A 72,089-nucleotide genomic window follows, 5' to 3' on the forward strand; every position below is an offset into this window, starting at 1 on the left:
TTCAGGGACTTTGTGGACAACCTGAAAAGCACACCCTAGCTCTGTTTGTGTGCACATTAACTTTGATCAAATTCTCAGAGGAGCCTGTGTCATTCCCCCCCCTCCACCCCCCCCCAAAGTTTAGAAACCTCTGCTCCTAGGATAAAGTCCAAATTCATTCATTTGTAGAGCACACAAAGCCCTCATGACAGTGTTTACCTAAAACAACTTTATGTTGTAGCCTCTTGGTCAGTCCCAACTGCTCATGCACATCTCCCTATTGCTTACCTCCTTGCCTTTGCACACGCTGTGTTCTCTGACTCAAATGCCCCCTTCCTGCCCATCCCACTGAACTCCTTCCTTCCCTTGGTTGAGTCCTACATAACTATAACAACTAAATCTATGAGTTCCTTTTCCCACAAAGCTTTCTCTCACCCTCTCTTCTATCCTTGCACTAGGGAGATGTTCCTCCCTGGGCTGTCACCATGTAGAAGCATCTACCAGTCTAGACTTGTACTGGTCACATTGTGCTCCCATGAAATGAAAGCTCTTTGAGGATATGACTGTGTTTTACTCATCCTTTTTTCCTTAAATTGAGAGGTGGGGAGACAGAGAGACGGACTCCAGCATGCACCCCCAACTGGAATCCACCCGGCAAGCCCACAAGGGAGCAATGTTCTACTCATCTGCGGCTGCTGCTCCATTGTTCAGCAACTGAACTACTTTAGCACCTGAAGAGAGGCCATGAAGCTATCCTCAGCACCCAGGGCCAACTTGCTCAAACCAATCAAGCCATGGCTATGGGAAGAGAAGAGAGAGAGAGAAGGAGGGAGGGGGAGAGAAGCTGATGGGCACTTCTCCTGTGTGCCCTGACTGGGAATGGAACCCAGGACATCCACATAGTGGGTCAATGCTCTACCACTGAGCCAACTGGCCAGGGCCATGTCTTACTCATCCTTTACCTCCTCTCTTTCTCTAAAGAAAGTGGACTTCATGGTCCAGCAGCATCTATATCATCTGGAACCTTGATTCTCAGGCCTCACCTCAGACCTGTTGTATCAGAGACTCAGGGGTGGGAACTCAAGCTGTACTTTCACATACTTTCCAGGTGATTGTGATGCCCACTCAAGTCTGTTAAGCACTGACTTGGAGAGGCTCCCCTACCTCCTGCCTGGTTGATTGAGAGCTCTTGACTGGGCTTCCTTGTCCATCACCTTCCCATCTATTCTCCATGCTACAGCCAGAATTGCCTTTTTATTACCTTTTCCATCCCTGCTTAAGAGACCTCAGTAACCTGTGTTTGCCCTTAGACTTAAACCCAGGGTCCTCACCATGACCTACAGAGCCCTGCATGGCCTGGCCTTGCTTTTCTCTCTAGTCTCCCCTCTCATCCCCCTTCATTCTCTACGCTGGCCTGCTTCCATGTCTCAGACCCACAATTCCTTCCTGGGATTATGTGCCAGAGGCAGGGAGGAGGTGGAGGGGCATGAGTGAGTCACCTTCTCTGTCCTCAAGGAGGGACAGTCAAGCAGGAGAGGTAGATGTGAACACAAGTAAACATACAGGTTACAGGAAGCAAAGTGATGGGGCTGTGCACATGGTACAGAAGTGGCAATGACCAATTCCGTTTCAGGACTTAATTCTGTGGCGATTCCCAACTGTTTCTAAAGGTCAGAGGTGTGTGTTTCCCATGGGAACATCATTGCATTGCCCTGAGCTTCAGGTCCCTCATCTGTAAAGAAAAGAGGCATTAGAGGGGCGCATCAGAATGTACCCGGTGAACACTTGCATACAGCACAGGCCTGCACACAACAGGAGCTGAGCAGGTCCTAATTCTCTCTTATTTCTGGGGCAGGTTCAAATTTAGATCTTGAGGGAAACAAAGCTTCAGTGAGAAACTAAGTATGCCCTGAAAAACTGTGGAGTTAAGGAGCAGGGCTGAAGTTAGGCCTCAAGAGAAAGGAAATTTCCCCTCCACATTGAGAAGTCTCACTGTGGGTGTGGTAGCGAATGTGAAAGTGGAACGTCCCTCCGGGCCCTGCACTTACCAGAAGGGGCAGCGGGGCTTGCAAAGGCTTTACAGAAAGAGCAGCAGCTGAACAGGAACTGGGGCCACCGGTTCTGGGAAGCCGGGGCTTCGGGGGCAAAGCCAGCAGGCCCAGTGTTTACAAACTCTGGGAGCACCTGCACCCTGTGTTAGAGCAAATCTCCCCATGAGCTGTTGGCACAAGTCCTCTGGAGCAGGAAAGTTGGAGAGAGAGCTGGGGTCACTTCTCTAGGGCCCAGGGCTTGGAATTCCCACAGACAAAGCCTAGCTATGGCCACTGGGGAGAAGTGGGAGACTCAGAGCAGGTGAAGTGGGTTAGACGTTCATTCGTTTATTCATTCATTCACTCCCTATTTCTTCATCTGTGAAATGGGAAAAGGAATCCCTTCCCTGTCTACTTGGAATGTATATAGCAGAGAAGAGTGGAGGGAGGGTTGCAATGGGGAGCAAATGAGAGAATTAATTCAATCATCCATTTATTTAATGTATACCAACTAAGCACCTGCTGTAATAGCAATAATAATGGACATGTTACACATGCCTCATAAGTGTCAGGCACCATGCAAACTACTTTAATCCTCACAACGACTTTCTCAGCTGCTGTTTTCCCACCTACAGATGAGAAACTGAGGCTCAGAAAGAAGAGAAGCTGAAGCCCAGATCACACAGCTAGTCAATGGTGGAGCAGGAATTTGGTCACAAGCTGACTGCTCACTGGTCCTGTGTTTACAGCCACAAACAGGACCTGAGTCTTATCTCCTGTACTAAAGTGGGGGATCTTCAAGGACAGGAATTACCATCTACTAACTTCTGAATTTGCAGTGCCTAGGCCATGGCCCAGCATGTAGTATCTGCTCACTAAATGTGGGTGGGAAAATTGATCATCTATAAAACAAAGTGAAATGTAGCAGACTGCTGGGCAGAGAGAGAAGAAAACAGACAGTATGTGAGCATGCCTGCATAGGCCCCCCCCTGGGGTTTGTGCTGGGTCAATGTGTATCAGACAGACTCTCAATGGCCCACTGATGGCTTCCATGAATTACTAAGAGAGGGGCTTATTTGCAAAGGTGCAGGAGTAGAAGAATCACAAGGGAAAACACAGGAGGTTAGTAGAGGCCGAACTTTCCCACAAGGGGAAGGAGGTACTATAGAGTTGATCACCTTGGGAGGAGCAGTCAGGAACTTGGCCAGCTCCACTGACCTTGCAAGGAAGGAATCTCCCTTTGGTCTCCTGCTGAAGCTCCCAATTGGCCAAGAACCCACAGATGGCATCCCCACTGACCAACCTCCTGGGCGCAGAGCAGATGGGGACAGGTGGAGTGTGGTTCCAACGGGGGAAATGAAAGATACTCTGCACAGATGGGAAGAATGTGCTCGTGTTTTCTGGAAAGCAGCGCTGGGAAGGGCTCCCTGAAAGGATATGCAGTCACATTATCCAGAAGGCTTGGAATTCATTGGTATAGCAAAGACATTGGGAATGGGAGACAGAGTGGTTAGAAATGAGGTTGAAGAGAGAGACGAGGGCTGGGTCATGGAGAGTTAAGGCAGGTAACCCTATTCTGCCGGCACTGAGGAACTACGGGGGGCATTTAAGCAAGGAATGACTCAGGTGCGTTTGTATTCTGGAGCAGTTTCTTTGAGCACAAGGTGGCAAATGATTTGAGGAACAAAGAAGGGGTCTAGAGGCAGGGGGACCCCTTGGGAGCCTACTGCGAATGTCCTGGAAAGACAAGGCTGAAAGTCTGACTAGACAGAGGCACACCCTCCCTCAGGTAAGGGGAAGACAGACCAGGACCTCAGGCACCACAGGGCGTGGATTACTTCCAGAAGGCACCATTGTCTCCCTTTGAGGGCGTGCTTGGAGTAGTGGGGGTCCAGTGCTGAAAACCGCAGTGAGGTCACGGTGTCTCGGGAAAAGTTCTGGATTTGATTTCTTTTTGTGTAAAGAGTGTTTGTGTACGGGACTTTGGGACAGATTGCAAATCTGTAAGGGGACAAGGGGGCCTTGGCCAAACGAGAGAGAAAGAGAAAGAAAGAAAAGGTCAGAAGAAGAAAAGGAGCTGCTTTTGTTTATAGAATGAGTGGGAGACCGTGCCCAGGGGAAGAAATGGACTCTGAAAGGGGGAAGCATGTGTCTGACACCAGGAAACAAACGGGAGGAGAATTGGTAAATCTCAGCGACCATTTATCTTTGTGTTTTTGCTGGTGTCGAATACCGTGGGGAACTGGGAGAGGAGGTGGGGATTAGGAGAGGTGAGCAGGATCAGAAGCAAACATTTCTGGGGAAATAAACAAAATGAAATGCCAGGAGGCTGGAAGAACAAGCAAAAAGCCTAACCTGAGCTTCGAAGGGGACGCCTATCGTCAGGGCCCATCACAGGAGGGCTGGTGTTTTGGAGGTGGGGCGTTTTTTAGTTTCCAGGGGTTGTTTGGGAGGGTTATGTTTTCTTCGCTGCTAAAGTATAATGATGTCTGGATTCCTTACAATAAAGTAGGTTGACGGAATAATAAGATGGGACTTGGAGTTGAAAAAAACACTACCTTACATTAGTATAGATAGCATCAGGACGTGTTCCACTAGCAAAGATTATGGCTGGACGGAGGCTTACTGATCTCTAACTACTTTTAAATGGGGAAACTGAGATCTAATACAGGGACACAACATTCCCAAATCACATATGTGCACTCCCATGTCCATTGTTTCACTTGGTTCTCTGACAGTATTTCAGGAATCACGAGAGGAGACAGAATAGCGCAGAGGCCGCCAAACTCTTCCTGTATAGTAACTAATTTAAACTTTGTGAGTCACGTGATCTCTGTTGTATATATATTCTTCTTTATTTTTTAGTTGTTAAACAACCCTTTAAAAAGGGAAAATTCATTCTTAGCTTGCAGGCCATACAAAATCAGCCACACAAAAACAGGCCTCTGTAGTCTATTTTCAAAAGCATGGTCAGTGAATGTTGACCTGGGTTTATATTTTGTTTCTGACCGGCTGAGTGATTTTTTGGTTAAGTTCTTTCCCTTCTTTGGTAAAATGACCATACCTGCCTCACCAGCTCTTAAAAGGACGGAAAGAAAGACTTCCTGGGTTCAAATCCTCGCTCTACCATTTACTTATGGTGTGTTCCTTACCAGTTGAACTCTGTGCCTCAGTTTCTTTATCTGAGAAAAAGGGAAAAATAGCAGTCCCAACTTCACATGAATGCTGTGTGGATGAAATGCTGTAAACATAAAACTCGTAGATCAGTGCCTTGTATGTGTAAGTTTTCCATGTTATTAACATAATTGTACAAATACATAAGACACGTGGCATAAGCTTGATGCTTGACAAATGGTAGCTGAGAGTGGCAGCCGTTCCCCAGGGAGAATGCGGATCCTAAGAAATCAAGGAAGGCCGGGCCGTAATGCAAGGGCCAGGTTTCTCCAGGGTTCAGCTACAGTTCACTCTGATTTCTGTGCTGTAGGATGAGGCGAGCAAGACTGGCGGCATGAAAGTGAGCTCTGTCTCCCTGTCCCAGATGCAGGGTTCCCCTCACCATCAGATAAGCACTTTCGTAACCTAAATCCATTTTGATCTCAGCAGAGATCTATGTACACATGCACACACTTGGCAGCCGTGGGCTGCAGACCTGGTGCTCTTGCTTGTGATTTGAGCTATGTTATCAATGCCTGTGAGTGTAAACTTGGGAGATCAAAGCTATCCAGGTCGAGAAGGCTAATATTTAAATTCCAGACTTGCAGGCACAACTCTGAAATTCCATGGCTCAGAATCAAGTTCACGTACCAAATCAAGGCAAACATTTGTTTGACAGAATTGTAGGGCTCTGGAGTGTAGGTGGGGTTCGCATATAGAGAAATTGGGGGTCTGCCCAGAATGGAATTCTGTTCAATTCTGGCTGAGAATAACTTTTAGGTTCAAAGCTCTGTGTGACCCTACTTGGAGTAAGCACATTTTCACGGCCCAGCTTTGATATAATAGAGGCAATGTTTTCTGTCTCTGTAAACAATACTCTTACCGCTGCTCTCAGCAGTAGGACCTGGAGATACTGCCAGCACTTACCTTGCAGGACAATATGGGCCCTGGCCGGTTGGCTCCATGGTAGAGCATTGGCCTGGCGTGTGGATGTCCTGGGTTCAATTCCTGGCCAGGGCACAGAGGAGAAGTGACCATCTGCTTCTCCACCCCTCCACCTCTCTCTCTTTTTTCTCTCTCTCTTTCTCTCTCTCTTCCCCTCCTGCAGCCATGGCTTGATTGGAGCGAGTTGGCCTGGGCACTGAGGATGGCTCCATGGCCTCCACCTCAGACGTTAAGAAGAGCTAGGTTGCTGAGCAATGGAGCAACCCTCAGAAAAGCAGAGCATCATCCCCTAGTGGGCTTGCTGGGTGGATCCCCATCGGGAGCATGCGGGAGTCTGTCTCTGCCTCCCCTCCTCTCAATAAATTAAAAAAAAAAAAAGACAATATGAAAACTAGATATAATGGACATATATTTCCTAAACATAACAGGCTTTCAACATATGCTAGCTATGCATTTGTAATTATCTCTGCTATTCCCATTGTTCTAGCTTCCTCACCACTGCAAACATGCAGATCACAGCCTATCTCCTTTGGAATTACAAAAAAATCTTTTGTCTGCCCACCTCAATGAGTTCAATAAATCTTTGGTGAGTGCATTTCACATTCTGGCTAGAATGTAAGGCCCTCAAGGAGAGTAGTCTGCACTATTTATAATACAATGCAAATGACTCCGTAGTAGAAGTACCTACATCTATGGATTCATGGGTAACAGAAAGGGTTCTTCTTTTTTGTAGCAGCAGATTAACTCTCACAGAAGAGCTGGACCTCCAGCCCCTCCCCAATATAGTATAACAAATAGCCTTAAATCCCAGGAACCTAGGTTCAAGTCCTGCTTCTGTCGCTTTTTGAACTGTGTCATCTGGAGATATAATTTAACCTCACTGAACCTCAGTTTCCTTGTCTGTAGAATGGGAATAATTACACTATCTCCTTCATAAAGTGTTGGAAGAAATAATGAGATAATCAAAATAGAGCACTTAACACTGTTTCTTGTAAAGCAAGGACATAGGAAATCTTTTTAGGACTCTTATTTTAAAAAGAAACCAACTTAACCTTTCATCCTAGAAACATGGTATTCTGATTCTGCTGACATGTAATCAAACTAATCATATCTTACATTCTTGTAACACTTTAACACTTTTATAGTGAGTCAAAACATAAAAAATTGCCAATTTTTGACCTATAAAAATGGCAACTTTGTGAGAACTTGTCAAAGAACCCTCTCCGCTAGTGTCTGCTGATCTTCTGTGACTGTGTTGGCGTCTGTGGAATCTCTTCCCATAGTCTCTTTCTAACAGCTGCTCCTTCCCCTGTCCACATGGATGCAGAGACATCATCATGTTCAATAACTACTGTTGTTTGGTACAGGGTTAAGCACATGGACTAGCTCAGGGGTCGGGAACCTATGGCTCATGAGCCAGATGTGGCTTTTTGATGGCTGCATCTGGCTCGCAGACAAATCTTTAATTAAAAAAATAATAACGTTAAAAATATAAAACGTTCTCATGTATTACAATCCGTTCATTTCCTACTGCTCATGTTCATGGTTGCGGGTGGCTGGTGCCAATCACAGCTGTCCTCTGGGACAACACCAAATTTTTATTGGATAATGCATAACGTACATGGGTCGTTGTATGGCTCTCACGGAATTACATTTTAAAATATGTGGTGTTCATGGCTCTCTCAGCCAAAAAGATTCCCAACCCTGGACTAGCTGGACCAAAGAGTACCTTCCCAGAGATTATATATATATATATATATATATATATATATATATATATATATATATATATTTTAGCTTTGCTAGCCTTTCTCCAGTAACTAAAGTTATTGGGTATTAATCTCTGGAGCAGTTGATGGCTATGTTTTCTACCATTCATTTTTCCAACTAATATTTATTATACACCTTCTATGCTCCAGACACTGTGTTGGATACAAGGGATTTAGAAATTAACAAATAAACAAGATCCTCTTTCTCCATGAACGTAACTGTACTGGAAGAGGCAGAAAGCAAGCAAGAAAACAAAATACAAAGGAACGTATGTCACAGTGTGATCAACACCGTGCTGGGACGGTGTGGAAAGAGGAGCCTGCAGGGGGAGGAGCCTGCAGAGGGAGGAGCCTGCAGAGGGAGGAGCCTGCAGCCGTCAAGCCAGTAGGAGCAGAGAAGAGGCTGGCGGGAACTCGGGTGGGGGTTTGAGCGTCTGGGCCCAGCAGCACCTGATGCCCTGCGCCAAGGCTGTTGTCCTCCCAGCACCTTGGTTTTTCAGTACTCCTGCGCTGCCGAGATTTCTCCAGCACTGTTATAGCTGAATCGAGTTAGGTTTCTGAGATTTGCAATCATAAGGGTTCATTTTAATACTGCAGTCTAGATGAGAATATTTATTCTCCTCCCTGAAGAAACGAGGCAAGTAAGGACTTGTTTGGGAGAGAGGGTCTGAAACTCGAGTTGCATAAATCCTTTTTGGATATGCAGCTTAGGTATAAATTGTGTAACCTGGGATGTTTCGTGAAATTAAAACAATACTTCATCAACTTGAGTTGGGTCTTTGCTGTTTTTACCATCTTTGACAGCTTTTCATGGTCAACAGTATGGAAGGATTGACAGGATCTGAGTGTCTGGAAGCTGAGGAGAGCTTTAAGGACCGTGAAATAAGACATCATTGTACAGATACGGAGATAAAGGCTCAGAGCTGATACATGCATGCCACGTTCAAAGTCATACAGCTTGAGAGCAATTAGTTTAGGGTTGAACACAGGACTCCTGACTCTCAGTCCATATTCAAGTTACCAGTGACTCATTCATTCACTCATTTAAGAAACATTTTGAGTGCTTATTATGTGTCAGGCCCTGTTTTAGGTGCTGGGATCACAATGGTTCCTACCCTTGCAGAGTTTTATTCTAATTGGGGAAAGACAGACAACAAACAGACAAATAGAAAAGCTGATGGTATACGTTCAGAAGAACCTAAAACAGCATGAGAGAGTATGATTCTGCATGGGTGAAGGGCAGAAGTCATATTATTTTAAATTGAGTGGTCAGGTAAGGGTTCTCAGAAGAGATGTCATTTAAGTCAGGATCTAAACGGCCAGAGGAATTGGCCACAGGAAGATTTAGCAGGGGTCCCCAAACTTTTTACACAGGGGGCAAGTTCACTGTCCCTCAGACCATTGGAGGGCCGCCACATACAGTGCTCCTCTCACTGACCACCAATGAAAGAGGTGCCCCTTCCGGAAGTGTGGAGGGGGGGCCAGATAAATGGCCTCAGGGGGCCGTATGTGGCCCGGGGGCCATAGTTTGGGGACGCCTGAAAGGGAAGGGTATTCTAGGGAGATTAGACAGTTGGTGCAAAAGCCCCCAAATGAACTGACCTGCTCAAAGAACAGAAAGAGGACTAGTGTGGCTGAAGCACAGTGAGAAAAGGTGAGGAACTGGGGGGTGATACGAACTGAAGTTGGAGAGGTCAGCAGGGGCTAGATTGTGGCCTTTGGGGCCAAGGTAAAGAAATTGGGCTTTTATCCTAAGTGCATCAGAAAGCCACTGGGCAGTTTTAAACAGAGAAGCAACATGATCTAATCTCTGTTTTGAAATCTGCTTCTGATCACTTGTTGGACAATGAGGAGTAGGAATAAAGAGGCAGGCGAGCAGGCAGGAGTGCTGAGCATCTGGACTGGGTGGGGCTGTGAGGTGGGGAGGACACGATGGGTTTCAGATGCCTCGTGGAGGCAGAGCTGATGAGCCTGCCAATGGCTTGGATATGGGAAAAGGTGGACCTGAGCTGGATCAACAGTTATAGCATGGGTTTTCGCCTTAAGAAGCTGAATGTATGGTGTTGCCGGTCACTGTGGGTAATGGGGAAAGATGAAGGTGTGAGGAGAAAAAACAAACCAAGAGTTCTGTGTTGTATATTCCTCTGCACTCTTGTACAACAAGAGGTCCATAACCGACAGAGTGAACCTAAAGTGGAATCAATAGAAAACCTTAGAGGACAGAGATAATTGATCGCTGCTCAGTTGCTGCACAGCTGGCCATCTGGTCCCCTTATCCCTTATTGATTAATCAATGTAGAGCAGCCTGAAAAGTAATCATCACCATTATGACAAACCACAGAGAGGGATGCAGAAACTACCAAGAGATCCAACGTAGCACTAAAAGTCACCAGGCAGACTCCACCAGGAGATGCAGTTGGGTGGTGAGGGGTATTCCAGACAAAGGGATCACACGTGCTCCTGCAGTGCAGAGATGGGCAAGATCACAGAGAGCTCAGAGAGTCGAGGGTATTCACAGTAGACTTACATTCTAAGATGACAGATCAGTACTTTATGTTGTAGGTGAAAGTTAAATATTAGAAAACACAACCATGTAATCAAGTTGGAAGGAAAATCATTCATTTATTCATCCATTCATTTGCCCATTCATTCTTCACTCATTCATTCATTCATTCAACAAATCCTTACTGTGCCCAATCTTTGTGCAAAACTTTTAAGCACAAAAATGTAACAATGAATGGAACAAAGACCCTGCCCTCAAGAAACTTACATTTAGCAGAAAAAGACTGATAGTAAAGGAATGATGTAACTACCATATGTCAGGGCTAGATAGGTGCTATGGAGAAAAATTAAGCAGTTTGTGTGTGTCGAGCAGTTTGAACATTTTGTTCTGGAGCAGTGGAGTGCAGCCTGTAGAGCGGGTGTGAAACCCAGTCCTTGCTCTGCGCACCGAGCGAGCTCTGCCCACTTGCTGGAGATTTTCACACCAATGGAGACTTCTTCCTCTTTCTTGGTACAGAATCACTGGGGCTGAATGTATCAGGGTGAAGAGGGGCTGATGAGGTCAGAGAGACAACAGGGCCAGTTCTTATACAGCCTTGTAAGCCATTGTCAGGACCTTGGGTTTTACTCTGAATGTGACGTGTTACCAGAACTAGGAGAAAGGGAGAGCGGAGAGAGGCCCCTATATTTGTTCCCCACGCTCCATCATTCACCTGTCCTTCCCCCGGCCCTGCTTTGGCCACTACATTCTCTGCAGGTGGGGAAAGAAATCAGAATCTTTCATTCTCTCTCTACATATATATATATCATAATAACAGCTACCAAATCTTTGATTCTCTATTGGTCCTTTACAGAAACTACACCAGAAATTTTCAGGTGTGATGAGGAGAAAGGTAAACCAACTCTATTTCAAACCAAATAATCTACTTTGTCCCTAAGGTGGTCTTTTTGGTGATAAGGCTCCAGGATGAGAGAGAGGGGGGGAGAGATGTCAAGGGACCTGGTCTTGAGTCTGTCCCTTTCATTTGTGTCTCCTTGGATAAATCAATGCTCCTCTCTGTGGGTGGGGTTTGTGGCTCAAACTTTATTCTCTCCAAACACCCTTCCCATGCTAATATTCTTTGAACCCTCATCAGTTTTTCCTTCTCAAAGTTTCCCCACCTTCAGGCTTTGATATGTGTATACTGTTGAAAAAGGAGTAGAAGGTCCAGGATGGAGATGGAATGAGGGGCCGGGCCAATAAAAGGCCTCTGGCCCAGCCTAGTCCAACCCCCAGGAGGCCTGGGCAGCTGGAGCCGCGGGGGTCCGTCTCAGTGACTGCTGGGGAAAGTACCAGCGCTGGTTGCAGAGGGGACTCTGACAGGCTAAATCCAAACCAGATGTGCACCACAGAGAGCAGGGCCTATTACAAAGTGTTGTGAAACTGCCCAGGGGATGTAAATAAGCAAAAACAGGCCAGTTGCCTAGCAGCACTTAAAACAAGCAGCAGCTCAAATGGCATTGGCCAGGGCGGGCGGATCTGCTTTCTGCCTGGGGGAAGAAAGGACGGGAGGGTTTGAGTCTGAGGAGCACCCGGGGGGCCTGCTCCCCGCAGCCCTGCCCCACTCCCTGCAGGCCACTCCTGCTCTCTGGGGCGGCAGGGTCTGCCCTTGGCTCCTCCTAACCGAGCTCCACAGCCTCTGGGGCTTTGCAACCAGCCAACCACACAGAGTCAGGGCGGGGGCCTCTCTTCAAAGCTGGGGAATTGAGGGGAGGGAAGGACCCCACCCACTCCTGAGAACTGTGCTCTGGCTGCATCCACCGGGAAGGGGGCAGGGAACACAGCTACCAAGATCTGTTAAAGGTCTCCTGTGTGCCCGGCACCTGTGCTGTACGGGTGTCCCTTCACCATTCATTTCTTCAGACACAACGCATTTCGTGGGCACCTGTTATGTCCCAGGCACTGTGACTGACCCCAAAGATAGACAAAAACGAGTAAAAGACACACACTCCTTGCTCTCCACGTGTGGAACGAGACAGGCATTAAACAAGAAGTCATGCAGTCACGTGCATGATTATAATCTACGCGAGGGGCTACGAAGGAAAAGAAGGGCCTGAAACATGAAAGAGACAGGAGGGATTTAAGCAGAGCAGTCAGGGAAGGTCTCTCTTAGGAAAGTAAATTAGGACTTAAAGGAGGAGTAGGTGTCCACCAGGAGAAAGAGGGAAAAGGTGTCTCAGACAGCTGGAGCAGCAGGTGAGAAGGCCCCAAGGCAGGACAGATTCTGCTTCGGAAGCAGTGCCGGAAGGGAGAGCCCGGCTGTGGAGTCTGTGAGGGGCGGGGGGAGGGGGGTGGCCCCTTACGTGAGAAGATGTGGATTTTGTCCTAAATGAAAACAAAACAAAACAAAACAAAACCTTGAGGTTTATTTGTTGATGATAATATTGGGTAGTGGCAGGAGCCCTAAACTGATCAGATTCACATTTGTAAAAGATTAATTCTGGGTATAACACGGCAATTCTGAAAGGGGACAAAAAGTCAGGAGTTTTCTAAAATAATCCCAGCTGAAAGACCAATGGAGAAATAAAGAAACAAAGAAATTCAAGGTATATTTTCTATTGATTCCACTCATACGCTTTTCTAATTTTTAAATTTTTATTTATTTATTTATTTTTATTTAAACAAGAGTTTTTGAAGATTGATGTTCTCATCCTTGAGGGAGGGCTGAGGCAGCAGCTTCCACAGTCTGGGGGTCAGGAGCCTGGAGACGGCAGCTGGACGGCTCCCTGCAGGTTCAGCTTGGGTCCCAGATCTGCCTAGGACCTCGGCCTTCTCTATGAACTTCTGCATTTTCAGTTTGCTAATCTGCAAACTGGAAATACCGTGTTTCCCCGAAAATAAGACAGTGTCTTATATTAATTTTTGCTCCTAAAGACTCGCTAGGTCTTATTTTCAGGGGATGTCTTATTTTTTCCATGAAGAAGAATTCACATTTATTGTTGAACAAAATATCAACATTTATTAATGTTGACTGTAGTCATGCCATCACAAACATCAGTATAACCAGCCCAACTGAATCCCATCAAGAATTTCTTGTGACTATTTCCATGTACAACAATCTACCCTGTTTCCCCAAAAATAAGACAGTGTCTTACAATAATTTTTGCTCCTAAAGATGCTCTTAGTCTTATTTTCAGGGGAGGCTTTATATTTGTAAGCTTGAAAAAATTGCACTAGGTCTCATTTTCGGGGGCTGTCTTATGCTCGGGGAGACAGGGTAGTAGTACTGCTCTGTGGAGTTACTACATTTAAGGAGACACTGGTGCTTACCTTAGTGCCTCTCACAGAAGCAGCACTGAATGTTCGTTTTTATCATGGCAGTTGGAGACCCTGGCCAAAATGTTGCTGGGACGTCTGTACACAGTGGATGTCTTCGCTCCTTCCATGTTCTGGTGTTTGGAAAAGCCCTGCCTGCAAGTTAGGAGACCTGAGGCCTTCTTCTGGCTCTGCTGCTGACCTGCTGTGTGACTTTGGTGAGGTCCTTCCCTCTCTGAACTTCAGATACTCTCACCTACAAAATGAGAGAGTTTTACCAGATAGGATTCTAATCCGGGGCATACCAAGAAGACCCTGCTATTTACTTGGGGTTGCTCTGGTAATGGGAAGTAGTGAAGAAGCAGGACACACAGGATAATATAAATGTAAATGTTTTGAGTTAAATGTAAATTTTTTTTTCCTGAACATTTTTAACGTTGCCTAAAGATTCTTCAGTTTGGGCAACTCTGTCCTACACAAATGTTGCCTATAGTCCCACAGATGGATTCTCTGGTCTCCTGTTCTACTTCGTATTTCTTTCACTCAGAGACAGTTCATCATCCACAAGGTTGTAGGATCATTTTCCTGTATGCAAAACCCTTTTGGGTTCTTTCACTGTTGGGGAAATAAATAACAAATAAGCAAAAGTAAAATGCTAGAATGAACCCTGGGGAGCCAGGTTGGAGTTGGAAACATCAGGGTAAGTGCTCACTTAGTTTAATGAAGATACACATGGGTAGAGGTGAGTGTATATGTGGGTGAGTATACATATGTACCTTTCCCAGCTCTGCTCACTGAAAGGCCCTAGAAGCAGAGACACTTCAATAGCAACAAGTATAACTTTAGTGCCCATGTGTTGGTTTCTAAACACTACCCTCCAATAAAAGACACCAGGATTCCTAGGAGAAATACCAGATGAGCCTAGAGTATCACATAGCATCAGAATAAAAGTAAGGAAGGAAGGAAGGAAGGAAGGAAGGAAGGAAGGAAGGAAGGAAGGAAGGAAGGAAGGAAGGAAGGAAGGAAGGAAGGAAGGAAGGAAGGGAGGGAGGGAGGGAGGGAGGGAGGGAGGGAGGGAGGGAGGGAGGGAGGGAGGGAGGGAGGGAGGGAGGGAAAAAGGAAGAAAGAGAGAGAGAAAAAGAAAAGAAAGAGAGAAAGAGAAAAAAGAAAAAAGAGGAATGTCATAAGAACATAGGAACCAATCAGAAAAAGTTCCCAATGGCCAAGGCTAGAATAATCTGAGCAACATAATAAATGACAATTGCAACAAAATAAATAACAGTTGCATTAGATTATAACCCAAAGAATAAAATAAATACCCATGAGTTCACATTGACATAAATGATTGATTGAATAATAAATAAATAGGAGAAAGAGTCAGTCTGCCTAACAGAACATTTCCGTAATAAATGTAAAAGGCATGAGGGAAATAGAAAATCAGCATTAAAACAACATGGTAATAATTGTCTCAGGCAAGATCCACTGGTGAATGCAGAAATTAAGGAGAAACAAAATACTTGCATAGGCTCAAACTATCTTCCCCCTAAATATGTATTAATTACTGTGGTGGTTTTAACATATGTCCTAAATTCAACAATAATCCTCTCTTCACAGGTGGAACTTAATTTTTTGCCCTTGATTGTGGTCTAGACTTAGTGACTCACTCACTTCTAATGAGTGGACTATGGGAAGGGAAAAAAGAGCACTTTCCAATAGAGAAATCTGGAAGACACTACCATAATGTGCTCAAGGTTATCATTACCAGTGATCAGTCATGTTGAAATTATACAACCACTGATGTGGTGCAATGAGACAGCAAATCATCTCTCTGTATTCTTCCCCAAAATCCATAACCTCAGTCTAATCACAAGAGAAACATCAGATTAACACAAACTGAAGAACATTCTACAGAGTACTTGTTCAATATTAAAGACCTTGATCAATATCAAGGTCAAGGTGTGGAACAACAGAGAAACTGTCACAGGTTAGAGGAGATAAGGAGCCATGACAAGTGACCACAATATGTCAATATAGACTGGATCCTGGAACAAAAGCAAGGACATAGGTGAAAAAACTGGGGAAATCTGAATAACACCTGTAGTCCAGTTAATAGTAATGTAACAGAGTTAATTTCTTAGGGTTGACAAATATACCATGAGGATATAAGATGTCAATACCAGGGGAGAGCTGGGTGAAGGGTATATAGAAATCTCTGTACTATTCTTTGCAACTTTTCTGTAACTAAAATTGTTCTTCCCACTCCCCACCCCCACCCCCCAAAAAAAACTAAGAGTGTAAACTTTTCCAGGGTAAAGGTCATATTCTGTGTACTTTTTTTCTCTAAAAAGTTCCTAAAAAGTTTTCTAAAAAGTTTCTCTCAGAGTTCCTAGCAGTGCCAAATGTTCTCAAGGAATCCTTGCAGACAAACACCTATCAGGAGCACAGAATCCGTCCTAATCCCATCTGACTCCTCAGCATGAACGAGTGGTGGCATGTGATGACTCTGGGTAACAGGAGAACAGGGTTCCAATCCAGGCTTCACGATGAAAGACTATGCACACCTTAGAAAGCTCACTTAATCTCTGAGTCATCTATTTCTTCGTCAGGAAAATGGAGACCAAAATATTACCTGCTTTATAGGGCTATGAGGATTAAATGAGACAATGCATTGTGGGGAAAAGCTTTATAAATTGCAAAGTCCTGTGTAAATATTCATTGTTATGTTGACACGCAGATAATGATCAATCAGAAGCTCCACCTGAATGGATCGGTGTTTCCCCAGCTCTGCCGCTGACACACCTGTGCACAGTCAGGGATGCAGCCTTCTCTTCCGGTGCTCAGCTAATCCAGCCACCTATCCATACACACCTTGAGCGTGTTAAGCACAGACAGGTCCAGACCTCTTTCTAACATGGACACCATCCGCTTCATCCTCTGCTTGCTTCTGTTTATTATGCAGGCAAAGAGGAAGGAGGAAATTTTGCTTGTTTCATATCATCTAAGGCTTCTTTCCAAAATACTATAATTCTATCAAGTTTTGATATGGTGAGATATATTCAATATATAATAATAATAATGTCTACCACTCATAAAAATTAGCTCAATGTTTCCAAGAGGCTGAGAGATGAGGCATGATGGAATTAATATAACATACACGGTAGGGCAAACGTTGGCTTACAGTTGTGAATGCGCAAAACAGAGTTTATTTGTGTATTATCATTTATTAATTATTGTAATATTTTCCATATGAGCAATTGTAGACCTACTTTGGCCCCACCCTGTCTAAGGCCAGAAGCCCAACCAAAGGACACATCATTCCTCAAGGTCATCAGAAGTGTACTGGGTGGAGGAGCATGGCATCAGTCCGAAGTTCAGATACCTCTGCAGGCCAGGTAGGGTGGCAGGAGGGGCCATCACAGAGAAGGACTCTTTAATAGCCCTGGAGATGACGGCCCACTCACCCATCCACCCAAGCCATAGAGGTCAGGTGGTGCTTAACCACCAGAAGCCAGGAGACTACAATTTCTAGAATGACCAGCAAGGTCAGAGAAGTCACCAAAGCAGTGTGTCCACAGGGAGTTAATAACACATGATGTCTTCAGTAGCAAAATAGATGGACAGTCAACAGGGTGATATTTAACATCTATTCCCAGAAAAATACAAAAGTGGAGGGTCAGGAGGCTGAGGGCAATCACCTTAATAAAAAGTCATGATCCTTGTTCAGTTCCCATACCTGAGCCAACTTTCAGGTCCAGAACCCATTGATTAAAGAGGTGACTGGGTCCCTAGGAGGAGAAACCCTGCAACACCGTGACAGGTGGGTACTGTGATGCTTCCCCCAGTCCCTTCCTGAATGAGCCTCTGACCATTAACGTGGGTGACTGTATTCTGAGTGAAAGGAGAATATTCAGATATTTGGAGGACTACTGGACACAGACTCTGAGTTGACATCAATATCCAGAGACCTAAAGAGTCATCAACAGTTCCCAGTTAGAATGGGGGCCAGATTCTTGGACTGGCTGTGTGACCAATCAGTAACCACACAAGGCCCCAGACTTAGAAGGGCCTGCTCTGTGATTGCTGTCTTAAAACTCTTAATAATTTTATCTTTGAATTTGTTTTATAAGTGAAGAGTAATGGGACAATGAACCTCAGCATGACCCGCATGACCCACTGCCTCCCCAGGACAAGTTCTGCCACCTGCTGCCGTGCTTGCTCACCCTCCAGGGCCTGCCCAGCCTCCCCTCCATGTTGTGCAATCACCGCTGTCCTCCAGCCTGGGCAGGACCTGTGCACGGACAGAGAAAGGGTCAGGCCCAAGCATCCCACAGCATCTTGGAACAAGGCATGGGAGTAGGTGTTGCTGCCTTGTGCTTGTGGGTGATGGGCCAGAAGCTCTGTCTTGCCAGAGGCAGGCTTCTTGCTCATGCCTGATCCGGGTAGCAAGCATGTCCCAGAGTGGAGGTTTAAATCCTTAGAGGTTGCCTGTCTTCCATGAGCTGGGATGGCAGGCGTTGGGAAGTTAAGATGCTTAGCTCAATTTCCTTACACCTTGCCCCCTGGTCAGGACAAGGCACACCAGTATAGTGGTGGTGAGAAGGGAAGCCATCAGGCCAGAGTGAGGGAATGTCACCCTGCTTTGCAAGGTCAGCTTGCTCTTGCTCTCCAAATATCTTTATAACCAGGATTACTATATCTACTGTCTCCAACCCTGGGGGTTGGGTGAGAGAGAGTCCTCTCTCCTTCCAGCCTTCCTGAATCTGGCTTATATTTGCCTCTTGAAGCCATTCTAGGGACAAGCCTTGAAATACAAATATGTAATTTGGGTGATTCTGCATAGAAGTTGAATACGTTGATATTAGTATTTAAAGCTGACCTGATGAATGGTAAAATTAATGCTGATAATTTCAATTTTTTAGCTTTATTGACTTACATTAAATAGGAAATAAAAACACCATTACAGTATGAGTGACAACACAAAGAAAGGAAAATATTTATATGTATCATTAATGGCACTTTGTTCCCACTTTTTGAGAAAGGGACTTTGCATTTTCATTTTATGCTGGGCTCTGCAAATTGTGCAGCTAGCCCTGCCTACAGGAGACAGGTAATAAATAAAATGCTGGCTAAAATCTGGATCGCAGTAAACCCACTGAGCCCATGGATTTACCCAGTGGTCATTTTCTCAGTCCATGAGTGTATGATTGAAATTTATATGTTTAGCATTTGGAGTAATCCCACATTAGATCCTTGGATTGTGGGGGAAGGGCTATCATGGCAGGAAAGACAAAGAGACAAATTCTGAAACTGCTTGCCACCCCAGCCAAGACAGTAAATCAAAAACAATCACATCTTGGGGGAGTGGGGAATTAGTCTCATCATTAAACACTTAAAAATGGCAGGAGTGGTGGTCCCATATAAGTCAGCAGTCTAGTCCCCGCCAAAAGCTAATAGATCCCGGAGATGGAAGGTGACGGCAGACTCAACTCTGTAGCAGCCTTCACCGCAGCAGCTGCGCCAAACATGATGACCCTGCCATACTGGTCACAAGGTTTCAGGGATATAGTACGCCACCATTGACCTGGTGAGTGCATTCTTTTCCATTTCAGTTTAAAAAGGGGGATTCGAAATGGTTTGCATTCACATGGGATAGATCAAATAATCATTTTCTTGGGACTATGTTAACTTACCAGGCCTCCGTTGTAATACAGCCTGAGTGAAATGGACAACAGACAGAATGCTGGTCCCTTACATTGATCATATGCTGTTGAATGGGTAAGATGAACGAACAAGGAGTAGGTAGCACACTGAAGGTCTTGGTAAGGCACATGCACTCCAGAGAGTGGGAAATCAACCCTAGGAAGATTCAGAGACCGCCATTCAGTGAAGTTGGTAGGCATCTGGTAGTCCGGGACATGCTGGGATAGTTCCTCCAAAGAGAAAGACAAGTCCTGCACTTTGCTACTACTACTGCTCAGCAATGGCAGTGATATCCAACTGACCCTGAATTAGTCCCTAAGATCTAAAGTCCAGGGCTGAAGCATCTTTTTGGGCCAGCATAGGTCAGTTGTTCATGGTCTACCAGTATGATACTTATTTTGGAGACAGCTGGACAGGACCTGGGGACTTTGTTCAAAACAATGTCACCTGGGCTCTCACCTTCATCCTCTTTAACTTAGAGAGCTGTACATGCAAGCACCATTGTGAGAAGAGGTTCTGGGAAGCCCTCTTCTGGCTGCATGGGGAGAAAAGAAGACTTGCTTCCTGGCGACACGGCCATGTTCCTACCACGATTTAAGAAGAATTCAACCCCCAAAATATCTACTTCACTAAGGCAGTTATTAATTCAATAGCTTTTATTTTTAAACATCTACTATGTACTCAAACTTTAAATAAACCAGGTCCCTCTAGTTAATACATAACAGAAGTGGTTAAACCTATCTCCTGAATAATTTGAATGGTGTGGGCATGATATTTCTTGTTATTATTTCTGGAAAAATCACTGTGTGGCTTCCGGTTTTTTGTTTAGCTAATTGTTTGTTGCTTTTAAGCAAACTTGGGCCGATGACCTATTTGTATAATTCTCTTCTGCGCATGCGTGGCCTTCCTTCAGAATCCCAGGAACCTGCGCTGTGATTCTCCGACTGAACTGTGCTATAAGCTCCATAGTGACGCTTTCCCACACTGTTCCCTCCTACATCATATCATCTCGAGGAATATATGGCCCAAGGGGCAGTGATGACGGCACTGCAGTCTTCATCTCCCGAAAGCTCGGTCCTGCTTTGAACTCCATTTAAAACTAACAGCCTCTATGTCACCCAGTATATGAACTGGAGCACTATTTCTACGTGTGGAATGTGTTGCCACAAGAACCCAAGGAAGCTTTCCTGGCACCGAGCTTTGGACATCCTTTGGGGAAATGGTGGATTTCCTGCAGGGCCATCAGCATGGCAGCAACTGTCCAGTGATGACAGGGTCAGCAGCAACATCCTAAATACTTCTTGTGCTAGCATTGGGCTCTCTTTTCTTCCCAAGCCTCTTCCTTTTTTGCCTTCTCATCAACTTTATGAGTTAGGCACAGGGTCACCAGGCACATACAGTGCCTTTGTCTAAATTTCTGAAATATCTCTTGGAAGATCACTGGAAAGAAGCCAACCTTTCTCCAATCTGAACACAGCTTCCACTCACAATTCCTCACCCAGATGCTTTCTGCAAGACACAACCTGCACGGCTCTACTGAGCAGCATCAGCGATGCAAATACTATTTCAATTTATTTCTGTTTTGCTGAAATCAACAAGAATTGGTTTCTGTTTGTGGCAGGCATTGCTTTGTATCCACTGAACCTCACTTTCTTTTCCTCCTGGGTATGCAGCTGACTACATTTCCCAGCATTCCTGCAGTTCTGTGATTCCACATGCTGACCTCTGGCCAATAGAGTATGAAAAGAAGTGATGTACTTCCAGGACTAGCCCATAAAAACCTGATGTACTTCCAGGACTAGCCCATAAAAACCTATCACACTATTTGCTATTGTCTCTCTTTTCCCAGCTATTCAGTGAAGTCACCTAGAAGAGGGCAGAGGCAAAAGACCGGAGGAGTTTGAGCTCCTGGTTCTTGAGTGAGTATATAGAACAGAGTCCCTCCCTCTCCATCTGCCAAGAAATGAACTTTTGTAAGGTTAAGGCACTGATAGTTTGTGCTTGCTGTTAAAGACGTTAACTTACCATGACAAATTTGCTGTTTGCCAACAAGAATCCTAATTAGTTCTGGTCTCCCTAGGCTACTAAATTTTATCCATGTCTTGTTTCCATGTCTTGTCATCTCAATTACCTCATAAGCTTCTTTTAAAAATGAGACTTAGAGTTTTTTAACATGTATTTTTTATTTATCTAGTTCATTTATTGGGTATTCCCAGAAGTAAATTAGAGATGGAAGATTTTTCAGAAATATGTAGTTCAATTTTCCTGTCAGTTTCCTCTCCACCAGTGCACTTTTCACAAGAAGAAACAAAATAAAAGGAAACCAAGGTTTGTAGAAAACAAAATAATAGGAACTAAATGAATATTCAATTGAGTGAAATTATCTATAACTGCTGATTCTTAGCCAAGTTTTTCATATTCACTGATTCAGAAAATAAAGTTAGAAAAATGATTTCCTTTGTCCTTCCATAGTTTCTCAATAAAAGGAACTTTATTAGTCACCTATTGCTAGGTAACAAGTTACCTGAAACTTACTAGCTCAAAACAACACACATTTATTATTGCAGTTGTATATGTCAGGAATCTGTGTGTGGTTTAGCTAGGTCCCTCTGGCTGAAGGTCTTTTCCAAGTTTGTAGTCAAATGATCAGCTGAGGCTGCAGTCTCATCTGAGGGCTAGACTGAGGGGAGGGGAGTGATATGCTTCTAAGCTCACTCATGTGTTTGTAGAACTTGGTTCCACACCATGTGGGTCTGTCTATGGGACTGCCTACCCACATGGAAACTAGCTTCCTCCAAAATGAGCCATCCAAGAGAAAGCATCCAAGATGGAAGCCATACTCCTTTTGATAACCTAGTCTTAGAAGTGGCATCCTAGCGATTCCACCACGAATACCAGGATGCAGGGATCAGTCCATCTTAGAAGCTGTTTACCACAGGAACATTCTATAATTGTTCAAGGAGCCTTCATAAGGGGCTATCAGAGTTTCCTTAGCTCTTTTCTACACAAGTTCTCCTCCTATTTCTCTAAACCTAACAGAATATGTCAGTGAGTGTATTGGTTCAGAATCGGGCTGGAGACAGAAAACACACCAATTATTTTAACATAGACAACTTAATATAAACTTAGTGTTAAAGAATTAATATAGTAAAAAGAGTAATGGAAGGTAACAATTGTAAGAAGCTGTTACCACCTCTCATACCAGTGGAACAAAGGAAAGGGTTAGAATTATTAAAAAGTAAAAACTGGAAGAAGAGGCCCTGAGGACCAAAACACAAGGGGGTGTTGCTCAGTTGGTGCCGAGGTCTCTGAGTTTGGAGGGGGCACTCTGCAGCTCTGCACCCCAGACCTCCCAGGGGCAATGCCAATGTCTGGTGCCGGTGTCTCTAAGGGCTGGCAATGAAGCTGATTTCTCCAAGTATTGGAGAATTGCCCACTGGAAGGATCTGCTGGTTCTGGAGTGAAAAAGCAAGGTTGGGGTGGCAATGACAGGAACAGGAAGCAAACAGGAAAGAGCAAGTCTCTTTTTCCTCTGCCAGTCTTGAATTCTCTCTCTAGCACCCCCTATTGTCAGAGCCTAAAAGGAAGCTGCTAAAAGAAGGCATTTAGTCTGTAGAGTCCCAGCCCAGTGTCTCAAAATAGAGTACTGATGTGTGTGTGTGCACGTGTGTGTGTGTGCACGTGTGTGTGGGAGGGGTTGTAGTTGAGAGACAATATCTTCATAACTTACACATAGATCCATCTCCAATGCTGGTGACAGACATTTGGTATATTTATTCTTTCATTTCCTTAAATGGTCCACTATAACAACTGCTGACATTTGCACGTATCAATACAGTTTTTTTTTCAAGTTTATTACCTCATTTAATCTTATGATGATAGGAATTATTCTTTCCCTACTGAAGATAATGGTGCCCAGATAAGTCAAGCACTTATCTAATAGCACACAATGTAATTAGTAGACTTGGGTCTCTCTGATCTCAAGCTCAGTGTCTTTCACTATATCACATGGTCTTCATTTGCCCATGAAGTAAATGAGTCAATGATCGTATCTTTATTAGTAAACCCTCAGTTAACCAGAACTTAATTTATGCATTTTTAGTAAGTATCATTTTAATTCTTCCTGAGTGAATTGAATTTCATCTACTCATTCAACAAATATTTGATGAGTAAACTTTATGCCGTGAAAGGAGATAATTAAGTAGGATAGAATGTCTGTCCTCAGGGATCTCTGGTATAACGTAGGAGACAAAAAAAATCACATGATGGTACATGAAGTATTATTATAGGGGCCATATAAGAACCAGCAGAGAGAAGAGGCACCCTACCCTACTTCGCAAAGGGAGAGAAGGGAAGATCAATGAAGGTTGTGGGAAGATGACAGAATCAGGGGTATATTCAAGGAAGAGGGCACAGCCTATAAAAGGTACAGAGGCAGGAAAGCCCAGGGTTCACTTGGGGAAACCATTTTTTTAAGAACATCAAGATTCCATCTTGGAAAATGGGGGGAGAGAAGAGAAGAGAGTGGAGAAGAAGGAGAGGTACCAAGCGAAGAACGGTCGTCTTAAGTAGTTTGGTGTAGTCGGGAGGGCAGTCAGGAGAGCTGGTCTCAGGAGTCCGCTCTGAAAACAGCAGCAGAGCCCGAGTTTGCACCCAGCCCTCTCCCCTGTGTGCCTGAATGGCAGAAGAGAATGCCTTCCCCTCTCCAGTCCCCTGGACTAAGAGGGCTCTGCTGTAGTCAGCCAGAACCCATTGATCCTGAGCCCACTGCTGAAGAAATTCTCATCTTTCTTGGTTCCCTTAGGTCAGTCTCTGTTGTCACAGGGCATTTTGTAGGGAAAGCATAAGCCAAACTTTCCCCCTCATATCTGGACAGTGCCCCCATGGAGAAATTAAGAAGGAGAAAGCCCCTATTTGGAAAGCCCCAGGTGACCAAACTTCTGGCCCTTTGCGTTTTCATTCTCCCTCCCTCAGCTCTGTGAAGATTCTTCTCTGAAGTCACCTTATACTCTCAACCCCCATCTGAGAAGACAACACAAAGAACTCACCCCTCCACTTAATAAATCCAAGCTCACTACCTTGTCACTTATGACACTCAGGTGTTACAATGATTGAGCTGGAGAAGAAACTTTAACTCCCTTTTAAAAAGGTCTTAGAGACTCACTGAGCAGGAGCAGCTGAAAGCCACTTGGTGGGCAGTCATGTTCTTAGCACTTCACACCATTTACAGTGGTTCTTTCTGGGGAGTGGGATTACTGGGGCTCTTCTACAGTCTGTGTTCTTTTCTATATGGTTTTAATTTTTAACCACCTATTATTACATGTGCAATTTAACAAATGAGTGTATAAGTATATACTTAAATGCATCAGAGACATGATTCTTATTACTCAAAAGAGCACGAGGTATGCAGAATGAAGGCGCTGGAGACAATTTTTGAAATAGACTCTGACTCCAGCTGAGCGCTGTGGTCCAGGAGCAAGAGCATCACCCGAGAATGCATTGGAGATGCAGACTCTCAGACCTGCTGAATCAAATCCTGCATTTTAACAGATTCTCTGGTGATTTATATACACATTAACGTTTGAAAAGCCCTGATCTAGTCTAGCCAACTTCCGGATTTTTACAGCTAAGAAAACTTGGAGGAGTAGAGGAAATCATTTGTCAAAAGTTCACAGTTTGTCGGCTCCAGAACTAGGGCTTCAACTCCTGTCTTTAAACTTCCAGACCGGGACTCTTCCCACACCTTCAGGTTGCCTCTCCAGCCTGTGGTCCTCTGTGAATCTCAGCTTATTCTCCTTTACTTTGTAAGTGAATGCATTCTAGGTCGCAGGAAAACATCGAAAGTGAACCTCCGTCTCTCAATTAAAGCTCAGTACTGCTGGCTAAGATAAACACTACAGTCTGGAAAATGGACCACCAGCCCCTGGATTGTCCCAAAATGATATTCTGAAAGTGTTTGAGAGAAAGCCCAAGTGGATTTAGATACAAAGGAGGCTGGGAAAATCATTAGGGCCAGTGGTATCAGGGCATTCCTGGAAACTTGGGGCAGGGGAAATGTTTGGGAATCCCTTAGCTACTGGTTTTCATTTCTCAGGTGCTGGAATGAGTCAAGTGCTGGCTGCTGTGGACAAAGAAGGGAATCACCTGCGATGGAGTATGCAGTGCTTACGCCAGTGTTAACCAGCTCAGCTGTTTAGAATTAGATCTCAGCCCCCCGTATACTCATTCAGATGAGATCATCCCAGACTTCTGGCATGTCTGGGGGAAGAAAGGCTGGGTCTGCAGTGCTGGCTGCTCCTGTTGACCTGAAAACATCCTCAGACTGGCATTTATCTGACTCAAGGTAAGACTGAGTCTAGCCCCGACCAGCAAAGGAACCAGATCAGAGGAGGGCCTCCCTAGGACCACATGTTTGAAGCCACGGAGTCCTTGCCTGAGGAGGTATCTTGGGAGGCCAAAGATGCAGGTTGAGCCAAAAATACACAAGAATAGGAAAGTTCCAAATGTCAGAAGTGCTGCCTAGAAATTAGCTACAGTGCAGGGATTGGGCACCGGGACAAAGCCAGTAGGCTAGAAGAAAGGTGTGGTTCATAGCTAAGAGGTGGGCTATTAAGAAAAGTGAGGCCCTGGCCGGTTGACTCAGTGGTAGAGTGTCGGCCTGGCGTGCAGGAGTCCCGGGTTCGATTCCCAGCCAGGGCACACAGGGGAAGTGCCCATCTGCTTCTCCACCCCTCCCCTCTCCTTCCTCTCTGTCTCTCTCTTCCCCTCCCGCAGCCAAGGCTCCATTGGAGCAGAGATGGCCCGGGTGCTGAGGATGGCTCTGTGGCCTCTGCCTCAGGCGCTAGAATGGCTCTGGATGCGACAGAGTGATGCCCCAGAGGGGCAGAGCATGGCCCCCTGGTGGGCATGCCGGGTGGATCCTGGTCGGGCGCATGTGGGAGTCTGTCTGACTGCCTCCCCATTTCCAGCTTCGGAAAAATGAAAAAAAAAAAAAAAAGAAAAGAAAAGTGAAATTCTGGTTCCATCAGTCTGTAGTTGTGTGATTCTGGCTGATGCCTTCTCTTCCCAAAGGCATTGTACATCAAATTAATCGATGTTATTTTTGAGTTAATATTATATCTTTTTATTCAAAATAAAGCACTGATTTTTAAAAGAGTTGAATATAAAGTTACCTCCTACTATGGTCTGAATGTATCTCCCCAAAATTCATATGTTAAAATTCTGATGCCCAATGTGGACATGTATTTGAAGGTGGGGCTTTTGGTGGGGTACTTCGGACTTGAGGGTAGAGCTCTTACAATTGGAATTAATGCTCTTATAAGATACCCCACAGAGATCCTTAGTTCCTTCTGCCATGTAAAGTCACAAAGATAAGATTATGACCCAAAAGAGGATCCTCACCTGACCATGCTGGTACTCTGATCTCAGACTTCCAGCCTCTTGAACTATGAGAAAATAATTTCTATTGTTTATAAGCCTACTCAATCTGTGGTATTTTTTTTATAGCAGCTCAAACTTTTCTGAGAGAGAGGTTTTAATTTTTGTTTTTTGGTTGTTTTGTGTTTGCTTGTTTGTTTTTGAGGGGATGGAGGCGGGAGACAGTGTTGCCTCGCATTCAGGCCTCCCGGTGAACTCACTCAGGGCTTTAGTTAGTGCGTAGCAGAGTAGTATTCACACAGTGTCATCCCAGAGGCCAAGTGCTTAGCCACAAAGCTGTGAGATACGCCTCCTTCAGGACTAGGTGCCAGCGTCACCTGCCCAAGCCCTCCCCGGGCACTGCTCCTCCTTCCGCATCCACAGGAGACCTGTGTACGGGCAGCCCTGCTGCGCCTTCCCTCAGGACTCCAGGCCTTCTTCATAGAACCATGACACCGTGCTGCGAAGGCACAGGAAAAGTCTTTTAGGGTAAGGGCTGCTTAGTTCTCAGTTGTAACCACAGTACTTACTGCAATGCCTGACACATAATAAATACTCAGTGGAAAATATCTGTTGAGTGACTATATACCCTGAGTTATGATAAATCTACTTTGCCATACATAGTGATTAGCACTCAAAATCCATCTCATCTTCCTTCTACTGTATATCCCTATTATGTGGGGGCTAGAAAGGTGAAAGGTACCTGTCCTAGACCCCCTTGAAGCTAAGCTCTGGATGTGATTTAGGTTTGGCCAATCAGATGCCCATTCATGAATTCTGGAAGGCAGAAGTGAGGGGAGAAGCTTCTACCACTTCTGTGGAGAGCTCAGTGGTGAGGATGTCTAGTTTTCTGTAGCCCCCATTGGTGGAGGACTCAATATGGTATAGTATGGTTTAATTTATGGGGATCAAAAGGCCAGGCACAGGGCATTTATTCTGTTGGTGTTGACCACAGCAGGTATAACTTGGCTCTACTAGTTCTAGTAAAGGTGGAGTAGTTTTGGAACAAAAGCTTCTATTTTATAGAGGGTCCAAGAAGAAATCGAAGATCTCTGGATTTTGAGGTCATAAGACTAAGACTTTGGGTTCATTTCTAAAAGTTCAGTCTATTCTGTTTCATCTGTCTTCCCAGTGACTCCACACCTATTCAGTACTAAATGTTTTTAGTTACAACATTGTTTCAACTGATTCACCAAGACAAATATAGTAACTTAAGGTAAAAGGCAGACCAGTGGACTCTGGTGGTTCTGTCTCTCAAGGTCACTCAGGGACTCAGTTTTCTTCTTTCTTGGTGCCCCTCGCTCCCTAAAGTGCAGCCCTCATCCCGTGATTGTAACTGCTTGCCACTGCCATGCCCCACGTTCTAGTATATGGAAAGTGGGAGAGAAGAAATGGAAGAGAATCAGCTTCCTTTTTGAGGAACTAAATTAAAACTTCAGCATCCAAAGCCTGGTCAGCTGGACACTTGCTGAATGATCTAAGGAAAGGTTCCTGACCCCAATCAGGCTGAAAGCATGTTGGAATTGGACAGACCTGTGTTGGAGATTCAACTCTCTTTCCTATGACTCTTATTACTCTATGACCATTGACCCATTTCTTTACTCCCCTGTGCTTAGTTTTCTCACTGTAAAACACAGATAATAATTGTACTTATTCTAGTGTGTTATTAGAGCAGAAATCAGATAACTCACTTATTGTGAAATGAGGTAACCCAGGCAGGCATTCAGCACAGTGCCTGGCACAGAGTAAGCACTCAGTAAAGAGGGACCATGAGGAAGGAAATAAACCAGAAACAGATTTCTCTAGCAATGGGGCAGTAGTGGAAAGGAAGAGAACAACTGGTTAAAACCATTTAAACCCACACCATCAACAAAAGTGATTTGCCTACTCAAATCCCCAAGTATGAATTGAGAAACTGTCATTTCCCTAAAGAGGGATGCAAATGAGTTTGTCTGTCTGTGGGAATTGCATTTCTCTCTCCTTCTCCTTCCCCTTCCCCAAAGAGAACTGCTCCAGGAGAAGGAAAGAAGGAACCTGAGGTTTGCCCAATCCCTACTATGTGCAGAGCCCTTTATCAATATCTTTCCTGTATGTCCTCCCCACACCTCTGTTGGGAAGTAACTTCTATTTACTCCATTTTATAGAGGAGGAGCCAAGATTCAGGGAGATTAACACCTCTTTTGGGAAGTAACTTCTATTTACTCCATTTTATAGAGGAGGAGTCAAGACTCAGGGAGATTAAGAGCTGCACCCAACATAGTGGTGGGTCTTGAATTGAGACTCACATCTGTAGAACCTACACTGCAGCTTCGGAGGTCTCTTCAGTGCACCTGAGGCTCCCCCTCGGCCCAGCTAGGACTCATCTTGGCTTGTGCGATGACACCATGCAGTACCAAATGGTCTCCAAAGCACTTCAATCCCACAAGCTAGGTGGTTAAGTTTTATTAGCCCCACTTCACCCTGAGTGAAGGCAATTGAGTTAATTGAGCTGAGAGCCCCGTAGTGGTATCAGCTGAGATAATGATCACAGCTCCTGGCTGCCAGCCCCAACCAGAAGCTTTTGTTAACTACCTTCCCTCAGAGAAACTCCAGCACCCAATGCTCATTAACATGATTTGGATAATTTTCTCAACAGCCCTCCAGTGAAACAGCTGAAGGAGAAAACTGTAAAGCCCATCAGTTCAGATGCCCCTGCCCCCCACCCACAACTTACTCTTTCTTTCCCCAGCAGTGGAGGAAGATCTGCACTGAAGTTATGGCTGGGTGATAATATCCTAGCTTATAATGTCCTCTCTAGGTCTCATTTTAAAATGAGAATATAATACCATAAATCCACGAGTTGTTTTAAGGACTAAACTGGAAAGGTTTGGAGAGAGGCCTTGGACTTCCCCTGGGAGTTTGGGTGGTGCTTGATGAGGGGGGAGAGAAGAAGGAGGGAACCAAGGAGGGAAAGAGGGAATGGAAGAAGAAAATAGGTTTATTAAGTGCCTAGTTGGTGGCAGGAAATGCATAAACATTATTATTTTTTACAACAATTTTGTGAGCTAAGTCTCACCCTCATTTTACATAAGAGAAAACTGAGAGTTTTACTGAAAATTGTACAGATAGTAAAAGGAGTGATTCAAACCAAGTTTGGGTAACTTCAAGACCTGATCTCTTTCTCTTTCCCTATTATTCATTTCTTTCTCTTTCGGTCTCTCCCTGTTGGGAAAACAGCTGTGTTAGGCTTGCTTGCTTCTACTTTGCACGATTAGTGTGTGAGCACGTGGCTGAGCCACATGTGTAGCCTAGGTGAGGCTACGGGTGCTTTCCTTCCACACGGATTGCTTGCCCGCCACTGCGAGAGGCCGTTTTCCCGCCCACTCACCTGCTGCTGGGTGAAGCGGTCTCCCCCTGCCTGTTTGCGCGCCCGTGGTTGTGAGAATCTAATAAGTGGGAATGGCCTGGCGCTCTGCAGTTCCTCTATGGTCTGCCCAAATCCAACGTGAACCTGCAGGCCCCCCTTAATCCTCTCTTTTTCACTCTTATGTGCTTTTTTTTATTCTTTCATTTTTCTCTTTCATTCACTCTTATTTACTCACTCTCTTTCATTCTTGGACTCTCTCAGACCATGTTTTTTTTTTCCTAAATAACTAACTAGGGAAAAGACTGGACACGGGCGGGGAAGCCAGCGCGGCTGAGGAGAGGTCTGAGCCCTGGTTTGTGTGTAGACTCTGAGTGGGGGTGGGGGTGGGGGTGGGGGTGGGGGTGGGGGGGTGTTAGAGAGAGAATAGGGACAGTTAGGCAGGCAGACAGGATTTCCGCTATGGATTTACATACTAAGGGTCAAGGCCAAACCCAAGGCAAAATTCAACTTCTAAAATACTCTGAGTAAGCGAGAAGAAAAAACCTAAGCGTTTTCATCCATCTCTATGCATAGGAGAGGTTCAAATCTCACCTAGAGACTTGGGTCAGATCTCCAGCCTTGTCATTTCATCACTGAAACTTTGGAAAAGTCCTTTATGTCCTCTGAGCCTGTGTCGCATCTCTAAAAGGAGCATCATAGAAACACCCCTGCCCCTGGAATTGAGCTGAGGCTGTAACCAGATTGGGCCAATGCAATGCTCTGTCCCCTGCCTGGTGTTGGGGATCGAAATATAAACAGGGTATTTTGCAGTCTGGATATCTAGGGGACAGAGGTGTTGGGCTCAACCCCCACCACACCTGCCTGATTGAGTTGCAGGAAGCTGTGCTTGATTTTCGCTCGTCCCGCCCATATTCCCTGAAGGGCTGGAAGTTAGTTTCTTATTTGTGTAAAGTTTGATTGAATGGTATGGTGGGGTTGTCTTTGAGTTGCCTTGGAAACTTGATTGAGTTGCTAATGGACCATGTTTTTCCTTGAATAAAGATGGATGGATGCCTTTCTGGGGGCAGCCGTTGTGGTGGCTCAGGAACCATAGTGACTGTTCGCTGTGGCTTCCTCCCAAATCCATCTGTATGTATATATCTTTAAGTCTCTATCATTAATTCAATTTCATACCTTTTCCCGCTCAAGACCCCGGAATAGACTTGTTGCGGCTGTTTTACGACAGCCTGGCATCCAGCAAGTTCCTAGCAAGCATTCAGAAGTACTAATGTTGCTGCCATTGTTAACCCAATAATATAGCCATATCCCTGTTTCCTCAAAACTATTTTCTCTGACACGTAAGTCTTTTGTGAGAGTGAACTTTTCTCTTTCTGCAGACTTCCCATGGTGATCTGGCCCCTCTAACTACAGAGGTGTCAAGGAATCTTTGTGAATCAGCCATCAAATGGAGGCTGCTTGACATGACTGTGGGGTTAACTTACAAGTGACTAATTTTTGGAGGTGCAATTTTGTACCTTCCCACTGGTGGCACGATGGCTGGGTGTAATTACTGCTGATGAGTTTACTGAGGGGCTCATTAAAGTGTCGGTATTAATAACCATATGAATACTTTCAACAAAACCTTTTGTTCTTCGAGTAGGGGGTGTGGGAGGTAGTTACAGGAACTGTCTTGCTTTTCCAGATTTAATTGTCTAAATACAATGCTGTCTCAGCAATTCAGGACATTTTCTTCACTCACTCTCTCTTTTTTCACAGGGCTCTGCCAAAAGCCTACTTTGGCAACAGGAATGATTAGTTTGTGTTTCAATAAACTTGCCCCATCAGAGTCACTTTATCCCAGCAGGAGCACAGGGAGTCCAAATGAACTCTCTTTAACCAGTTTGAGCTGTTATTTATTAGAAAGGAGTCTGTGTCAAGGGTTGTGGGAGTTTGGGGGTGAAGAATAGCTTAATAGCTCGTAAGTAAGTCATCTTTCTTTCAGCCAATACTTTGAGCTACAAATGAATGTCAGGGTCACAGTCTGCCAAAAGACAGACCTACTCTCCTTTGCACAGTCTGCTGAATTAATAATCACTAACCCTGCTCTGAGGGTTCAGCACTGCACAAAGCTTTGCTAAATTGACCCTCACAATAATGCACAGAAGGAAGAACTGTTATCAGCAATGTCATTTTGCAGATGAGGAAACTGATTCTCATAGAAATTAAATAATTTGCCCAAGTTCACACAGAAATCAAGTGATGACATCAGCATCAGAACCGAGGTTTGAATGATCTTTGAGCCAAAGCTCCTAACCCCATCCCTCTACCATTTGCAGAAGTTTTGAGGTTCTTGCCACCCCATCCTCTGACTTGAATTGCACAGGGTCATAAAATTTTATAACTGGAAGGGACCTACAGATCCTGGTTTGCCTGAGAATGAGGGGCTTTTCAATACACAGGACTTTTAAATTTTAAAACTGGGATAGTCCCAAACCAGGATGAGTTGGTCACCCTAGAGGCTATAAGGTTGGCAATATTATCAAAGAGATAAAAAGTGCAAAAGCTTCTAGGCTACTATGAGGTATTCTTATTACCCTTCCTCTAATTTGTAGATGAGGAAACTGAAGGAGAGGGGAAGTGACTTACCCAGGTCACATGGCTCCTTAGTAGATAGAGCAGGAACTGGGAAACGGATCCTGGGACTCTCATGCTGTTTCTCTTTTCTGATAAATAAAGCTGCAGAATTGAAGTCAAGGAGCATTTATCGAGCCCCTACTGTGCAAGAAGCTGGGCTGTGGGTTAGCAAAGACCAGCAGAAATAGGAGGTATCCGAGCAGCACTGCCCAATGAGCAGCACTGCCCAATAGACCCTCCCAGGATGATGAAAATGTTCTCTTTCTGTGCTCCAATATGGAAGACACTAGCCATATGTGACCAGTGTGACTGAGAAAGTGAATTTTACATTTTATTTTAATTTTTAGTTATTTTTAATGGAAATAGCCACCGGTGGCAAGTGGCTACTGTCTTGAAAAGCACAGGTCTAATGGATCTGACTAGTATTTTGGAGGGATTTTTCTCTCCCTTATTTCCAAGACATTTTCAGTGAACAGGTCCTATAGTGAGCTCACTCTTAAAGAGAAAATTTTTTATTTTTTGAAAGGAAAGGGAAAACGGGGGTAGAAAGGAAGCGCCATTAGTGGATGGCATCCCAGGTGCCAGGCCTGAAGGACACACTAGCTCACTTATTCTGAATTTCTAACAAACCTTCAGGTGACGCCAAGGCTGCTGGTTCAGGGACCACATGTTGGGTGGCAAAACCCCGTCTCTCTTAAAAAACAAAACTCCCTTTCTTCCTTCCACTATCAAAACCCACTCACCTATGAAGAGAAGGAGAAATTACAAGTCATAAGAGAATTATTAAAGTTCTGAGGAAGAGACAGTTCCCTTGTTGACCTGCAAAAGGACACCTTCAGTACTGGTGAAGCTTCCTCCACCATCCAGCCACAGCTAGGTTCCATCAGAGGGTACCCCCACCCAGGGAAGGGTTGAATCAGAGGGTAGGGGGATGGAAAGAACACAAGGCCTGTTTGGGGAAGAATGCCAGTTCTGCTCTTTACCAGCGATGTGTCCTTATGCAAATTGCCATCATGCCTCCCTCTGAGCCTCCATTTTCACCCTTCACCCTATTGAAACTAAGGCTGTACTTCATGGAGCTGTGGTGAGGTCTATGAGAACACATGCAGAAAGTGCTTGACAGAGTCCAGACCTAACAAATGAGTGTTTCCTCCTCCCCTCTCTCCCTCCTTCTCACCCTTCCCTTTTCCTCGCCTCCTCTTTGAAGACTCCTCCAAAGGCAATTCTGAGTGGGGGAGCGACATGGCATCTCGAACCGGTTGAGCCCCTCTGGACTTTTACTCCAGACTGCCGCTTCCCACGCAGGAGTTCCATGGGGCCAGGGACTGGTGAGTCCCCCTCCTTACACCAGGGCCCCTATGGGAGTTTCCTCAGGCCCCTTCACTCTCTCATCTCTGCACCCCAACTCTACATCAGAAACAAAAGAGAGGGAGAGAGCGAGAGTGCAAGTCTAAACACTGAAATGTGTCTGTGCTGAATTCCAGGCGAGTTTAGTTTAAAAATTTAATTATATGAATTCTTTGACAGGAAGCAGAGTTCACATCAAAGGCCCATGTTTTAATTGACTATGACAATTTTTTGTTTTGCACCTCGGAAGTCTCAGAGGCAAGACTAGAGGTTAATCCACAAGGAGGGCGGCTTTCTCCAGCAGCCGCTCCTGTGAGGAAGGTGGTCCTGCACTCCCTTTCAGCTCTTCTTCTTTCCTGTGTGCAGGGTGACAGGGTCTCTTTGTGACGGCCCCTCAGACCCCCAGCGCTGACTTTTGCGGCGTAAGTCATTGTACTGCTCTTGGATATTCATCACCTGTCTGAGCTATCTATGAACTGTAAGCTGGGTTAGCAATGTACCCCTTCTCCCTAGCAGTGTTTGGGATAAACTTGGAGTTTAATAAACATTTGTTAAAATGTGTTGGTTGTTCATTGTTTTGATAACACTTACTGTGATAGATTGCATCATTGATCCCAATTTTTCAACCTGTCTCACACTCCATCTCTTCTATAACTAAGCCCTTATTCTCTCTCTCTCTCTCTCTCTCTCTCTCTCTCTCTCTATCTCTATCTCTCACTCTCTCACACACACACAGTTTCTGCTGTTGTATATCTGGGATAAAACCAGGAAAATCTCAATTACAAAAGGAGCTTGCTACAAAAGCTAGCTCCAAAGCATACATTCTTCTTTTTAACGTCAAAGGAAAGAAGGTCACGTTCCGTGTTGACCCTATTTATTTTCCTTTTCTAAATTGCAAAGAAGACTAGAATAAGATAAATGCTGGACAGAGGCCACCCAGAAATGATAGCTTTTGAATAGTTACTCATCTTACATCTGATTAAGGATTGCCCTGAAACTGAGAACTCTCCTACCGGGCCGGTTGGACCCAGACACTCCTCTGCTGGGTCCTTCCCCTCACACTACTGGGTCTTTTCAAGGGCCAGGGGCCGGGCTGGGGGCCTGGAGATTCTGAGCTCCTGCTATTTCCCTCCCTCCCTCCCTTCTTCCTTCCTTCTCTCCTGGCAGAGACTATATCCTGTTGCTCTGAACAAGGCCCAAGAGAAAGGCCAGCAGTAAGTTATTGTGCTGGGAATGAAGACAAATGAGTCCCTTTTCTGTGGGGCTCCTGGCATCCTGTTGGAGGAAGGAAAGGACAATGCTTTGAGCGAGCTGGCTCTGCTAACCTCCTCCTGAAGGGCTCCCCCCTCTTTCCGGTGCAGCTTTGTCAGCCCCAAAGCCTCTACTTCCTGAGGAATCATTAGATGCACGTGTGAGGTATGTGGTGCCCCCTGCCCAGGGCAGATTCCTGGCTCAACCTCAGGAAGTGTAGCTCAAAGAGCCCTAGGCAGGGACCCTGGAACAGAGGAGACGTTGGGCCTCTTCTCTCTCTGCCGTGTGGCCACTGCCAGATCATTTCACATCCCTGGGCATTTTTATAAGTGCCTCCTGATTGCCTGAAAGTGCCACCTGCATCAATGGCTCCCAAACCTTGCTGGGCAGCAAAATCATGTGTGTGGGGGGAGGGGGCTTTACAGCCCTCCCCACAAATACGCCAAGCCTGCAGTCCAGGCACGGAGCAGACAGTTCAGCATGCCTAGGAAACGTTCCGTGATGGTTCCAGGCCCCCTGGAAGAAGGAGACTTTTCATCCTGAGAGCAGTACTGAGAGCTCTTTCCTGTCCCTCTCGGATAAATAGGTGGATGAAATATTGGTGTGTACAAGGACACAAGAAGCAAATCAGTTCTCAGATAAATAGGTGGGTGAGATATTGGTGTGTACAAGGATACAAGAAGTAAATCAGTAAGGACTAGCAGTTGGGAGACTGAACTTCAGAGACCGGTTCCCGGCAATTAAAACACAGATCCACCACTAGATATGTAGCCTTAGCAGAACTTACAACCATTAGGTACTTCCCTTTATTCATCTAAAAAATAGGAATAATCATAATAATAACTTCCTAGGATTGTTGTGAGGGTTGAGTTGATATGTTCAAAGCCCTTAAAATTGTATTTGGCAGGTTGTAAGCACTATATAAGTGTTAACTAAAATTATTATCCTAAAGTTTCACAGGTCTATTTCTCCTTCTGTGAACATATAATGAGCAGCTTTTCTGAACTTAATAGGCTAGGCACTGGTGATTTTGGAGTGAATAAAATGAACTTCCTGCCCTCAGGAAGCTTAAAGGTTAGCAGAGTCTTTTTCAACTCATAAAGAACTAACTATAATACAATATCATCACAGGCCAGGTCCCCCAGGAAACAAACTTAGAAGGTGTTTAGTCCACAGGACATTTTTCAGGAGTGCCTTGGGATTAGCACCTGTGGGAGGGGGAAGGGTCAGAAGCAGGATTGGTGGAGTGGGAAGCAATCTATGAGGCAGCCCAACCTCACCCAGAGGTCTGGAAACAGAATGCCCATTCAAAGTTGCCCAAAGTCAGGCGAGATGGCCAAGTCTTTATATCCTTGCACTTATCAGTCACTGGAACTGGGCTGCCCTAGCAAGGGGTGTGACCGTGGCCCTGAGGCAGCATCTCTGAAGCCTGTTTGCTGACTGTGCTCCCAGGAGCTGGAGGAATAACAGGTTCTCCTTGGAAAGGGGATCTGGATGGTGCAAAACAGCATCCACCCCAAATATGGAAGGGCAACTCTGATGAAATGACAAAAAAGTATGGATGTGTATTTTAATGTAGTTAATTCTGTATTTTAAATGAGTGGTTAATAATATATTTTAAATCCCTGATATTTCTAAGGCATTTTATAGTTTTCAAAGCATTCTCCCATCCAAAAGCATATACATGCCTTCCATTCTAGGTCTTCAGTCAGGCTGGGAAGCCGTGTGTTGTAAAGGAAAAAGCATTGGATTTGGAGTGAGAGAGGACACTGTGCATCCTAGGTCTGCCACAGTTTAGCTCAGAGTCACTGAGCAAGTGTCTCATGTTCTCTGGGTTGAAAAGGAAATGATCCTATGTAATTCACAGATCTGCTGTAAGGTTGCAAATGAGTAATTGAACAGAATGTCTAGCACATAGAACTCAAAAAATAACAACAAAAAATACTGTCTTCCCTTTATTACAAATAAAAATACTGAGGCCCAGAAAGGCAAGATGATTTTCTAAGATACTCTCCTATACTTAGGTCCAAGGCTATAACTGACCTACTGAGTTCAGTTCTATGTGACCCCATAGCTTGTCATTCTACATATACAACCCATAGAAGTTAAACAACCTTGGAGGGATCATTCAGTTGTTTTGTTTACAGTCAACATTAGAAGGAATGTTAGAGACCATCTTATTGTAACCTACATAAATCTAGGGCTCTATGTGGCCTCATCTCTATTATATGCAGCTTAAGTGTCTGTTTGTCGCCAATAGCTTATTGGTTGCTTGTGTAACTGTACTAGCCAATGGGGTGAAGTTGCCACAGCTGAACGCAAATTGAGCGGGCCAGGGGGAAGGTGAATATTTGTTTGCATTGGCAATCATCTGTTTTACATAAAAACTACGTCTTAATGTAATTTATTTTAAGAATGCCTCCTAGAAAATACAGCACTGAAGAGGAGAGAAAAGGAGCTAAAGCTGCACAAAAACGGCTTTCTTGACATAAAGAAACCACTGAGCAGAGAAAGACAAGGCTTGCTTCAGTCGCAGAGCAAATGCGTCTTTCTCGGCAAAATGAGACTATGAGCATAGAGAGAAACAAGGCTTGCTTCAGATGCAAGCCAAAAAAGCCTGTCTCAACAAAATGAGTCCCTTGAACAAAGGCAGGAGAGAAATGCAAAAAAACGACAGAGTAATGCTGACTGAAACACAAAAATGATTAAAACAGTTTCAAACAGAGAAACTTTAATTTTTGAGCATTCCTCTGGTGACATGAATATTAAATGTGAACACTGTCAGTCCTTAAACTTCATGTTAGAAACTAATCGATTTGACCGTAGCAAGAAAGGATTTTCTCAATGTTGCAAGTATGGAAACATTGTAGGACATGGTCAACTTTATGTTGCCTGTTCAAGAGTGCGTGAAAGAATGGACGTAAAATTAAAAATAATTGATGGTCCTCTGCAAGGCAAGCTTAAAAATGATGGAAAGATCTACACAAGAAATGTTGTGTACAAAGAGATCTTTGACATGTGAATTAACATTTTATTATTTAAATCACCTTTATTTATTGAGCTAGCGGTGGCTCTTAAGAAATCTACCGCCAGTGGTTTCCTTCATTGCACTCTACTTTAAGCAATTAAGCAAGTAGAAGGGGGAAACCCCGTGGGGCACTAAGCAAAGGGGCATCCTCGCCGCCTGCCCTGGGTAATTCAGTTTGAATTAGCAGACACCTTTGCACAAATCATTTTAATTACAATTTATAATATCTAGAACAGCGGTCATTTCGTATGACCACTGGGCTTTCTAGTCTCTACTATAAATAAGCATAGCCCAGTAGTAATTAGAAACAAATTTCTTTTTTTTTCTTGTGTCTCTTGGGAACTTTAAGGATGATCAGTTATCAGCAGCACTCTCAAGAAGTTTTTCTTCCTTACTAACTTATTAAATTATACTGTTCCAGAGCCACACATTCTATGGTTCCAGCAAACCACACACTGTATGTGGCAGTGTTCCAGGAGATACACAGACACAGTCTTAAACTTCAGCCTTCAAGTTTATTTCCTTTCTTTTCTCTTCTTCTCAACTCTTTATTCCATCAATCAACTCAGTTTCTCTTTGCTTCTGCCTTTCCATTTCTCTCTACCCATTTTCCAGACTCAGCATCACATAAACCAAGAACCCAAATTAGCAAAGTTAAAACTGACATAGATGACCTGAGTCTGTGAGGGAGGCTAGGGGCATGGGCGATATTCAAAATGGTTCCCAACTGGTGCAGTATAGAAACCCGTGAACAGGAAGGAAGAGATTGCCCAAGAATTGAATGAAGGTCCCAGAGGCCCCCTCATGTGCAATGACTTAACTATTTGGTTGCTGAAGGGGAGACATCTAAGGAGTCCTGGGGAGGGTCTCCAGGGGTCGAGGTAGCAGAAGGACAACTCCAAGAGCTCAGGCCAGCAGCAATTTATAAATTAGTATAAAAGTATCTTTCCACTAGTTTAACGACCAGTACAATCTTACAAGTAAATTGCAAACTGTCTTGTCTCTCTCTTAAGCCTGAGCCCTTACCACCAGCTTCTGTACTTCAAAAGGGGAGCAAGGAGTTGGGTTGTATAAAACCATAGTGCATTCCCTCTCCCTCAAATGTATTATAATCTCCTGAAGAGAACAGAAGGGCTGGACTCGGAAGAGCGAGGAACTATTCAGCTCTGCCCCTCACTAGCTCTGAGAACGTGGATATGCCTCTTACCCTCTGAGTTTCAGTTTCCTTCTTTATTTAATGGGAATAATAATAATACCAATCTCTTGGAATGTAGTGAAGATTACACTTCATTATATCAGTAAGAGCAATTGGCAGCATGCCTGGAATTTTGTGCTCAATAAATGGGTGCTCAATAAATATTCCTCCTAGACTCTGTCTCTTGTTATCTTTTTTTTTTAATTTATTCATTTTAGAGAGGAGAGGGAGAGACAGAGAGAGAGAGAGAGAGAGAGAGAGAGAGAGAGAGAGGAGAGACAGAGAGAGAGAAGGGGGGAGGAGTTGGAAGCATCAACTCCCATATGTGCCTTGACCAGGCAAGCCCAGGGTTTCGAACCGGCGACCTCAGCATTTCCAGGCCAACGCTTTATCCACTGCGCCACCACAGGTCGTCTCTTGTTATCTTATTCTCCTAGTTTCCTTCCCCCTGTCCCTAATCCCTCGGGTTCATGCCTCTATACTGAAGACATTCAAGATAAAAAATAAAATTAGAAAATCCCATGGAAGCATAGATTAGCAAGATCTGCAAATTCCTGCATGGCTGCAGGTAGTTCTAAAAAGTAGAATCTCATGGTCGGTCCTTTTCTGCCCAAGAGTAGCAGACCTTCCCCTTCTCCAGCTGTAGTGGAAAGTAGGATTCATCAGCTTTGGGGGCAAGATTAACTGCATTAGGAAGATAATTGAAATAGCCATAAACTGCTTAAGACTTACTTTATATGTTACACACACACACACACACACACACACATCTTTGTTTCTCTGTAAGAGATTCAATAAGACATGCTAGTCCAATTCTCTGAAAGCAGAATTAATAACATTTGGAATTTTGATGATTTTGCCTAACTGCTGAAATTGCTTCGTAGTCATCAGTATTCTTCACCAAGCAAATTCATGGCTGTGTTTTTTTGTTTTGTTTTGTTTTCTCCGCAAATGATTGCTGCTTTATGAAGAGCAGGTATCCTTGTTATTAAGAGTCTAAACAAGAGTGTTTCCATACCAATTCAAATCTCCTCATTGATTTATTTAGTTGGTAAGATTCAAGCAAATCCTAATTTTTAAAAATGCTATTATAGGTGAAACTGTGGAGTCTTTATTATTTGAACAAATCTTAGAGAAGGCCACTCTAAAATGTATTTTGTTTTAATAAAGTTACAAATTTATGACACCCAAGTGTGCGAAGTTACTCCATCAGATAATTAGATTTCCTAGTAGAGGTCAGTAAGAAACCTGCTTTACTAAAAACAAATAAGAGTGCTTTGTAAATAATTACAGACAATTGCCATTTACTGAGATCTACAATGAGCCTAAATTTAAGGAGTGCTCAGCAATAAAGATGCTTATTGTTATTATTATCATTTTGATTGTATTTCTCAAATGTGAGCAGCCCACATTTATTATATGCTTATTATATGCCAAACTACCCAATATTAGTAGTGCTTGGAGTAGAAATGAAATGAGATAAAGAAAATTTTATTAGAACACCTTTCAGACAGGGCTGTGTGTGTTTAGAAGGGACTTTGATAGGCTGCTTGGGGTGTGGGGTGGTGGAGCTGAGGTCCCTAGAGAGTTAAACTACCTTCTAAAATGGATCAGCTGGATAATGGCAGCCCTTTGGGTTTATTGAGTAGAATGTGCAAGTTTGGAAAGGTAAAATTTGGTCAAGAACTAAAATGGGGTGACAGACTGAGAGGAAGGATCATGGGAGAGTTTGAAAGTGGGAGAATAGAGCTTCACTTGGTAAACAGATGAGCAAGATTAGGTAAACAGCGCCAAAAAATAGATTCAGAAGTAGAAAGATGCCAAAGAGGACAAAACATTTGTTCTGGAATGTGTGATGTAAATCACCTCCTCCTTCCTGATAAAATCGCCAAGAAAATCTATCTCTGGTGAGAGTGAATTTCTTCAGGAGAGTACAGAGACGCTGACACCTGCAATGAGGTTGGTCAGAGGCAAGGGAGGGGTTGCAGTTGTGGGCTGCTCACATTTGAGAAATACAATCAAAATGATAATAATAATAAGCATCTTTATTGCTGAGCACTCCTTAAATTTAGGCTCATTGTAGATCTCATCTTAGTTTATCTTCATTGCTACCTCTTTATTCAGTGAATTATCTCCCTAGATAATAACTGAGGAAACTATATCTCAGAGAGGTAGAGTAACTTGCCCAAGGATGTTCAGCAGTCAATGGAAAATTTGGACTAAGAATGAGGTCTGTTTGACTCTAAAGTCCATCTGTCTTCAGCCATTGCTATGCTGCCTCTTCAAGAGTAGAGGTGAAGGGTTGGCATCTGGATCAGGCAGTAGCTTTACCAAGATACATACATCTTCTGTGTGGGTCAGTCCATGTGTTTGACCATTACCATCCTTGGCTCCCTGGTCTCTGGTGTCCCAGGGGAGCATATAGATTTCCAGGTGTTTTCTTCATAAGGTTTTTGGGAGAATTAAGTTAGTTAGTACATATTTTTAAAAATGCTTAAAGTAGTGCCTGGCATTGGAAGTACAATATGTGTTATTTATTATTAGTTAGGTCTTTACAGACATTTCTTGTTTAATTCTCACAAACTTATAAGGTGGGTATAATTATTCCAATTTTACAGATAACAAAACTGAGGCTCAAAAAGGTTAACTTTCCCTGCTTCACACAAAGAGTAATTTATAGCACATGAATTTGAGCCCCAATTAAGGACTCCAGATTTGTTGTCACTACCTCTACCATCCCCAGGCCTTTCCCTCTGACTCTAGCTCCCAAAGATTCTGGATTTGGCAAACCATGAGCCCCATACTGGCTTGAAGTCTGAAGTCCACTTAGGACTCAGGCATTCATGCTGAATCAACGCACACACTGTGGACATCCTAGATTCTGCTTCCCTCTGGATTACAAGGGGCCAGTGATAGAAGCTGGCAAGCCTGGCTCCGATAACGTCCCATGTGCTGGCATGGCTGTGAGCATGCAGTGTTTAGTCTGTTGTTTGTTTCCAGTGAGTCTGGATTTCAAGCCCTTTTGCTGGAGGATTATGACTTAGGAATCCAGAACAAATGGCTTTTCCAAAGCACTCCTGATCACGTCTTCTGCGTTTACTGGCGCTAAGATCTTTTATCATGTTTTCTATTCCAACTGATGCAACCAAAAATGTCAAAATATCATGGTGGCTAGGAATAAGTGACAGGCAATTCAGAGGTGCTGTGTGCATAGGCATGTGAAGCACATTCTCAGTCCCCAAAAAATGCTTTTTGAAGTTGAGAACTGTTTGCAATGACTACATTAAACGTTCAAAACTACTCATTACAGTCACAGTTATTCTAAATTTTAACAAGGGCATTTGGAAGTATGTAATAATGGAGTCTGGAGTCTAGCCATTGACTCTAAGGAGACGACTCCCAGCTCCATTAGTTGCAAGATAATGTGACCCAAGGCAAATAACTTCATTTGTCAAGGCCTCAGTATCCTCATTTATAAAAAGAAAATAATAATGGCATTATTATACTTCATTAGGCTACTGTGAGGCTTAATTGAGCGAGTGCATGTAACATGCTTAGACATGCCTAGAAACATGATAATAGCTCACTACCCCATGATATCTTTGGGAATTTAATAATTTAGGTGAAAGCAGTTAGTATAATGCTTGGCACAGAATAAGTGCTCAAGTATTCATCATCAACAACATTGTTGTTATTGTTGATCATTATTAAACCCGAGTCTTTTACCCTTTGTTTACTCATCCATTCATTAATTCACTGATATTGCTCTCAAGACTGAATGAATCAGACACTATCCCTAATGTTGGGAAGGTCACATCACCATGGGAGAGACTAGCTGATCCAGAGAAGGGTTTCAGCCACCTTTAGAGAATAACAGAGTGCTATGGGGCCAGCCAAGCAGAAATTGGTGGAAGCAGTAACTTCCAGATCTGGAATAAAAAGCAAGAAAAGTTCCGTGGAAAAAGGCACTGTGCTGAGGGTTGAGGAGGTGTGGATATTCACTGGAGAGACCAGGCGAGAGGGAGGCCCCTCCAGGCAGGCAGCCTTGAGATGAGAAGTAGCAAGTGTTGAATTGGGAAAGTGCAAAGGTTTGGAATGACTTATGCATAGGGACAAAAAAAACAGAAAAGTTGTTGAGTGAGAGAAGAGCTGGCTAAGGTAGAAGGACAAAGGGCCTTCTATACATGGGAAGGACTTGGGCTTCATCCCATTTGTAAATGGGGAGACATACATGGCCTGTTTGAGTCTGTAGGGCTAGAGTCATCAGATGGGGAAGGGGGAAAATGGAAGGGAGAGACATAAGTAAGAAGACTGGGGAGAGAGGCAGGGCCTAGGGTTGGTGTAAGAGTTCCCCAGCTTCCTTACTCCTTCTTCTAATGCGCTGCCTACCTGGAGAAAACCCTGAAAGTCACCTCACGCAGACTGAACTCAGATGTGACCTCAAGTGTCCCTCACAGGGAAGAGCCTCCAGGGACTCATTCTGCTAGCGGCAGGTGTCGCTCCCCTGGCTCAGAGGGTCTCTGGCTAAGGGCCCAGTGCATCTTCCATCACCGTGTATGTGCCTCTCTTTAGCCTCCTCATCCTCCTACATTCAGTTTTTAAAGGGGGGGGGGGTGTAGAACACGTGATGTGGAAAGAGGCAAGCATTGCTTTGAAGGTTTGTATTTCACTCTAAGGATGGAAAAAGGAAAAGAGACTCCCCCCACACCCGTCTCCGGCTTTTTATTTGGAAAATTTCAAATTTATAGAAAAGTTGCAAGAATAATAAAATGGAGCATATGCCCTTTGAGCAGCCCCACCAAGTGTTCACATTTGGCAAGACTGACTTTCTCTCTTTCTCCTCTCTGTCTCTCTGTCTCTGTCTCTCTTCCTTAAGTGTTTATCTGTTTTAACTTTTCGCTGAACTGTTTTAATATTATACGAACATCATAATAATTTGCCCTCAAATATTCAGTGTGGATCTCTTAAGAACAATTAAAAGGGAATATTCTTCTATAAAACCACAATTGCCACACCTAGGAAACTTATATTGGTAATATACTATACATAATGTATAGTGATGTAATATACTATACATATTATAATACCACATAATATGCAGTCTATATTCAAATTTCCCCAATTGTCCCCAAACTGTTCTTTATTTCTGTCCTGTTTTATTTATCCAAGGTCCAATCAAGAATCATGCATTTTAACTATCATTTTTTTAGTCTCCTTTTATCTGGAATAACTCCCTAATTTTGTTTTTTTTCTTTGTTTTTTGTTTTTCAGTCTTTAATGTGAAATGTTTGAAGAGTCTAGGTCAGTTGTTGTACAGAATGTCTCTCAGTTTGAATCTGTTTGATTATTTTTGTTAATCAGATTCAGGTTAATCAGTTTAGTTTTGTCATGAATATTATGGTGATGATGTTAAGTCTTTCTCAGTTCCTTTCATCAGGAGCCACAGGATGTCCTATCAAGGACGATATTATCTTTGATCATCTGGCTGAGTGGTGTCCACCAGCTCTCTGCACTGAGGAGGTAACTTTTTGACTTTGTGATTGATAAATGACCTATATAGGGTGGTACTTTGAGGCTATAAATATCCTGTCGCCTAACATTTTTTCATCTAGTGGTTTTAGCATTCTTTGATGACTCTTATTTGAATCCAGTGTTACATTGGTTGTAAAATGGTGATTTTCTATTTTTAACTTTCCTGCTAAGATTCCTAATTGATGATCTTTAGTACAGAAGAGCTTTTCTTGCCAGCCACTACTAGGGCTTCCACTTCTGACAGTCTTAGTGCTTAGATTTTGGATTTGAATGAATTCAAATTCCATTCAAATCCAAAGTTCAGTTGGTCCAGCTTAGGAAAAGGTGAGGCAACTTACTTCACAGTTCCACTAAGGCAAGGGGAAGGGGTTATTCCTCAAAGAACACTTGAGTACAATCATTAAAAGTGGTAGCAATGGGAGTCAGGCAGGCAAAAGCAACAGACATCCATTATTGCAAGTAATTAATATTGCTAGGTTTTCTTCCCATCACTGCATGAGATATTCTAATCTCTCCCCAAAAAACATTTATTTTAAAATAATAGAAAAAATCTTATATCAAAATATCAGTAAGCTATTCAGGAATAGTTCAGGGCTCATAGTGAACCAGATACCTTCTATCCTATACTTTATTTTGTGTTGCTTTAATTCCTAAGGATACCTTTTGGTCACTGGTGGCTCCTTTAGCTCAAGTTTTCCTATTTATTTTTTAATTTTTTTTTCTTTTCTTCCAAGTGAGAGGAGGGGATATAGACAGACTCCTGCATACACCCCAACTGTGAACCAAACAACAACCCCTGTCATGGGCCAATACTTGCAACTGAGCTATTTTTAGCACCTGAGGCAGGAGCACCAGAGAGCCATTCTCAGTGCCTGGGGCTGATGCGTTCAAACCAGTTGAGCCATGGCTGTGGAAAGGGAAGAGAGAGAGAGAGGTAGAGAGAATGATAAGGGGAGGGTGAAGAGTGGAGAAGCAGATGGTCACTTCTCCTATGTTCTCTGACTGAGACTCAACTCCAGGACATCCACAGGCTGGGCCAACGCTCTACCACTGAGCCAACGGGCCAGAGCCTAGCTCTAGTTTTTACCACTCTGTTTCAACCAAAGGCTGGAGAAAGTAGAAGTAGAAAGTCATACTTTTGCCCTATAAGGACATTTCCTGGAAGCTGGACATACCATATCTGTGAGCTTACCACCTGGTCATATGGCCATGCCTGGCTACAGTGAAAACTGAAGAAATTTAGTCTTCCTTCCAGACAAGCATTTGCCTAGCTAAGAACTGGGGTTCTGTTAGTCTAGGAAGGAGAAACCAAACTGAGAATAACTAGCAGCATCTTCCAGAGTTCCCGCAGATACATGCTCATTTTAAAGGTGAGAAACAGAGAGCTCAATAAAATTGAACAACTTGGTAAAGGTCACAGACAGTAAATTATTGTGTCTATTGGATTGCAAACAGTGCTATGCTAGAACGATTCTGCTTTTGCCTCATTCAATCCACATTCTAACTCTTTATTTATCAATATAGATTTGTTAAGTTGTCTTTGTTGTGGATTGAGTTGCAGCTCCATGGCATGCTGACTAGTGAGAGCAGGCTTTCTTGGAAACGTGCTGTTCCTTTCTGGCCCGTGTTCCCTATACCATCAGCATGGAGAGCTGATCTCCTGATATGTACGTGACAGTGACAAAAGATTCAGATGGAAAATAGAAAGACAGTGGGTGTGTGTTGGACAGTTTCCCAGCATGAGAGCCTGGATACCAAGTTTCTAGTCCCAGCTCAGTCACTCATTAGTTGTGAGCTCCTAGTCAGATGGGGGCTCACTGTCCCTCGGCTCCCTGCTCCACGTGTTCCCTTCAGCTCTGATTCTCTCTCACTGTAGGTAATACCTCCTTGCATGATGACTCAAACTGGAATCTGGATTATAAAAGTATTTAAAGCCTCTGCTTCCCTATGCGATACAATTTTAAAATTGTTGAATTGCAGGGCCTGGCTCACTAATTGGCTTTGTATTTTGATTTTGTAGAATCTCCTCTGATTAATGGGAAATGTTCATGAACCAGAAGCTCTATGAGAGAAGGAATCATGTTTGATTTTCTCACCATTATATTCCTTGGTACATGGTGAGCTCTACAATATAATTGACTTGTTGACTGATCTAGACAATGTCCTTACTAGACAAATGTAACAAATTATTCCCTTTTTCTCCCTCCTCAAGAGCAAGCATGAGCCTTAAGGGAAGAAGTAAGGACACTGGGATTTAACAGGACTTATTTTGAAATTTACCTCCTTTACTTTTCCCAATCACTCTTTAAGAAACCTAGTATAATGCCCCCCCCTTTTAAATTTTCTTTTATTTAATGATTTTTGGAGAGAGGAGGGAGAGAGAGGGTGGGAGGAAGAAGCCAGAAACATCTATTCGTAGTAGTTGCTTCCCGTATGTGCCTTGACCAGACAAGCCCAGGGATTTGAACCGGCAACCTCAGCATTTCCAGGTCGATGCTTTATCCACTGCGCCACCACAGGTCAGGCTCCTTTTTTTATATGGGTGAGAAATATGAGGTTCAGAAGGATAAAGTCACTTGTTTAAGATTACATAATTTCTAATGAGAAACTTTCAGAATTATACAAAGAAAACTAGAAAACGTACCTGAAAGACACAAAAGTAGACTTGAACAGCACTTGTCCCATGTGCTGTTATTGCTCAAAGCGCACAAGATCATCGCACATTAAGGGTAGAGGAAATAGATTCCATGTTTAGCTGGAGGAGCGGCATAGACTTGGTGACCGTAACGATCTTCTACAAATTGGCGCATTTCCACACATGGATGTGGAGTGACTTCCAGGAAAAATCTAAGTGCAAAAAATGGCACTAGCTGTTGTGTAAGAGAGAATGAGAAATTTTAAAAAGCACACAAAAATATCAAAGACCAAAAAAAAGAAAAAAAAAACCCTCATGACCACAAACTACAGTATGGTGGTTGCAGTGGACAAGAGGTGGAGGAGGGTAGCTTTGACTTTGGAAGCCAATTAATGTTCTAAATATTCAAAAAGTAAAATGAACTCAACAAGAAAAAAATGTAAAATTGAATACAAACAGAAATAAATGTACCCTGTAATTACTCAAGGTACTGGAGGGAAAAAACTACTGTGTCAGACATTATTGATACAATTGAAAAAAATGGAATACAGACTGTATATAAATGTTTTCTATTAATTTTAAAGTTTCTGAAAATTCACTGAGGTTATATAAGAAAATATACTTGTTCTTAGGCGACACACACTAAAGTACTAGGAAGTAGGGTATATGGGGCACAATATGCAATCTATTTTCCAATGGTTCCAAAAATAAACTATTCATTAACTTATAATATTATAGAGTCCCAAAAACCTTAGTGCAAGTTTTAGCTTTAATAACTTTGGAAGTATAAATGCTGCATACGTAGAAATGGTATCATTTTAAAGTTTACTTACATTTCTTTTACATTTATTTAGTCTTGTGACTGGTGGATAAGTTTTCATCTTAGTTTTTTGTTTGTTTCAGAATGTAATGTTTTGTTGTTGATGCATGTTTGTCATCTTCAATCAGAGGGACTGAAACAAAAAGTTAAAAGAGAATGAGATTTAAAAAAATGTGACATCATATTAAAAATTAGTGAATCTAAGCGAAGGATACTCAGGAGTTCCCTATACTGTTCTTGCAACTTCCCTGTTAAGTTTAAAATTACTTCAGACTAGTTGAAAAAGAAAAAAGAAACAACTATACATGAGCTGTCCATGTTCTATTCCTAGGAGAGTCTGATACCAAAGCTCAAGTTCATTCTTCTCCATTGCACTGCCTTTCATTTTGAATAGGAGGGATGGAGTCACATTGGTCCATGCTCACTCTCTAATCAGTGGGCCCAATCACAAGCCTGGGCACCACCAGCCAAGACTGGACAGTCACCGTGCAGCCTTGGAGCAGAGGAGGGGAAAAGGCTCCCGATGCTCTTGGCTCTGAGGGACTCACAGTCTGATCCACTGAGCTAACCAACTCCAGGCCTTTCCCTGGAGAGAACATGTAATAATCATGTAAAAGCAATGAGGGGGATTGCCTTGGAAATTTGTGTAAATAACTCTTGGCAGGAGAAAGTTTGCCGACACTTGCTTATTGTTTTCTGGTATTTATTAGAGCCTCCCTGTGAGGGACTGCTAGGCTTCCTGGATCTTATTCGCCTATCTGAGTTCTTCTGGGTTCAGGGTCTGCATTGCTGGGGGTGTAGAAAGAGTTAGCAAGGATCAAAAGAGGATCACTGACTCTGGCTTTCAGTAATGAGTATGGCTCAGATGTCCCCAACTAGACAATAATGATCTTCAAGCCAAATCTGATTGCTCACCATGCTTTTCCTAACCCATTACTTCCTACTCCCCTCTCTCACAGTCATTTATTAACTTATCCATCCAGTTATCTATCAATCCATCTACCCACTCATTTACCCACCCACTCACCCACCCACATACCTAATAATAATAATTAGGTCCAAACCACGACAGGCTTTGTGCTCGATGCATAAGACTAGCCCTCACCCTCAAAAAGAGAAAGGGACAAACAATTTGGTACAGGATGGTGAGTGCTGTGAGAGTCACAGATACAGGGTACCAGAGAAGAGTGGCACCTGGACAAGCCTGATATGGTCAATCCAGGAAGTCTTTGAAGCTCGGTCTGAAAAATGGTGGGAATGGTGGGTTAGGCAGAGAAAGAGCATGAGCAAAGGCTAGGTAACCTAAACCCTTGTTACTCCAAAGTGCAGTCCATTGATGAGCAGAAGCAGTATCACCGGGAGCTTATTAGAAATGCAAACTCTTGGGTCCTACCCCGGGCCTACAGAATCAGATCCTGCATATTAACAAGATCCTCAGGGAATTCCTGGGCACATTAATGTTTGGGAGGCACTATTTTCGTGGGGAAATTACCAGTGGTTGCCAGGCGTGGCGCCCCTAACTCCCTGCCCTCTGCCCCAGTCGCCTGCACTGCACACTTGAAGATTCTGCTCTGGGCTTTCCTTCCACTCCCTCACTTGTTTCAAACACCAACACCCCCATCTTAACCCTTCGAGTAGTAGGATTTTGTTAACCCTTTGAGTGAGGACGCACATGAACGTTTGTACTACTGAGAGGGTTAAGGTTTCTGGGAAATGAGAAGTTCCTTACCCTGGAAGAGTTGCTAGGTCTTTCTTCTAGCGATTTCACTGTCTGTACTTTTTTGATTTAGTAATTCTGCTCTGAGGTCATTTGCCGAAGGGGGAAAAAACATCCAGAAGAAAAATAGTCTTTTGTACTCAGATGTTAGATATTTACAGCTGTGTCATCTTCAATCATAAGTAATGAAAGGAGAAGCAACCAAATGCCCATCAGCGGCAACGGCGTGGGGTGGGGAGCTGGTGGTCTCCTAGCCCCTGCCTCCCAGGATGCACTGTGTGTAGCAGAGAGTCAGGAAAATGGGTCTGCTCCTAGGCCCCTCCTCCCGACGTGATCCCCTTGGGTAAGCCCCTTCTGTCTGAGGACTTCAGGTTCTTCTGTGGTTGCTAGACTTTGATAGTCAGTCTGGGCTTGTTGGCGCCCCACACCCTTCCCTCTGTAAGCCTGCCCTTCCACACAGAGAGGCGAGGCTCAGAACACAAAGACCTGCGGAGGGGTGGTGTGATGACAGAGATTTTAGCAGAGCTGACAACTGTAGGCAGAGAGAGCTAATCAACATGTATTGAACTCATATTCTGTGCAGACTCTGTGGTACTCATAAAAGCTGGTGTTTACTCAATGCTCGCTATTTGCCAGACCCTGTGTATTAAGTGCTTCATGTGAATGAACTAATGTAATCCTCACATCAACACTATAAAGTAGGAATGAGTATTTCCCTATTTTCCAGATAGGGTTTAGGAACATGCCCAAAATCACTCTGCTGGAATTGGCAGGAGCAGGAGTCAAGCCTCATGGTCTGACTCCAGGGCTCATACACTTAACCCCTAAGCAGTGGTCAGCAAACTCATTAGTCACGGAGCCAAATATTAACAGTACAGTGATTGAAATTTCTTTTGAGAGGCAAATTTTTTAAACTTAAACTATATAGATAGGTACATTCCTTATCGAGGTAGCGCCTGCATGTGGTACTTTGTGGAAGAGCCACATTCAAGGGGCCAAAGAGCCACATGTGTCTCGCGAGCGGCGGTTTGCTGGCCACTGCTAACGTGTGGTCATCCCCAGGTCAGCAACAAAAGCATCAGCTGGCATCTTGTTAGGAAGGCAGTAGTATCCACACCCACTGAATCAGAAACTTGGGACAGGCCCAGCAATCCTGATTTGAACAAGCTCTCTGACCCAGGTGATTCAGAGGCGTGGTACATTTCTTGAACTGCTGCTCTAGACACGTGTTGCTTTTAGTATTCATAACAATTTTTAGAAGTAGGTAAAATGAACACCATTGTATTCCCAAGGCAACTGAAGCTCAGAAGGGTCATATGCTCATAGTCAAAAAGCTAGAACATAGCAGAGGCAGAATTTGAACCCAAGTCCACTGATGCCTGCACATCAGCTCTTACTGGTACAGCACATACCTCTGCAAAAGTCAGTTTATCAGAAGTAGAGGAGAGGAAGGGGGAGAGGGAGGCACTGACTGGGTCCAGCGTGAACCGGAGGAGAATGAGGGAAAAAGATACATGTTGAAGAATTAACCAAACCTTCTCTCTTTGGTCATTGTGCCTTGTGGATGGTAGTGGCCTTGGTTCTGCCTGGTTGGCCAATCTCTAGGCTGCTGATTTTCCTGGGCCCCACTGAACAGGACCTATTTTTAGTTCAGCCCTGATGGGACACGTTTGCTGGGTGTTGCCAAATCACAAGAACAATCACACCCTGGTAGCAAGCAGGCTCTGCTTGGCTCACAGACCACACAAGGCTGTCTGGGCATGCACTCGGCCTCTACTGAATGCTGGTCCCACCTGGATCAGCCCCAGATGGGGAGAAAGAGACTCCAGGGAAATTCAGGCCATGGCACATCCTTTGTCTGGCCACAGGATGCAGTGGCTGAGCAGGCTCTCCACAATCAGAGGTCCAGAGGGGCACCAGGATTGACCCTGGCCCCCCAGCCAGTTGGTGGTAAGGTGGGAATCAGAACCCGGGGTTCCTGACTCTTTTTCCCTCTACAATGTGTGCAATCTTTGAGTTCTCCAATATGTTTGTGTATTTGTGTTTGTCTGCCTCTGCGAACAACAGCAAATTAGCCAAGCAATGTCAATGCTTATTATAACAGATGGAGGCAGTTTGCAAATAGAGGCAGCAAACCGGAGACCCCAGGAGACAATTCTATGGACAGCAACAGCCAGCAGTCCAGGCAAACTGGGAAAGGGAGCAGAAAGTAGAGCTCCTGGTTAAAATTTTAAATGGTATCTTTATGCTAATTTCCTCCCAATGAGTTAAATTTTTTTTCTTTTTATTATCTAATATCCCATCACAAGTTACCCAAGAGAGAAGAGGAACCCAAGATATTTTATTATTAATTATAAAAGTGATAATAACTGCTATATTTGGTGGCAGACTCTGTGATTTGCATTCATTAGCTCACCTAAGCCATGAGCCTCATGAGGTGGGTAACATCAGCCCCATTTACAAACGGAGAAATGAAGGCACAGGAAGTGTGAATTGGTTGCTTAAGATCACACAGCTAGTAAGTGTCAGAGCCAGCCTGGTGACTCCCAAGCATGTCAGCTTAACAATATGGTACAGCCCTCTGGAACCGCGGGGTCTAGTTGGTAGGGGAAAAACAGATGGATAGATGTGAGAGTTGCCTTCTTATAGCTAATGGGTTCTTTTGCAGAGTGAGAAATAAGCAAGACTTGTTCCCTAGCCAGATTGAAGCTGTTGGATAGAAGTTACTGGGCAGCAAATATGAGGCAGTATAAGAAATGAGTACTGGGCCTCACGGAGCAAGCTTCCTCAGAGGTAGCCTCCAGCTCTGGAGATGTGCTAGCAGAAGCTGAAGAAGATTCATACAGGATGGAGCAGAAGGGAGATCTGGACTGGACAGTCCAAGACCCCTTCCAGCTCCACGACTCTACAGCGTGTGAGCCTGTTAGCATCTGCGCTGAGGATGCCACACTCACACACTCTGAGCACCCAGCACAGGCCGGCCTGCCCAGGCAGTGGGAAGAAATGTTTCCCAGAGCATGGCTTTACAGAAATGCAACTGACTTCCTCTGCATGGGTCTTCGAATAAGCCATCATGGGCAGCTTCTTGTTTGCCACACTAGCAGGTCTCAAGGCTAGCAAATGATGACCTAGAATAAAGTCCTTATTTTCCAGGCTCTTTGGCCCCTGGGTATGCTAATGTGACTTAAGATCTGCTAATTAGAGGTAAACAGAGCTGGAGTGTGTCAGTTTCAGGATGCGTCCTCTTTTCCCATTCTCCTGCCTGAAAACAGATCTAATGATGAAGGGAGGGGCCATCTTGAATCGTGAGGTGGAAGCCAAGAGTTGAGAATGGAGATGGAGTAAGACAGCAGGAGCCTGGGTCTGACAATTGGGGAGCAGCCATGCTGGGCCTGGGTTGCCTGCATAACACGAGAGAGAAACGGACTGTTATTCTGGAGTTTCTGTTAACTCCCAGCAGGATCCAATTCTATAATAAGTCCTACAGAGTTGAAAAAATTCAAAAACACCCAAATGAGGAAATGATTATGAAAGTAAATCTAAAGGACTATGAAGATGTAAATAATTATAGAAGGAGAAAAAGAAAGGAGAAGAGAAAGAAGAGGAAGGAGGAGGAAAAGGAAGAGGAGGAAAGGACAACAAAAATGACAATGATGACGATGACAGGAATATGCCCTGTGTATGACTGGGCTACAAGATTCCTGATGCCCAAGGCAGAAAGAGCACTACCTACCGTCCCGTTGCCACTGTCCTTTTTCCCATGCTCATCACATTGCACCAAGTGTTAGGTTGGCTCTCTACTTGACATCTGTCTCTAGCCTCCTGCAGACTATTGTCCCAGACATCAATATCACCCATTCCCTTGCTCAAAATTCTTCCAGGCCTCCCTTTTTGATTAGATAAGGGCTCCTTAGCTTGAAAGGTAATAAAAACCCACCATTCCTGCCTTATAGTCACTTCTCACCCCAGCGCCTTGCACCTTCCTTTTCAGGAAGAGTAAATTAGTCACTATTTCCCAAATGTGTCTGTTCAATGCCTGCTTCTGTTCTTTGCTCACATTTGTTTCCCCCACCTGGGATGCCCTCTGCCCTCATCTCTGAGTGTTGACACCTCATTTGTCCTTCATGTCCCTGGTCAAATGCCCTTTCTCCGTGAATAATGTTCAACCCTCTTGTTGCAGCTGGAATCAATCTTCAAAGCCTATGAATTTTCTACTGCACAGGGCTGCCTTCTTCAACCCCGACACTAAAGCCTGTTTAGGGCAAGAGGACTCAACAACAGGAAGAGGAAGCAGAGGAAGACAGATTGTCTCTCTCTGGAGCTAATGATTATGACTAGTCACTGTTAAACTCGGTCCAGGGTTCCCTAGTACCTCTTATTCCCAAAACCTCCATGTGACAGTCATCTACTCTCTTCTTTCTCTTTGTTCTTGTGAAGATGTACCAGGCCAGATAAACTAAATGACACTCCCCATGTTTTTCACCCATGAGACTTTCTGTTGCTATAGCATACATATATGATATTCTTTTCCCTCATAAAAACCCACCTCATTTCTCAAGGCTCTGCTCCTCTGTATTCTTCTATGGATTCTTCCTGATCCTCACAGTCAGATTATCATCTCTCCCTCTTTTGAATGACTTCCTGTCTCCCTCTTCCATTAAATAGATCTGAACTTGTATGCTTGCTAGACAGGCAGAGCACAAAGCTTTGGGATTAGACAGATAATTGGACAAGATAATAACCTTGCTCAGCCTCAGTTTTTCTCTCTGTAAAATGGGGGTTCTAACACCTATCCCACAGAGTAGTGAGGAGATTATGAAGATTAAATAAAACTAATCAGGTGCTAGAAACAATGTCAGCATCACCTGTCATTGAGGACTCAGCAGCAGCACAGAACCCAGCACAAAGAAGGTATTTCCTGGGGCTGATGAATCATTGAGCTGTTGAGTTTGAAGCCCCTGGAGGAAGCCACACTCACTGAGGTTATCTGGGACTCACTGTTTATAATCATACAAGTTAAGTAAGTGTTACCATGATCTTGGCAACACCTAAACAGATGGGCTCGACTGTGTAGTGGAGGGAAAACCCTGAAACTCCCAGAGACAGATAGAGAATATGACCTTGTGGCTAGAAAACCAGATAACATGAGGCAAGAGGTTTCTCAAGTGCCCAGTTTGGGCTCTGGGACAGACAAACATCTGGGATAGACTGGACTTCCATATCAACAGAAAGGAGAGCAACATGGAAGTCCTCATCAACCTAGTGAGGTAGTCCAAAAGAAGAAGTTTTGGTGGGAAATCTCCAATGATCTCAAGAGATGTGTGAGTCAACTGTCCCCAGTACTCTGCTGGTAAGATCCCTCTCAGGGAGCTTGAGTCTCTAAAAGTCCCATTCTGTGAAAATGATTTGGATAATCACAAGGCTTCAGAAGAGAGGGACAACTTGGGTTGAGGACAAAGACTCCACCTTCTGGAAAAATTCACTGAGCTAAGGTATCAAGTCTGAGGAAAGGAAGTTTGGAGAGTTTAGGTCCTGGTGTCTCATATTCAATGGGCTGTCATGGAGATAGAAATGAGTGAAGTGGGCCAGGTGCAAGAGACAATAGGGAGTGGTGAGAATATACACAGATGTCTGAGTATAACTGACTATTGCATATGGGAATCTGGGCCTAGATCCTGTACCAACCAACATTATGCATCCCAAACAAGACATATCTCCAGAAAATGAGAGGGTCCCTGAGCTGACAGTCTTTGAGGGAGATAATCTCTGTGTTTATAAAATGGTCCATAAATTTGGGGTTGGTTGAATCAAATGGTGGGTGTTGGCATCATGTACCTTAGGAGAACATACTCTGTAATTGTGTTCCCTTTAATGCTCACTATTATTGCTCCCATTAACCAAAGCAGAAAGTTTGAGATGAGAGCCCATGGGGGCTGGAGTCAGACTGATTTGAATTCAAATCCCAGCTCTGCCACTTTGTAGTTCTCTGTCCTTGAGCAAGTGATTTAACCTCTGACCCCAGGTTTTTTCAGCTTGAAATAGTAACTGAATTTATTGAGTTTACAAGTGCTTTACTGATTAACATCTTTAGTCCTATAAACAACACTATAAGGTGGGAAAAAAATTACCATTACCTCCATTTCACAGATGAGAAGACTTGAGGCAGGAAAAATTAAGGTTTCACAGCTAGTAAATGGGGAGCTGAGGTGCAAACTCAGACACTCTATCCCCAAAAGTAGCTGTGTCGTTAGCTACTTTACTAAACACACTGGCTGGAATCTGAGAAATGAAAATGGTAGTGGAGTGACTTCCAGAATTTTTAGGAGAATAAAAATGAGGATGTATGTGAGATAATTAGCCCAGTGCCTATACAGACTAACAATACAATAAATTGTGCCTATTATCATTCATTATTCTTATTATTCATTTCCAATGTTTATCCTCGCTTCTCCTCCTCCTTTTATCTCTCTGTCTCTCCCCATCTCTCTCCTCTATTCTCATTATTACTGTAAGAATTATTGCAACACCCAGTTCCAGATAAACCCCTTTTTTATTTACCTCCAAACACAATGGCTTATTCCTACTCACCTTTCCATCCCTTGCAATCCCTCTCTAATCTCTCCCTTAACTTTTTTGTTTAATCCTAAGGATTATTATGAAGTAAATCTATCATTAGGTAATGTTTTAATAACATGTTTCCCATAAGATAGTGGATATTACGTATTCCCTGTAACCAGCCATGCTCTATGGTAGATAGTACCCTAAAAAGGAAATTCATGACTCATGATTAACTGAACAGCCAACTGGGAAGCCAAGGAGTTCTCACATGAAAATTATTATTGTTTGATTGATATTTAACCCACCCACTGCCTGAGGGCCCTTTGAGTCATGCTGTACATATGTAGCATGCAAACTGGCAGGAGCTGATTGGCTGGAGATGAAGTCAGAGTTATTTAATATCCTATATTTATAATATCTACTTACAAGGGGAAAATCTCATCTGTTTTATGAAATTATCTATAATCAGGAATTTGCTGGCAATGCGCGCGCGCGCGCACACACACACACACACACACGGACGATGGGTTCCATGCTTTACCTGCCCCAGCAGGCCAAGAGCGATGCCTCCCAGTTTCTTTTTTCCATGGCAGCAGTGAGCTCAGGAAGGTGCTCCGGTCTGGTGGTCACTCAAGACTAGTTTGAAACCCAGCACTGTCATTTACTTTGTGACTTTAGACAGGTAGCAAAACTCTCTGGACCTCTGTTTTCCCCTGATGGCAATATCATGAGGATCAAATCAGATAAAGTGCTTGGCACGTAATCAAGTGCTCAGAATTTGGCACTTTAAATTTGTCTGAGGGGGCATAGAAGAACATTTAGAAACTATCAGTTCTCTGGCTTGTATTGGTAGGTCTGAAAACCATCCCTCTTCCATACAACAAAGCCAAAATTCAGATTACTGTCCTTGAGCACTTACTGTATGTCAGGGACTGAGATGGGTGCAGAGTCACTTAGAGAAGAGTATCATATCATCCTTGCCACCACGGAGCTCACAGGTAATCATGATTCTCTAAGTAAGGGGACATCTCCCGGCCACCTGTGTCAGAGTCACCTTGATTCCTGGACCTCAACCCCAGACTTACTGAATCACAGTTTCTGGAGAAGCCTCAGGCCCTGAATTTTCACAAATTTCTCTGATTAATCTTTTAAAATTAAATTTATTGATAATGTAAATTATAGATGTATAACTTTATAATACATCTGTATACTCTGTTGTGTGCTCATCACCCAAGTCTCCTTCTGTCACCTTGTATTTGACCCCTTTTACCCTCTTTGTCCTTCTCTCACCTCCCTTCCCCTTTGGTAACCACCAATCTGTTGTGTGTATCATGTATCAGTTGTTTGGTTTGTTTTGTTAGTTCATTTCTTGCTTTTTGTTTTATATCTCACATACGAGTGAAGTCATATGTTTCTTGTCCTTTTCCATCTGACTTACTGGTATTTCACTTAATGTGATATTCTCAAGATCCATCCAAGTTGTTTTGTTTTTGTCTGTGTAGTATTCCATTTTACATGTATATGTATATGTATATCTATATCTATATCTATATGTATACACACACGTACACCCTACATCTTCTTTATTCAATCATCATCAAAGGACACTTAGGTTGTTTCTATGTCTTGCCTAGTGTGAATATGTTGTAATGAACATAAGGGTATGCATATCTTTACAAATAAGTGTTTCCAAATTTTTCAGGTAGATACCCAGAAGAGGAATTGTTGAGTCATATGCTTGCCAGCAGTTAGCAGCATCCAAGGCTTATTATTCATTGACTATCTATTCCTTCATTCAACAAATATTTGTTGAGGGTATTTCTGTGCCAGGCACCATGCTAAGTGTGCTATGTGTGTTGTTTCATTTAATTCTCTCAACAGATCTATACAGCAGGTATTGTTAACTTTATTTTTCTAGTTAGAGAACTAAGAGAAATACATACTTAACGTAACTGGATATGTTAAGTATCATGACAAGGGTACAGAAAATGTGCTCTGGAAATCCCAGAAAGGGAGAAGCCACATCTGAGTAAGAGAGGCCGTGCAACAGAGGCTCTCAAAGATCCAGATCAAACATCGTTCTAGCAGTTTCAGGTTCCTTTGTGGATGGGCAAGTCACTCACCCCCAAAGAAGTCAACTCCACAACTCCACAGTTACACGGTGTAGAAATGTAGATGAGCCACTCCTTAGGGAGATTCCTATGTCAATAAGCACTTTGTGTGGTTGTCAGAAGAACTGACAACTTAGTATATCCATATGCACCAAGAAGGAGGTATTGAAATTTTTCTATTAGACTATGATAGAATTCAAGGTGTTTTTCAAACAAATTGTCATTCTTCAACTATTTTTAATTAGTGACCTTTATTTTCTTTAGATAAAACTAAGTCAGCATGGTGTCTGTTGTTACAGAGCTATAAACATGATGCCTACTGGGTAGATAGGATTAAAGAGAAAAAGAGAGAGAGAATGCTTCATGTTGGCAAGGGTGTGGTGAAATGGACCTTCTCAGAAACTGCTGAAGCTGTGGGAGTGTAAATTGTTACACCCTTTCTGAGGGTTATCTGGCAAGATGTGTTAAGAAGTTGAATGAATATTCATACCCTTGAACTGTATAAATCCCACTCTGAAAAGTCTCCTAACAAAATAAGTGGAGACTTGGACATACATTTATAAATCAGAATGCTGTTTGTCACACTATGACTTTTTATTTTTATTTTTATTTTTTGTATTTTTCTGAAGCTGGAAACGGGGAGAGACAGTCAGACAGACTCCCACATGCGCCCAACCGGGATCCACCCGGCACGCCCACCAGGGGCGATGCTCTGCCCACCAGGGGGCGATGCTCTGCCCATCCTGGGCATCGCCATGTTGTGACCAGAGCCACTCTAGCACCTGGGGCAGAGGCCAAGGAGCCATCCCCAGCGCCCGGGCCATCTTTGCTCCAATGGAGCCTTGGCTGCGGGAGGGTAAGAGAGAGACAGAGAGGAAGGAGGCGGGGGGGGGGGGGGTGGAGAAGCAAATGGGCGCTTCTCCTATGTGCCCTGGCCAGGAATAGAACCCGGGTCCCCCGCACGCCAGGCCGACGCTCTACCGCTGAGCCAACCGGCCAGGGCCCACACTATGACTTTTTAAAAGACATTAAATCAAAAATAGTTTCAACATTCTGCAATAGACATTGGTTAGGTAAATTGTCACAAAATCACATGATAGATGTGAAATAAAATATTAGCTCCATCAGAGTAGAGAATATTTGTTTGCTGCTGTAGCCTCAGTGTCTATCACAGTGCCTGGCACACAGTAGACACCCAGCAAATATTTGCGCAATGAGTATAATACCGTAGAAAGTAGTGCTTTGAAGTTGAACCTCCTGGCCCTCATTCTTTGGTTGTGAGAAATCTGCCTTAGTACCTTCATCTGCAAAATAGAGTGAACATAGAACCTTTTGCATAGGATTGTGTCAAGGATTGAAAGCCATAATAAATACACAGGTGTCATAAACACAGAAGCAGTAAATAAATGTTAGCTGCACTATTATCCATGCAAATTTTAAGGGCATCATAGTTAATAAAACTAGCACTTCAACTACAGGCAGGGAGATTTTGCCATAGGAAAGTATAAGTATAGTATTTATATTCAAAAGACAAGAAAGAAACTTACTAAGCAAGGTGATCTCTGGACCGTGAGAAACACTCTAATTTCCATGAGCAGAGGAACAACGTGCCCCAAAAGACTTGTAGCTAAAGACAAAGTTTAATGCATCTATACTTCAGTCTCTACATTCCTAACCCCTGAAGGAATCAAAACAACCAGCAGGATAGGGAAGAAGGAAAAGGGGAAAGGATGAGGAAGGGGAAGGGAGAGGGAAGAATGAGGGAGGGGAGAGAAGGAAGAGAATCTTGCTGTAATCAATTATTGGAATGGCAAAGGAGGAGGGCTTTGAAAACCTCATTTACATTGATCCACATGTTTAGTGTTTCTCCTTCATCTTTGTCTGCTTGCTGATAAGAGCCCCCCCCCGCCAACACAGACACCTCAAATGAAATTAAGTTCTTGGCACACTTTTAGAATTTGTAGAGAACATCTGTGAACCTACAGGAAAGTTCTGTCATTTGCCATTTCAAGGTTTTCCTTTAAGCCCTTCTTAACTCCAAACAGAGCCCATGTTCCGGTCACTTTTTCAGAACTTTGTCTAAGAACTTTAACTAGATCTTGCCAGTCTAAAGATCCTGAAGGGTAATTCACATTTTCAGAGTTTGCCTCAAAACTTCCTGGTGGCATGGGCAGCCCACAATAAACTGTAGTTAAGAGCAGAGATAATTGTTTGGGTGACTTTGTGCTTTAAGAAGCTACAAATAGACTTCATATTACATAGGTTTAAGATGTTCCCCAGGCCACCAGCCTTAAATATAATCTGGAAGCCCAAAAGAAAGACGATGACACAACAGCATTTTTGTGGTTTCACCCCCACTGCTGTATTGCTGGGATGGTCGTCCAGAGGTTGGGTCAGGGAAATGAAAAATGGGAGAGGAACCAGTTTTATACATGAATGCAGATATCAACTACTGAAGTCAAGGGTAAGAGATCCCTGGCTGATTGGACTTTTAGAGTATATCAGGAATACTTTTTAATCAGAAAACAAGAATAATTATTTTCTGTTTTAAACTGCTTTTAAAAAATCAAGGCAGGGAGATTTGGTGAAGTGGTATGTTAGCTAAAATACAGATTCCCAGGTTAGAGGCCAATAAATTTTTACTCAGTGGGTCAGGTATGGGCACAGTTATTATTATTATATGCATTTTTAATAAGAATCCCAGGTGAAACATGCTAATTTGGGAAAATCTCTTTTTAGAAAATAAATGCTCTTTTGCTTGAGAAATCACTTTGATTAGCTTTTTTTAAATTTTATTTATTTATTTATTTTTTACAGAGACAGAGTGAATCAGAGAGAGGGATAGACAGGGACAGACAGACAGAAATGGAGAGAGATGAGAAGCATCAATCTTTAGTTTTTCATTGCGCATTGCAACACCTAGTTGTTCATTGATTGCTTTCTCATATGTGCCTTGACCGTGGGCCTTCAGCAGACTGAGTAACCCCTTGCTGGAGCCAGCGACCTTGGGTTCAAGCTGGTGGGCTTTTGCTCAAACCAGATGAGCCCGCACTCAAGCTGGCGACCTCGGGGTCTCGAACCTGGGTCTTCTGCATCCCAGTCCGATGCTCTATCCACTGCGCCACCGCCTGGTCAGGCTTGATTAGCTTTTTGATGTCTGCAAATGTGGGTACCAGGGCTCATCCTGATGGGAGATGTCAAAAAAGAAGGATGAGATTTACATTTTTCTATTTTAGAACATAATAGGACTTGAGGGTTTTCAATTGTCAGCCTTTGTCAGAGTCTCAGTGCTTGAATTTGGGAGAGAAAGGCACATGGCCTGGCCCCCTGGAAGTAGGCTGCAGCCAAGAGTGAGGAGGCCAGTCACTGCCTTCAAGGGTGGATGATGAATACCACCACCATGCTGTCAGATATCTAGCTTTAATTGTTTTCTGTCTTGTGATGTGACCATCTCTCCTTCATCACCAAACCTTCAGTAAAATAAATGCCCTACAACATAGCTCTGGGTTGGTGGGTGCATTGTGGGATGAAAAGCAGCCTGAGATTTTCCAGAATAAGTGCCCAAATATTTCCCAAAGTGATTGTATTGTTTTTGTTGCCATCAGCTACAAATGAGGTCTGGGCATGTTTCTCCCTCTACATCCTTGTCAATACTTGATATTATCAGCCTCAATCCAGCCATTTTAATGAATGTGTCCTGGTATCTCTCTGTGGTTTAATTTGCATTTCCCTAATGACTAATAATATTGAGCATCTTCTCACATATTTATTGGCCACTCCTATAGCTTCTTTGGGAAGTATCTTTTCTATATTTTCACTCACTTAAAAAAATTTTTTTTGTCTTCTTATGAGTTGTAAGAATTCTTTATATACTCTGGCTACTTGTCTTCCGTCAGATTTATTTATAACAAAAGTTTTACCAGTCTATGGAATGCCTCATTAATCTTTTGCTGTTGCCTTTGGAAGAGCAGTTTTAAATATTGATTAAGTCTAATTTATCACATTGTTTTCATATTGTTTGTGTCCTTTTGAAGAAATACTTGCCAACATAAATGTTGTAAAGATTTTGCTCTATGTTTTCTTCTAGAAATATATATCTTTGGCTTATCCATTTAAATCTATGATACATTTTAAGTAAATTTTTTGTGTATTATAATTTAAGTTACTAAATTAATGATCTTGTTCCTGAATTTAGGATGAAAGCATTCAGTCTTTTACTTGTATACATGTGTTAGCTATAAGTTTTCATTGATCAGATGATTCAAGAAGTTCCCTTCTGTTCTTAGGTTGAGAGGTGTTTTCTTTTTTAAAAAGAATGAATTAATCTAAATTTTCTCAAATGCTTACAAATTAAACTTGAATTCCTGGAATAAACCCCACTTGGATGTGATCTATTACTCTTCGTGTATTTTTTCCTGGATTTTATTTGAAAAATTTTTAAAAGACTTTTTATATCTATGCTCATAAAAGACATTACTTTATAATTTTTGCTTTCTTATAAAGTCTTTGGTGATGATAGCAAGATAAAAATAACCTCATAAAATGAATTATGAGGTATTCTCTCCTCCACCCTTTTCTGAAACAGTTTGTGTAAGATTGGTATTCTTTCTCCCTTAAATGTTTGATATAATTTACCTCAGAAGTCTTTATTGTTATTTACAGAAAATTTTTAATAACAATTTAAAATTTTCTCATTGATTTAGGGAAACACAAGTTTTCTATTTCTTCTGGAATCAGTTTTGATAATTTGAGTATTTTAAGGAATTTGTGCATTTCATTTTATTTCTTATTTATTTTTGCTTTTATTGTATATCTTTATTTTATTTTTAATTTAATATTTGGGGGGTGTGATTGGTTTGCAAAACCTTATAGGTTTTAAGTGTACAACTCAATAAACATGATCTTGATTTTTTGACATAAAATTGTTTATAATATTACCTATTTATTATTTTAATTTCTGTAGAATTTATAATATTATTCCCTCTTTTATTCCCATTGTTGATTATTTGTGCCTTCTTTCTCTCGTATTTTATTAGTCTATAGAGATTAATTTATTTATTGGTGTTTTCTAAAAGCCAGGTTTTAAATGCATTGCTTTTTTTGACGATGATTATTCCATTTTCTATGTTATTTATTTCTGCCCTTATTTTTATTATTTTCTACTTCTACATATTTATGTTTAAAGCAGTTTTCTTTTTCTAGCTCCTTAAGGTGGGTCACTGATTTTGGACATTTCTGATTTTATAATATATGCACTTAAAGCCATAAATTTCTTCCTGACCACTGGCTTAGCTGCAACCCACAAATTTGAAGTATGTTTTCATTTTCATTCAGTACAGCATATTTTCTAATATACTTTGTGATTTATTTTCTGATCCATGAGTTATTGAGAACTGTTTTGTTTAATTTCCAAATATTTGAAAGTTTTTCAGACATGTGTCTGGAAATATGATTTCTAATATATTTTTATTGTAATCAAAGAGCATATTCTATATGATTTTAATATTTTAAAATTGACTGAGACTTGTTTTATTGCCTTGCATATGATAGATCTTGCTAAATGTTTCATGTGCAGTTGAAAAGAAGGAGCATTCTATGTTGCTGGGTGGAGTATTCTATAAATATCAATAATGTCAAGTTGGTTGATATCTTTGTTCATGTCTGCTTTAGTCCTTTATACTTATATCAATTACTCAGAGAAAAGCATTGGAATCTTCAAATATTATTGATTATTGTGGATTTGTCTATTTCCTCTTTCTACTCTGTCAGTTCTTTGTGCATTTTGAATATCTGGAATAGGGATTTAAGATTATTATGTCTTTTTGGTGAAATGACCCTTTTATCATTATGAAACAGTCCTCTTTATTGCTGGTCATATCCTTTTTTCTGAAGTCTATTTATCTGTTTTTTTGTTTTGTTTTGTTTTTTCTTTTTGGGTTTTTTGTTGTTGTTTTTTTGCATTTTTTCCAAAGTTAGAAGTGGGGAGGCAGTCAGACAGACTCCCGCATGCACTAGACCAGGATCCACCCGGCACGCCCACCAGGGGGCGATGCTCTGCCCATCTGGGGCGTTGCTCTGTTGCAACCAGAGCCATTCTAGTGCCTGAGGCAGAGGCCACAGAGCCCTCCTCAGCGCCCGGGCCAACTTTGCTCCAATGGAGCCTTGGCTGCGGGAGGGGAAGAGAGAGACAGAGAGGAAGGAGAGAGGGAAGGGTGGAAAAGCAGATGGGTGCCCTGGCCGGGAATTGAACCCAGGACTTCCACATGCTAGACTGACGCTCTACCACTGAGCCAACCGCCAGGGCCTTATCTGGTATTTTTATAGCCAGTCAAGCTTCCTTATGACCAATATTTTCACAGTATATTTTTTTATCTTTTACTTTATAACTTTATATTTAAAGAGGTTTTTTAATTGACAACAGGTTGATTCTTGCTTTTTCATCCAGTTTTACAATATCTACCCTTTAATTTGAGTGTTTACACTAGTTACATTTAATGTCATTAGCAATGTTGTGCTTCAATCAACCAACTTGCTATTTGTTTTCTGTTTTTTTATTTTGTTTTTTTTCTTTGTCTTGTCCTGTCTTCTTTTGAATTAAGTATTTTTGTTATTACATTTTATCTCCATTATTACCTTATTAGTCTACCACTTTATTTTATTTTAATGTCATGTTATTTATTTTATTTTATTCAGTTTTAGTGGTTGCTCTAGACAGAAATTGGCAAACCACAGCCTGCAGTCAAATCTGACCCACCATTTGTTTTAATAAATAAAGTTTTATTAAAACAGTCTCATTCATTTATGTATTATCATCTATGGCTATCTATCTAGCTAATGAGTTTCATGCTATGACAGAATTGAGTAGTTGTGACAGTGACCATCTCACCCACAATGTCTAAGCTATTTACTGTTTGACCCTTTACAGAAAAAGTTGGCCATCTCCTTAGGGTTTACTCTGTGTCTCTAACTCATCACAATCTACCTTCAAATAATATTATACCACTTTACATATAAAAACTATAATACATATAATATACTTCCATTTCCCCCTGTTGTTTGTTCTACATTTTACTTCTACATATATTAGGAGCCCCAAAACATATTGTTATTATTTTTGCTTTTTAAAGAAAAATAAAAAGTGTTTTATGTTTACTCATTTATCTACCATTCTTTGTTTCTTTTCAACATCCAAGCTTCTATCTGTTAAAATTTTCCTTCTTTTTGAAGGACATATTCAATATTTCTTACAGTTCAATTCCTCTGGCAAAAATTATCTCAGTTTATATTTACCTGAAAGTCTTTATTTCGTTATTTATTTATTTACAGAGATAGAGAGTCAGAGAGAGGGACAGACAGGAACGGAGAGAGATGAGAAGCATCAATCATCAGTTTTTCGTTGTGACACCTTAGTTGCTCATTGATTGCTTTCTCATATGTGCCTTGACCGCAGGCCTTCAGCAGACTGAGTAGCCAGCGACCTTGGGCCCAAGCTGGTGAGCTTTTGCTCAAACCAGATGAGCCCACGCTCAAGCTGGTGACCTCGGGGTCTCAAACCTGGGTCTTCCGCATCCCAGTCTGACGTTCTATCCACTGCGCCACCACCCGGTCAGGCTGGTTGTTATTTTTTAAGAATATTTTCATTGGCTATAAAATTCTAAGTCAACAGTTGCTTTTTAAGCTCCTTAAATTTAGTGCTTCATTGTTTTTTTGTATAGTTTCAGATGAGAAGTCTGTACTTGTTACTTTTTTGTCTCTCTATTCTTAATATCTTTTTATTCATTGGTTACATTGATTTTCTCATTATCACTTGTTTTTAGAATTTTAGTTATGATGTATGTTAGTGAAGTTTTCTTTGTTACACTGATTACACTTCATTGAGCTTATACTTTCCATAAAATTTGGAAATTTTTAGCAATTATTGTTTGAATATTTTTGTTTCCCCTTGCCCTAGCCTCTCTTCCTGAAATTTTAATTTAGTGGACTTCAAATTGCCCCAGCAATTACTAAAACATTGTTAATTATGTTTTTTAATTATTTCTTTTATATGATTCATTTTGGATAGCTTCTATTTCTATGTCTTCAAGTTTACTAATATTTTCTTCTGCAACACATTACATATCCTAATCTTTTGAGGAATTTTTATTAACATATATTACATTTTTTAATCTCTGAAAGTTTTGTTTTATCTTTTTTTATATCTTTCATTTCTCTATTCACATTTATGTTTACCTTTGAATAATTGAATATAACTTTATAGCTGTTTTAATGTCCTTCTCTGCTAAATCTATCATTTCTGGGTCTGTTATTATTGATTCTTTTTTCTGATTATTTATCACATTTAATACTTTTTGGCATGTATAAGAGTTTTTTATTGAATACTAAGAATTGTGTTTTATGTTACCATATATCCCCATGTAGAAAACGCTCCCATGTATAAGACGCACCTTAATTTGGGGGCCCGATATTTGAAAAAAAAATGTATTACATAAAGTTATTGAACTCAAGTTTTAGTCATCATAAAATTCATACAACTCCTCATCACTGTCAAAACTCCCATCCATTAGCTTGTCCTCATCGATGTCTGATGACGAATCACTGTCTTCATATATCTACATACAATGAGTGCAAAAACAAGCATGGGAAATACAAGTAAAAAAATCTACAACCACTGTATAAGATGCGCCCAGTTTTTAGACCCCGAATTTTTTGAGAAAGGTGTGTCTTATACATGAGGAAATACGTACAGTAAGTGTCTGAATTTTGTTGTTTTTCTTTAGAGAGTGTTAAGCTTTGTTCTTGCTAATTAGCTATATCCCTTCAAGACTACTTTTTAAGACTTTAATGCAAGTCTAGAAAAGGCTTTATCTAGGGATAGTGTAACCCCAAATAATCTTCAAGGACATTCTACTCTTACTGGGTGGAGTCTCCCAACATTGTGATCTTGATGAATTGCTCAGCCTACAGTTTTCCAGTGATTTGCTGCTTGGACTCATGGAGTTTTGTTCTAAGTATACATAACTTAGTATTTAGCAAAGACACTAAAGTACTTTTGTAATGTTGCTCTCTTCTTTCTGATACTCTGCTCCATCATTTTGGGTCATCTCTGCCTCCCAGATCTCTTGATTTCTGTCTTTTCAACTCAGGGAGACTGCTACACACTGCTTGGGGTTCCCCTTCCTGCAAAGAGATCCAGAATGTGATTCTAGGCAGAGGGCCAAGGGCTTACCTCAGTTCTTTTCCTGTTCTTGGGAATCCCCACACTGTACTGTCTGTTATTCAGCATTTGAAAAACAGTTGTTCTGTATGATTTTCCTTAGTTTTCTTATTATTTATGATGGGAGAAAATGTTTGGACCCTGTCACTCTATTGTGGCCTGAAGTTCAACGATTATACATTTATTTGTACATTAGACAAAAGGGTAGATAGACTTCAAGAGTGGAGGCAGAGATATTTGTGTTACAGAAACAATACAAAACAACATGTATACATGATACCTAAAATGTAAAGCATCCTAGTTTGCATTAATTGAAGTATGATGTCTAAGACAAGGAAGGCAATAATCTCACTTAATCCTACTCTGCACACACTAGCCTTGTTCATTCATTCATTTATTCCGTAAGCGTGGGGGGTTTTTGTTTGGTTTTTTTGTTTGTTTGTTTGTTTGTTTTTTTACAGAGACAGAGAGGGAGAGTCAGGGAGAAGGATAGATAGGGACAGACAGACAGGAATGGAGAGATGAGAAGCATCAATCATTAGTTTTTCATTGCGCATTACAACACCTTAGTTCAGGGATCCCCAAACTACAGCCCGCGGGCCACATGCGGCCCCCTGAGGCCATTTACCCAACCCCTGCTGCACTTCCTGAAGGGGCACCTCTTTCCTTGGTGGTCAGTGAAAAGAGCATAGTTCCCATTGAAATACTGGTCAGTTTGATGATTTAAATTTACTTGTTCTTTATTTTAAATATTGTATTTGTTCTCATTTTGTTTTTGTTTTTTTTACTTTAAAATAACATATGTGCAGTGTGCATAGGGATTTGTTCATAGTTTTTTTTATAGTCCGGCCCTTCAATGGTCTGAGGGACAGTGAACTGGCCCCCTGGATGAAAAGTTTGGGGATCCCTGCCTTAGTTGTTCATTGATTGCCTTCTCATATGTGCCTTGACCGCGGGCCTTCAGCAGTCAAGTAACCCCTTGCTGGAGCCAGCAACCTTGGGTCCAAGCTGGTGAGCTTTGCTCAAACCAGATGAGCCCGCACTCAAGCTGGAGACCTTGGGGTCTCGAACCTGGGTCCTCGGCATCCCAGTCTGATGCTCTATCCACTGCGCCACTGCCTGGTCAGGCCATAGGCATGTTTTAAGCACCATATTTCTTCTCTTTTGTACTAGGCACTGAGCATACCATGTTGAATGAGATACAACCTCTTTTCATTAAGAAACTCACTGACCATGGAGAAATAAGAAAGCAATGTGGAAATAGCACTACATCATGGTAATACAGTAGAGATAAGTCCAGGGGTTATGACAACACAAAGAAGGTATACTTATTCCCATCTAAGTGAAGGTGGGATGTCAAGAGAAACTTTCTGTAAGGATAATGATTTATGAATGGAATCCTGATGAATGAGTAAGAATCAATCAGAAGAAGGAAGTGGGAGGAGTTGGAGGTATAGCACACACGTAAAACAGTCTATTTAATTCTTTCAAAGAATTACAAGTATTTTAGACAGGCTTATGTGTCACATGGAAAAGAGATGTAGGAGCTGAGTAACATAAGCTCTTGTTAGAATGTTTAGTTTTGTTCTAGGAGAACTAAGAAACTGTTGAATAGTTTATTCAGGTGAGTACATAGTCTGATTTGTGTCTTAGAAAGTTGTCTGTTTAAAGAATGGGGCTATAGGAGGAAATAATGATCTATCAGAAAGATATAGCATTAATGCAGGTAAGAGATGACATGGGCCTGAGCTGTTATTGGAAATAGGTTCTGGGATAAGGAAATGGATGAGTGATATTATCAACTGAGTCTGAAGATTGATTGGATATGGGGATAAGAAACAGGGAGGGGCCATATGTAGATAGCACATGGGGTTTGGGTGACGAGTACTCTACGAAGGGATAGCAGATTTCTTGGTTTCTGTATGGATTGACTATTATCTTGTCATGTTTATGATTCCAGTCTTCTGGTTGCCTGGGCCTATGCACTTCCTCTGGGTATTTGAGATTATTTCCTGTCTGCTAAACTGCCTCTTCTAGCAATCAGAATCTGTGTGCACCAATACTCTGGCTGCTTCTCTAATTCTGTTTGGACTTCCAGGTCAGGCACCATGGTGGGTCTGTCTCATTTCTCTGTCTGCCCTGGACCCTAGAACTCCAGCTTGACAGCTCTGCCACATTTCTTTCTTTGACTCATGGAAAATTTTGACACAGAGCTGACCAAATAATACTTAAAGATCCACACTAGAATGAATTAGGCATCAAATAATGCAACTGAAAACATAATTTTATCATTTCATTCATACATGGACTAATATGTGTTGATTTTACTACCCTTTCTGGGTCAGATAGGACTAATTAATCATTGTAACTCTCCCATATAGAGAGGTTTATCTATAGATTTTTATAACCTTGAATAAGGTAAGAAAGATGATTTCTTGCATTATGAATATTAAGACTAATAGGTAGAAGTTTTTACTAATAAATACTGGACCTTAGATCTGACCAAGAAAAGCTAATGGGACTATAGCAAAGACTAGTTATCCCATAATATGAACTTTCTTCCTCTTTGACAATGACACCTTTAATCTTTAGGTGAGTACCTGGTCACTAATAAAAACCTTATATTTAGGTAGGTGTATTAATGTCCCAACAGAAAAGAGATGACAAACTCAAAATGAGGTAAGCAAGGCAGATTTATTTATCAAAGAGCTATTTATTAAGATTAGGGAAAAAAAGAGCTATGGATATAGTGCAGTGATCCAAAGCTCATAGCAACTTGGCTGGTACCTCTTTTAAGGCCTACTAGAATGAGGGCATAAACAATTTACAGAGCCTATAAAAAAGGGAGAGGCAGGTAGAATCAACCATTTTTTAAAGATTGGTAACCCTCAATTGAGGGATAGAGCCCAATGAAACTTGAAAAGGAGGGACCTAGAGAAATACCCTGATTTTACTCTTTCATTTTTCTAATCTCCTGCTAGAGACAATTATCTGAACTACAACTGTAAACACCAGAGATGACACTCTCCCACTGATGTGCTTGCTCCGCACTGCCCCCAAGGCAGAGAGCAGGTGAAGAGGAAAAGGCAAAGGGTCTTGACAGGAAACGGAAAAGAGCTGGCATGCAGGACTTACGTAACTAAATTTGCCAGTGGAATAGAAGCAGAAATGGTGTGTTTAAGGTTGGGGGCACACCTTTATAAGGAGAGGCATGTCTTCCTGTTTCCTAGAGGCTGGATTGATGACATGATGACTGAAATTTGGGCAGCCATTTTGATCCATGATATGGAATTATATCATGAGATTGGTGGGAAAACACAATGGAGGGAACTTGGATTCTGAGCCTTAGGCAACTAGTTCAGGTCACCTACATTCACTAGTCCTCATTACTTACATTCACTTGAGTGAAAAATAAATGTGTATCCTTTTAAAGCCACTGGTATTTTGGGTTTTCTGTCACGTGCAGCTGATGCAAAGCCTAACCAATTCCAAGACCAAACAGGAAATTGGGGGGGGGGGGGGAATTTGGACTATATTGGTAATGGATTATTTTCTTTTATTATTTTATTTTATTTGTAAGCATCTGAAATGGACTTTGTTAAGCTGAAGCAAAAGAGGAAATTTATTAGAAGGATGCTGGGGGTGTTTCAGGGAATCAAAGGAAATGCTCAACAATCAAGATGGGAGAACTCAAGGCAATTCTGGTATCTCAAAAATTTTCAGGTCCTTTCACCGTGGAGAACTGCCACAAATGTGACACCTCCTACAACTCCCATTCTCTTTGGGAATCTGTCCCAAGTTTCATATTTCTGTTGGAGAGAATCTGATTGGACCAGCTTGTGTCAGGCTCTCTTGTCTTTGTTGGAGGAGGGTCACGAGACATACAGGGGTACTAGAGTCCCCAGGATTTTTAGAGCCATGGATACATTGTAC

The 72,089-nt window shown here is 42.6% G+C and overlaps 1 long non-coding RNA gene across 1 annotated transcript; it reads left to right on the top strand.

Annotated features, from left to right (window-relative positions):
• The first annotated feature begins 21,196 nt into the window (after positions 1-21,196).
• Positions 21,197-34,619, top strand: LOC136397687 (uncharacterized). The gene is made up of 4 exons (XR_010749900.1): positions 21,197-21,292; positions 25,468-25,716; positions 33,956-34,076; positions 34,276-34,619. It is a non-coding gene; the product is annotated as an uncharacterized lncRNA (long non-coding RNA).
• Positions 34,620-72,089: the final 37,470 nt, after the last annotated feature.

Source organism: Saccopteryx leptura, chromosome 3, assembly GCF_036850995.1.
Source record: "Saccopteryx leptura isolate mSacLep1 chromosome 3, mSacLep1_pri_phased_curated, whole genome shotgun sequence".
In the NCBI taxonomy this organism is placed as follows: domain Eukaryota; kingdom Metazoa; phylum Chordata; class Mammalia; order Chiroptera; family Emballonuridae; genus Saccopteryx; species Saccopteryx leptura.